Source organism: Gobio gobio (assembly GCF_949357685.1).
Source record: "Gobio gobio genome assembly, chromosome: 1".
NCBI lineage: Eukaryota > Metazoa > Chordata > Actinopteri > Cypriniformes > Gobionidae > Gobio > Gobio gobio.
This window is the reverse complement of record NC_137097.1, coordinates 14,544,555-14,616,643: the sequence shown is the minus strand read 5'-3', so window position 1 is coordinate 14,616,643 and position 72,089 is coordinate 14,544,555. Positions and strand designations below refer to the sequence as shown.

Below are 72,089 nucleotides of genomic sequence, written 5' to 3'. Positions count from 1 at the left end.
ATGCTAAAGTTTCCTTTTTGATTGAAACTCTTTCCACACTGAGGGCACGTGTAGGGTTTCTCTCCAGAGTGAACTCTCATGTGACTTTCAAGGTATCCTTTATCAGTGAAACTCTTTCCACACTGTTGGCACGTGTAAGGCTTCTCTCCAGTGTGAATTCTCATGTGGGCTTTAAGGTTCCCTTTTCGGCTGACACTCTTCCCACACTGTTGGCAGGTGTAAGGTTTCTCTCCAGTGTGAGTTCTTAAATGTCTATTAAAGTTTCTTTTATCACTGAAACTCCTTCCACACTGTTGGCAGGTGAAATAAGTTTCTGTCTTTTGAGCGTTTTCTTGGGAGGAACTCTTTTCAGTCTTTGAACAACTAAAAGATGTTTCTTCAGTTATGAAATCATGTTTCTCATGTTGATCTTTCTCTTCCTTTCCATTCATATCTTGACTCTCTTCTTTCACTGACATCCGGTCAAAGGAAAAAAAGACAAATAAAATGTTACCTGCATGATGTTTTAACATATGTTTTGATTATGTTTAATTTCATATGATTAAAAGATAATATAAATGAACGTTTTATGCCTTCATTTGATTGCCTTGACTTCATTTATAACATACACATACAAACATTTCTGAAGGAAAAAATTGATTGAAATGGACCCTTCGGATGAGACGTTAAACCGAGGTCTTGACTCTCTGTGGTATTTAAAAACCCAGGATGTCCTTCGGAAAAAAAGAGTAGGGGTGTAACCCCGGCATCCTGGCCAAATTTACCCTTTGGCCTCTGTCCATCATGGCCTCCTAATCATCCCCATTTACCAATTAGCTTTATCACTCTGTCTCCTCTCCACCAATCAGCTGGTGTGTGGTGGGTGTTCTGGCTCAATATGGCTGCCGTCTCATCATCCAGGGGGTGCTACACATTGGTGGTGGTTGAGGAGACTCCCCCGTTCTATATGTAAAACGTTCTGAGTACCTATTATTATTATTATTATTATTATTATTAAAATCACTGCTTGTTAAATAATTTACTATTAAAATGTAATTAAGCCATTTGTGACAGGACGGTTTACTCTTCGTTACGGCAAACAGATGTCTGTAAAAACCCTTGGATGCATGACTGACATGGTTGCTGGCTAGCAAGAAGCCAATTTTGTACATTGTACTTTTGACTTGTACCTCAAGTTTTTTTTCCCCAATTTTTTTGTTGTTGTTGTTACTTGTTATGTCTTTAAAATTGATTTTGTTAAGCCCTTGGCCTTAATTGGGGAAAATAAAAATCCCATCTCCATTAAAACTGACTCTCTTCGTTTGTGAATGTGCCATAACATCAACCTCTTGAGGCCCAAATCCTACAACACCATTAAAATGGAATCCAGAATAAAAAAAAGGAATTGGAGGGGGAAACGTTTTTCATGGCCCTGAATATGTAATTTAAATAAAAATAATAATATAAATAGTTTTTTAAATAGTTTTTCATGATTTAGATGAATTGCATGTTTTACTAAAATGTCATGTAACCATTAAAAATGTATAATAAAAAAAATCTAAATCCAGAAAAATTAAAACAGAAAAAAATGAATTTGGGAAAACATAAACCATTTCATAGGACCCTAGTATGAGCAGCGTCTGTACTGTCGTCCGGTTTCAAAATACATCTCTGTTATATTGTCATTTTCTGATCTTTGCAACATCACAACCTTGTTTCTGCAGTAACTTTCAGCATGTGTCCTAAAACAACTTCTGACGTTTATGTTTTACAGTTGTGTTCAAAATAATAGCAGTGTGTTTAAAAAAGTGAGTAAAGCTCATCAATACACGCAAATGCATTGGGAACACTGCGCATTCTATTCTAAGTCAAAACATGAAGAAAAATTTAGCTCATTTGTTATTACTTTACAGAAAGTGAAGGAAAAGGAATATTAGGCTGTTCAAAAAAATAGCAGTGTCTGCATTTTTCTTTACAAAGTCAAACATTTACTGTATAAACTGAAAAATGCTTGATTTAGCTTTCTTGTCGATCACTGGACTAATATTTAGTTGTATAACCACGGTTTCTGAGAACTGCTTCACATCTGTGTTGCATGGAGTCAACCAATGTCTGGCATCTGTGAACAGGTATTCCAGCCCAGGACGATTGCACTACATGCCGCATTTCTTGGTTTTGCCTCAGAAACAGCATTTTTGATTTTGAGTCACCACTCCATAATGTTAATCTTGTTGGTCTGGAACCAAGATGCTGCTCGCTTACTGGTGTGTTTGGGGTCGCTGTCTTGTTGAAACACCCATTTCAAGGGCATTCCTCTTCAGCAACATGACCTCTTTAAGTATTTTGATGTACTCAAACCGATCCATGATCCCTGGAAAGCGATAAATAGGCCCAACACCCATAGTAAGAGAAACATCCCCATATCATGATAATGTTTGCACCACCATGCTTCAGTCTTCACAGTGTACTGTGGCTTGAATTCAGTATTTGGGAGTCGTCTGACAAACTGTCTGTGGCCCCTAGACCTAAAAAAAGAACAATCTTGCTTTCATCGGTCCACAAAATTGCGCCATTTCTCTTTAGGCCAGTGTTCTTTGGCAAATTGTAACCTCTTCAGCATGTGTCGTTTTTTCAACAATGGGACGTTGCGGGGGCTTCTTGCCGATAGCTTGGCTTCACATAGGCGTCGTCTAATTGTTACAGTACTCACAGGTAACTTTAGACTTTCTTTGATCTCCCTGGAGCTGATCTTTGCCATTTTGGCTATTCTTCGATCCATTCGAATGGTTGTTTTCCGTTTTCTTCCACGTCTTTCTGATTTTGGTTGGCATTTTAAAGCATTTGATATAATTTTAGCGGAGCAGCCTATACTTTTCTGCACTTCTTTATTTGTTTTCCTGTCTCTAATCCAGTGGTTTTTCAAACCTATCTCGGAGGACCCCCAGCCCTGCACATTTTGTATGTCTCCCATATTTGACACACCCACTTCAGGTCTTGCGGTCTCTTATAATGAGCTCATGAGTTGAATCAGGTGTGTTAGATGAGGGAGATATACAAAATGTGCAGTGTTGGGGGTCCTCCAGGACAGGTTTGAAAACCCCTGCTCTAATCAACTTTTTAATCAAAGTACGCTGTTCTTCTGAACAATGTCTGGAACAACCCATTTTACTAAGATTTTCAGAGAGAAATGCACAGGACAACATTTGCTGCCTGTGTTCATCGGATCAGCACAAAAATCGAATTTGGACTGACAGTCTGAACGTAGCCTAAGAGTTAGAGTTCTTCAACTTTGTAATCCCCGAACCCGAAAACCCGAACCAGGTACTGGTTACCATAGCAGCAAAAACACATTAGCAGTACAAGACCTAAAGCTCTATGACCTAAAGGAATTGTAGAGAGTTGCACTCCCACTTCACTTTGAAACAGACAAAAACACTTGAGAAATGGAGACATGTATCCAAGTTTCCCACCTCTAGATTTTCCTTTTGTATTGTTTTTGCCTATGGATTAATTCAAACCATGGGCGTCACTAGGGGGGCTTCAATATGGTCATGCAGAATAAGGCATTAATATTTATAGGTATAAGTTATAAGAAAAAGCCAATATCCTAATATGCGTACTAATAAGCTACTAGTTAATAGTGAGAATCGGACCCGTAACCCTCTAGGCGCCACGGCCGAGTTTACTCGACAAGATGCGGCTCTGAATAAAACGGACGATTTTGTCAAATAGGGTGTCAAATTTCGTTCGACCTCCCCTCCACTAGATGGCAGACATATCATACTTCATCCCCGACGCAAAAAAAGTCATGCTTCTATTCAAAATCTTCGAGCAAGAGCGCATTGAATCAGTGCGAACAAAAGCGGAGCTAGTGTGCGAGTGAGCCATTTTATCAGAGCAATATTGTCAATGTCAGCGAGTATTTGCATTAGATTATTATTATTTTCTAATGGCATCAATAAAACTTACCCGCAATGAAGTGTTGGGTCTTCTATTCGCGGACCCTGATTCTGAAGGGGAATATGACGTGATTCAGAAAGTGAAAGTATAGCCCTACTACACCAAGCACAAATGTTGAATCCTTTGCTCAATGTAGATGGTCCTTTGCCCAATGTCAGTGGTGGGAACACAGTGGTGTTTCCCGGGGTCGGAGTGTTCATCGTGAAGTTAGCAGGCGTGTTACGCCGGCTTCATACCGCACGCGCAAGCAGTGAGTTGGCAGGGCAGGAGTGGTGCGTATGGAGAGCGGGAGCTGCGCGTTGTGCATTCAGACTGGCAGTGTTTGTCTGGTGCAGCTGTATTGCAAATACAGTTAGAAGGCGACGTGGAGGCAGGGTGGGGAGTCGCAATGACAATGACAGTAGTCCGAACTGTGCACACTCGGCGGGCGCGCACGCTTCTGTCTCTCATCTTGTCTCATCTCACTCATGATCTCTGCCTTTTCTACTTGTGACTTTATGGCTTCTTGGCCATAAGTCAATTAGGCATAGTGTTGAGCTCATTTGCATATTTAAAATAGATTTTTCCAAGAAACTTGTAAAACAAAATACTTTTCATGTATACTTTCACCGTGTGAGGTTTGATTGTGATAGGAGTAAAGGAAAAAATAAGCCAATTAAGGGTGTATTTTGGGTATATTCGATTAGTATATTGCTCATTTGCATATTCATTTTCAAAGAAACTTCTAATACAAAATGTTTTACTTTTCTTGTACACTTTCATTGTGTAAAGTTTTATTGTGGAAAAAAATTAAGCCTATGCGGGTATATTTTGGGTAGCCTTTATTCGATTAGTGTATAGCTCATTTGCATATTCAAATTCATTTTCAAAGAAACTTGTAATACAAAAAATGTTACTTTTCATGGATACTTTCATTGTATAAAGTCTTATTTTGATAGGAGTTAAGGAAAAAAAAATAGCCCCATTGGGGTGTATTGTTTATCTGGCCTTACTGGCGCACATCTTGGATTGATGAGAATTCTACATATTTCCTCAACTAGGATTTCTTAGGACTTTTAGTATGTTGGTCTAGACACCTTATAGAAATTATCTATGCTGAAAAAATCTTTTACAATTAGTTCTATTTTTGGCTCCAAAATGAGTTACTTTGCCTGGACTATATAAGATGTGATAACTCACACCAGAGAGAAGTTCCTATATTTAAGAGACCTGAAACGGCAATTGAAGTGTTTATCAGTGTGACTAGGGCTGTGTATCACCAACAATGTCACGATACGATACGTATCACGATATGGATCAATTTGGAATGAAATTTATTTTGAACAGAGTTTAGTAACAGTAATATCTGTTTATTGAATAACCAGTGTTAGAATAGTTGTGATAACGGAAAAACTATTTTGTTTTTGTCATAAAAAAAAGAAAGAAAAGAGTTAAATGAAATAAATAAATTGTCACACAAAAAAACTTTGGAAAGGCTTGGTTCTTGATTATTTTGGATATATTTAAGGTACAATACATGGCACATTTTGAAACAAATCTCATGCAAAATCTAAAATCTAAAACAAATTTGGGAAAACAAATCTCTTAACTAGTGCTGTAAACTATGGGAGTCAGTTGTACTATAATATTAAAGGTAAAAATGAACTGATTTGTAAACACTTAAATTACACAAAATTACAAAAAAAATATATAATAATAAAGTTATAATATTAACTTTACAAATTACATAATATACATATTTTTTTTAAATATAAACATTTAAATGGTGGCTGTCATAAAAACTTGCCAGGTTAATTCAAACATGCATTCAATATTGAAGAACATTACAAATTATAATGAATATGGAATATGATATTTAGCAAAATGCTTGTCTCTAGAGTCAATTTTTCTAGCTGCTGACTAACGAGTTTATGGACACTGGATATATTTTTTTTCTGAGGTAAATGTTACATGACATTGTTTACAAGCTTTTACTGGCGCCTTTCTGCGTTTGAAACACTGATCGAGTGATTCCATGTGACATGATACGGGTTTCGGTAAGTTGTACTCTATCTTTTAACACACGTTCAGATGTTCATTCATGTTTATTTTGCGCTGTAACTGGTATTAAGTATTAATGCGGAAGAGAAGATCTGTTCACGTGCGCTGTGCTTCTCTAGAGCTGAGCTGCACCAAAGCGATCTCGCGCCACAGCGCCAAAACGGTATTTATGTTTTTGAATTTCGTACCCGCGTTGTCAGCCGGAAGCTAGACGGCACATGGCGCGCTGAACGCTTAAACCCTCACGAGGAAGGTGAGACAAAGTCTCCTTCACCATCACGGTGTTCGGCTCTAAAGTGAATGACAAGGTGTGTTGCATATATGCAAGGTGTGTCGGGTATATTTCACTTTATACCCACGGGATGCAAATCTTGCACGCCACTGGCCAATGGCCCATTCTCTATATTTCAAAGCTGATAGGGGCTCTCAGAAGTGATCCCAATTCGTCGGTGGCATACGTTGAACGTGACCGACTGAAAGGGAACTGTATTTACCTTGGCATAGTTGAATAATAAAAGTTCAGTACATGGAACTAACATACCATGAGCCTCAAACACCATTTTTTCCTCCTTCATATGTAAATCGTGTGCTTGAAAAAGACCACTGAAAAATGGCCATCATAACACAGACTGTGATGTAGTTGGGATCATTATATTTATTCCTCCCCAAATTTGCATATAGCCTATCAGCCCATGTTCAAGGCCAGGCAGTTTTAATGTGGACCTACATGGCCGAATCATCAGAAGTTCTGCAGGTATTGTGAAGATGAGGTGTTAGGGAAACAGCTTAGGACCCTGGACCAGTAGTGAAAAATGAAGACCAAGAGTCAGGAGTTAGATTAATTCAAGAAAAATTTACTGAAGAATAGTTTGCAGTTTCATCAGCAGAAGCCAGCTCAAGAGTAGTTCGTAGGCTGCGCTCCCTCTAACAGTCTCCCTGCCTCCGCCTAACGTACATACAATTTCTGAACAGTTATACTGTTTTCAAGATTTAGCAACGAGAGGAGCGTTCGAGTGTCCATGGTTGTGGTTGCTATATTTCAGTCATTTAAATCCCCCAATCAGAGCTTTTCTGTTAAAAGAACACATTATTTTCGGTATTTTACTTAAAAAGTGCATGCTCTCGCTCTCTCTCTCGCACACATGATGATCTGAAAACACCAATAAACAAGTAAGCTGCATTTCTTTTCTGCTTAAAGTGTCATTCAGGTGGTCTGTGTTCTGTCATGACTCACGAGCTGCTTGTGCTGTTTTTCGATTGTGTTTGCTGAATAACTGCACTTGTGTGAGCTACTGAAATGAGCCAATCAGAGCAGAGCTCAACATTATTATTCATGACCCTTACAAATAAGACAAAAACAGACCATTTTATCCTAGGGACAAATTCTAGAGTTGTAAATGGACATGTAAAACCGTATCTGGAGTATTTTTGCCCTTACTTGCCCCTTCAAAAAATCCACTAGTCCCACAAACAAGTTGTTCTTTAACTTGTAAGAATATACATTTAAGTGCTGTCAAGTTATTAACGAAATCAATATAAGATATAATAGCCCTTATAATATAATTAAAAAATATATATGTTTTTATTAATTGATTTCCCGTGTCACAGACAGTCATACAGACTGCTGCTAATCGTAAACCCTGCCTACATGACCAAGCCGCTTTTTTCATATCAGTGTGAAATAGACTCAAAATACTCAAAAATGACAAATTGATTTTAGTCATACGGGCAAGTGTTATACATCATTCGAATCTGTTAATTTTCTACTTCTAGTTTTGTGCACTCACAATAAAAAACAAAATGTGCTCAATTTAGTCCATTCTGATACTCTTCAGAAAATGAACTCCAACTTAGTGAATACATGTCACACAAACATGAGACATATGTCTAAAGAAATGTCGAAATGTCAGGTTTTTAAATGATGTACATAAAATCGAACTCAAATATTCTCCGTTTATGTAATCTATTTAAAAAGAGAGAGATGTCAGTTGTTCGTGTGCTGCCTCAATATCTGCTAATGGGCCACGCCCACGGATCGTGCGCTCTATTCAAAGGCTAATTCTGATGAGATCTATCCAAACAAGTCAATGCTCACATTAACTCGGTAAAACACATCAAGTTTAGTGAGATTAATGTACTTTACATCGTTTTGAGATGCAGTAAGGAATAATCCTGGGATAATTTACCTCCAGAAGAAGAGTTGGTATCTTTCGAGGAACAATGGATCCACCCGAGGATTGTGACAGTTAAATATATTCTCTGTTATTCTAATTGCGATATAGATACAGGTGTTTGTGAATATTAAACCACAAAAAGACTGTTTAAATGTGAATCCTGTATATTCTGCTTGTCTCTGTGTGAATGAATAGAACTGACATACTTTCACTTACTACACATTAGTGCTGCACGATTAATCATATCGCAATCGCAATCACGATATCAAGCCTGTGCGATTATATGATGCAAAATGCTGCAATTTTATGAAATAAATTCATAATAAATAAATGCATGTGTGGAGTGGACATGACAACCCATTCTCTCTGAGAGCTGTTTGCCGATTTTATTCACCGCTAATAAAAATAAAGACCAGTGAGTTTCAGTTTAGGCAGTGGCACGTGTGGCGCGTATGGTCATGTCGTGACTTTTTCCGGTGTTCAGCGCGGAGAACAAGTGAAGATGGATGTCGAGCAGGCGGACACTGAACTGGTGGCCAGAAAAAATGCTACCTCTGTTATATGGCGATATTTTGGCTATAAGATATCCGACACTGAGCAGAGAGAGGTACTGTGCAGAATTTGTAAAAATAAAGTTGCTACATCACGTGGCAACACGACAAATTTATATCAGCACCTGAAACAGCACAGAGAAGAGTATGATGAATGCATGAAGGTGAAAGCCCAGATTAGTAAAGAAACAACTGAACAAAAAGAACAATCTGTAAGCTGAAAAAAAAAAAAAACACAATTACAGATGTGTTTGAGAGTGTTGCGCCTTCACAGAGATATAGAGAAATCACCGACTCTATAACGCACTGCTTGGCAGGAGACATGATGCCCATATACACCGTTAGCAGGGGGGGATTTCAGAAAATGATCCGCACACTGGACAAGAGGTACCAGCTGCCCTCGCGGAACTATTTCTCTCAAGTTGCAATCCCTGAGCTTTACAACAAATGCCGTGGCGAGGTTCAATTGGAAATGGCTACGTTAACGTTCTTTTCAACAACTACGGACCTGTGGTCAAGCAGAACAACTGAACCCAATATTAGCCTAACTGTGCACTTTGTTGACGAGGAGTTTGAACTGAAAAGCCGCTGCCTGCAAACATCCTCTTTCCCAGACGACCACACGGGAGAGAACATAGCTATGGGCTTGAGAGAGGCTTTGGCTGCATGGGACCTCCGTGAGGAGTGTCAGGTTGCCATAACAACAGACAACGGCACTAACGTTGTCAAAGCGGTGGAGCTTAATCAGTGGACTAGGTTCCAGTGCTTTGGGCATAGACTTCCTCTGGCCATCGGTAAGTTAAATTGATTTCATCTTTTGTTATTAGGCTATCGCAATTATTTTATACTATTGTACTTTTAAGAGTACAATAGTATAAAATATTATACTATTATTTGGGGTTTTGGGATAGTTGTTAATTTAAGAATAACAATTTTAAATACAGTGTTATGTGTGCCACAAATCATACTAAGAGTGGCCTATTTTATTTAGGGCTGCGTATATATAGGGTTGTGTATAAATTACACATCTGCCACAGCTATTTTCCTACTACTGCACTAACATTTATAGCTTAGAGTGGTGACATATGAATATCAAAGTGTTTGTTGTCATTTGTGTATTACTGTTTTTATGCTATTAGGTTGGAACTGGGCATTTAATCAGAGTGTGAATATTAAAATATGAATGTTTTTAGTCACTGTAGTTAGTAAATGTCTTGTCTTATCACTTACAGGTAATGCCCTGAAAGACAATGCACAATGCATTAACCGGGCTACTGGGATATGCAGGAAGATTGTGGGCCACTTCTCCCATAGCTGGAAGAAGAGAGTTGCTTTGAGGGAAGCACAAAGAGAGCTTAACCTCCCAGAGCATGCCATGGTGACAGGCTGCTCAACATGTTGGGGTTCTACTCAGAAAATGATCGCTAGAGTCCTGGAGCAGCAAAATGCTTTGTCCAAGATTCTCTCTGCAGATCGCAAAGTGCGACACCTACTGCCCTCATGGCAGGACCTGGAGGTCCTGGAATCTGTCAACAAAGCACTCAGCCCACTCCAGGACTTCACGGATGCCCTGTCAGGTGAACGATATGTGAGCATATCTTATGTGAAGCCTGCTCTGCATATTTTGAATACTTCAGTGCTGGCTGAAGAGGAAGAGGACACTGGCCTGACCAAATCACTGAAATCTAAAATTTTGAACTACCTCAACGAGAAATATTAAGTCATGCAGGACCTGCTAAACATGCCCACATTCCTAGATCCAAGGTTCCGAACACAATACATCTCTGCAGAAGAGACCCAGACCTTAAAGGAACGAGTCATCTCTGAGTTGATAGTGAGTGAAAACACAGTGTTTACTTAAAGGGGTGGTAAAACACATTCTTTTGAAGGCTTGATTGTGTTTGTGGGGTGCACTGTAACATGTGTTCATGCTTCGTTTTTAAAAAAATTGCATTATTTTTCATATATTTGACCTTTATTCTACACTGCTCTGTCCCTCTTTGTAAAACGGTCTGATGCTTTCCGGGTTGTATGAAGCCGGTCCCTCAAAAATACGCAGTGGGTTCAGATTGGTTAGCTGGCCCAGTGTGTTGTGATTCGCTAACCGCCTAGTGCACGTTTATCGGAAACGCCACGCCCCTTACCTTTACCTGTAGATTGTGCTTTGGTCAGTATTAGAAACGATGGCGTCAATAAAACCATACCAATCTGAGCCCGAATCAGACCCAGAACATTTTAGAGAAGATAATCAAGCAGAACCTGTTCAGTCCTCAAGAGTAAAGACTGCGGGTCTATAGTGATCGCTACTGAATGGCACTTTTGTATTTTTAGAACGATTATAGCCAAATATCTGTCGCAAGAACTATTAACCCAAAACGAACACTAAGCACTGGCTTTACTAGTGGCCAAATCACACACAGAACCATGTTTAGCATGCCTGTAGATAAATAATACATAAAAGCTCTTATCAAAGAATCATTTACACTAATGCCAAGTTCACTGTTGAGATTTTAACGTTAGGTGTTTGTAACGTTAGGTGTTCGTCGGATAACGTTAAGTATGAATGAGCATTTAACAGACTGGTTTGCAGAACAGTGTTGTCATCTGTTTACTTCCTTGCTACAAAGTACAATTAACCTATTACAGGAAAACACATCGACAAAAAATAAATCAGACTTACAGGTTGTGGCCCGTTAACAGCTTCTGTTTGTAAATCCAGCTTTCAGGACAAGCCGAGGTGCAAATCCGGCATTGAACTCGCGAAAATTGTGGATGTTTTCCTCCGTGAAATGTGCAGCGGGAGGCGCGCCCGTCGCGCATGATTCACACAGAACCACTCATGAATTGCAACGGACGAATATTGTCCATTATGTCACATTTTCCAGTCTTCTCCTCCGACCCTGTCTGTCTCGTGCTTTATGATGGGCAGCATATATCTGAGAGCTGTTCCCCTCTGTCTCAAACACATGCATATAACATGCTGTATGTTAAACGCCCATCCCCAGACCTGCAATGTAGCCTACCACTATACCACAACAACAGTGATACAAAATGCCCCCCCCCCCCCCCTTATTTAATATTAACGGAGGAGGGGTTTATGTAAATATTGGGGCTGGTGATGTCACCAACCCTGGAGGAATGTGTGTAGTCGCCTACTGGCCGTTTGCTGTAGTCCTTAGAAATGGATTTCTTTAAAAGCAAATATCTCCCTTTGCTTTAAACTTTGAACGTTGTAACTTTGCAGATGTTGTTTATGCTCAAGCAGCAACATTACACGCTAGCTAAAGTTAGAATAGTGAAATCGTGGTTTACCACCCCTTTAACTGGCTACAATTCTATGTAACAGATTTCTAAAACATGTACATTTTTTATTTGTTTCAGGAAATTCATCAGCAGCAGCCTGTAGCCCAAACAAGCAATGCAGCAATGGACAAGGATAGCCTAGATGTGGAAAATCCACCTGCTGCTAAAGCCAAGAAGAAAACTCTGGCCAGTTTCTTCAAGGAAAACACACGCACAACAACACCAACAGCATCAACCACATTTGATCCCATGGTACAATTTAGAGAAGCAGTGGCTGTGGAACTCAACGCTTACATTTACATGCCAAGTGTAGACCATGGAGAAGACCCGCTGAAATGGTGGAAGTTACACAAAATAAACTTCCCTAGGCTATGCAAACTAGCACAGAAATATCTGTGCATACAAGCAACAAGCTCTGCATCAGAGAGAGCTTTTAGCACTAGTGGTAATGTTGTATCGAATCATCGCTCCTGTCTGAAACCAGACAAGGTGGAAATGCTTGTTTTTTTGGCAAAGAACCTCTCAAGTGATAAGTAGAGCTTTTTAGAAAGAGGATTTGGAAGTACCAGTTTGTTGCCTATGTTTTTGTTTTTGTAAATGACCAACGACAGTTTTAGTGGTTTGATTGAGTGAACCACACATTTATATCCAAATTCCTTTTTCAAAGTGTATACAAACATGTTACGTCCAGCTAAAATATCCTTGTTTGGACAGAATGTTCAAAATATCTTATTTTCATGAACATAGAAATTTCTTTGTTCTATTTGTTTTATTTAGCTGAAAAAAAATAATTTGAAAACGTTGTGCATTTGTTTGTTGTTGTTGCTAGTTTGAGTTGAGAAATACAAATTTCAGCATTATCAGTTATCTGTGTGTGGATTTTCCTTGAGAACCAAGCAAGTTGACTCATGATACCATTTGTTTATTATTTTGCAATCGCACATCGCAATCGCAATATTGACCTCAATAATCGCAATATGACATTTTCCCTAAATCGTGCAGCCCTACTACACATACAGTTTACCCAAACTATACTGAGATGAGTGATGCAATAAATATGTAATAAATACTGAAATAAAATGTTTTAGCAAACATATAAAACTGCAGATTAACATGTCATAGACGCAAGACAACACAAGATTTCTTTGGCCTGTTTTGGACAGATTATGAAGCGTTTACTGTAAAGTAGCCTAGCGTCACATCAATAAAGATTTTGTTTGCAAAGTTCTGCTCAGATACTATAAATAAAGTACCAGTCAATGTTTGGACACATTACTATTTGAATTAATGTTTTTGAAAGAAGCCTCATGCTCATCAAGCAAAAATTTATTTGACCAAAAATACAACAAAAATCCATTTAAAATAATGGTTTTCTATTTTGATATACATATACATAAATATAAATATATATATTAAATATAATTTATTTCTGTGATGCAAAGCTGAATTTTCATCAGCCATTAATTAATTTATTCATCCAAGAATCCTGAAAAAAAGTATCACAGGTAATAAAAATAAAAAAGAAGCAATATAATTAAATAGTAAATCAGGATTTATTTCCAGGTATAAAGGTGTACTCAAAATATGCCTTTGCATTACATGATGCTCTCATATTATGGTAGCCCAGATTGTGCTGAATGCAGTGTAATTACACTTTTCACCATTAGTATGTTTAATATTAATAAATAATCCACAATACCCCTCACCCAACAAATGAACTAAATTAAGAGTTCTTCAATTTTGTAATCCCCAATCTGGTGTCCCAAAACCCTGACTATGTTTTTGACTATGGATCTTTTGAAATGTTTTAGAATTGCTTAACATAGCGAACAAAGACCACATGTATAACATGTTTAGTCAATAGATTAACCAGGGGCTGGTTGACTAGTCTAAATTGCTTAGACTAGTCTTAAAAGTAAGTAATCTAATTTGGTTGCATGTGGTCTTCGATCAGCCTAAGAAACCACTGGCTGTCGCAGCTCATCTCGGGCCACTCATCAAAGAGTGCTTCAAAGATTCTGCAACTGCACAGGAGTACAAATGTGCAATAACCAGCACTTTAGACACAGTTGCTCCTCTGCGCTTAAAGAAGATTAAAGAATATAGTCCAACGCCGTGATACAACAAGCACACTCGGGTCCTTAAAAACAGCAGCCAGTAAAATGGAGCACAGCTGGAAGAAAACAAAACTGGAGTTTTTTTGCAATTCGTAGAAAGAGAGCATGATCGCATACAGAAAGGCCGTAAAAACTGCTAGATCTGCTTATTTCTCGATTCTCTTAGAAGAAAACAAACACAACTCTAGATATTTATTTGATACAGTGGCTAAATTAACCAAAAATAAAGCTTCAACTTCTGATGTTTGTACACAGCAGTAATGACTTTATGAACTTCTTTACGTGTAATATTGATAACATTAGGAAGAAAATTATAACCATGCAGCCGTCTACTACAGTATCACATCAGAGCATTGTAGTGTCACTGAGGAAAAATTACACTCATTCACAGCTATAGGAGAAGAAGAATTGGCTAAACTCGTTAAATCATCAAAATCAACAACGTGCATGCTCGACCCTATACCGACTAGGCTATTAAAAGAGATGCTACCAGAGGTCATAGAGTCTCTTCTTAATATCATGAATTCATCTTTGTCTTTAGGATATGTACCGAAAACTTTTAAGTTGGCTATTATTAAAAAAACGCAAATTGATCCTACAAAATTAGGCAATTATAGACCAATCTCAAATCTACCCTTTCTGTCAAAAATACTTGAAAAGGCAGTGTCTTCACAATTATGTTCCTTTTTAGAAAGAAATGGTATCTGTGAGGATTTCCCGTCAGGATTTAGACCGTATCATAGTACTAAGACTGCTCTCATCAGAGTTACAAATGATTTACTCTTATCATCTGATCGTGGCTGTATCTCTCTATTAGTGTTACTCGATCTTAGCGCTGCATTCGATACTATCGTCCACAACATTCTTCTGAATAGACTCGAAAATTATGTAGGAATTGAACACATTAGTGGAACTGCATTGGCATGGTTTAAATCATATCTATCTGACCGTTATCAGTTTGTAGCAGTAAATGAAGAGATGTCACACCGATCACAAGTTCAGTATGGAGTACCGCTTGGCTCAGGGCTAGGACCATTGCTTTTCACCCTGTACATGCTACCACTGGGAGATATCATTAGAAAGCATGGCGTTAGTTTTCATTGTTATGCTGACGATACTCAGCTCTACATAAAAAATTGGATGACTAGTAATTTCCTGCAACATAATTCAGAAAAAACTGAATTTTTAATTATTGGACAAAAAAGCTCCACAAGTAGTAGCCTAGAATACTGTCTAACACTTGATGGCTGCTCTGTCCAGTCCTCGTCGTCAGTGAGGAACCTGGGTGTGCTCTTTGATACCAATCTTTCGTTTAAAAGCCAAGTTTCTAGCATCTGTAAAACTGAATTTTACCATCTTAAAAAAATATCTTAATTACGGCACATGCTCTCAATGCAAAATGCTGAACAGTTAGTTCATGCATTCATGACCTCAAGGTTAGATTATTGTAATGCTCTACTGGGTTGTTGCTCTGCTCGCTTGATAAACAAACTCCAGCTGGTCCAAAACGCAGCAGCTCGAGTTCTTACTAGAACCAAAAGGTATGATCATATTAGCCCAGTTCTGTCAACACTGCACTTGCTCCCTATTAAATATTGCATACATTTTAAAATCTTGCTTATTACTTACAAAGCACTAAATGGTTTAGCTTCCCAGTACTTGAGCGAGCTCTTAACATATTATACGCCGTCACGTCTACTCTTCTTTTCCTTTCAGCTGTTCCCTTCAGGGGTCGCCACAGCGAATCATCTGCCTCCATCTAGCCCTATCCCCTGCATCCTCTTCTCTCAGAACGACTACCTTCATGTCCTTCTTCACTACATCCATAAACCTCCTCTTTGGTCTTCCTCTCGGCCTCCTGCCTGGCAGCTCTATCCTCGCCATCACGTCCACTGCGGTCTCAAAATTCTGTCCAGTTGATAATACCGAGAATATCGAAATCAACTGCAGGGCGATCGATCCTTAAATTACCTCATCGACATGGCATCCTCAATAAACCCGTCTCCGGCGTTCGAATATTCCCATTTAATAATTGTTTAATGGATATATCATCCACAATAAACCCATGGCCGGCCTGATGGCTCCGATCTTTCGAAAATTGCAATAAAATTAATTGTTTAATCGATATGTCATTCTCTGTAAACCCGTCTCTGGCGTGATGACTCCGATCTTTCGAATATTCTGATCTAATATGACCCCTGACCTGTAAAGTTGCCAGAAAAAAAATCATACGCTGTTTGTTAATTGGCCAGAGGAGATCTGGCACCCCGATTGAGCCTGGTTTTTCCCAAGGTTTATTTTTCTCCATTATGCCACCTGAGTTTTGGTTCCTTGCCGCTGTCGCCTTTGACTTGGCTTGCTCAGATGGGGACACTACATTTTCAACTAAATATCCAAATAAATCTGATTAGTAAACTACATTAACTATATCAACTAAATTACTGATCTGCCCGCATTGTCACTGTATAATAATTGAAATGAGCTGATGACATCACCGTTTTCTCTGCATCATTATTTTCCTGTTTAATACTGTGAAGCTGCTTTGAAACAATCTGCCTTGTAAAAAGAGCTACATAAATAAAGTTGACTTGACTTGAACAGAACTACTCAGAGCATGTACCACAAACAACTTTACATGTGACACAAACAAGATTTTATTAGCTAGACTAAACACTTACACTATCTAACATTCAAGGGTTTATTTCTCTTTTTCAACAATTAAGCATCAAAACTCTCTAAATTCATGTGGGTTATAAAATGTAAGTTCACCCAAAAATAAAAATAAAGTCATTTATTCCTCACCCTCATGCCGTTCCACACCCGTAAGACCTCGGTTCATCTTCGGAACACAAATTAAGATATTTTTGTTGAAATACGATTAGAATATTTTAGGTGCGCCAAAAAAAACTAAATAGCGACTTGTATAGTGATAACTGATTACAAAACACTGCTTCATGAAGCTTCGGAGTGTATCGGATCAGTGGTTTGGAGAGCTAAAGTCACGTGATTTCAGCAGTTTAACACTCCATCCAAATCATGATTTGACTTGCTGATTCAACATGCTCCGAAGCTTCATGAAGCAGTGTTTTGAAATCGGAAATCACTATATAAGTCGTTGTTTTAATTTATTTTAAAAAATATTCTTGTGCCTTTATAATATTTATATTGAACCACTCTACTCGCATGGACTGATTTAAATATGTTTTTAGTACATTAATGGATCTTGAGAGTGTAAATTTCATTGCTGCCTATGCAGGCCTCACTGAGCCTTCAGATTTCAACACAAATATCTTAATTTGTGTTCTGAAGATGAACGGAGGTCTTACGGGTGTGGAACGGCATGAGGGTGAGTAATAAATGACATTATTTTCATTTTTGGGTGAACTAGCCCTTTTATTCTGCGCCGCAGAATGCCATTTCGCATCTCTGCATTGACTTAACATGTAAATCACTCGCGCGAATTGCGTCCGGTGTGAACGCACCATTAGACACCATATGGGCTTCTTCCCAGTATGAACTCTCATGTCAATTTGAAGGTTTTCTTTCATTCTGCAAGTCTTTCCGCACAGAGCAAGCGTAAGGCTTCCCTTAACTTTGAGTTTTCATGTGGCTTTTAAGGTTTCCTTGTTGTTTGAAACTCTTTCCACTCTGTTGGCAGGTGTAAGGCTTCTCTCCAGTGTGAACCATCATGTGCCTGTTAAGGTTTTTCTTTATGAGTGAAACTCTTTCCACACTGTAGGCAGGTGTAAGGCTTCTCTCCAGTGTGAACCATCATGTGCCTGTTAAGGTTTTTCTTTATGAGTGAAACTCTTTCCACACTGTAGGCAGGTGTAAGGCTTCTCTCCAGTGTGAATCCTCATGTGGACTTTAAGGTTTCGTTTATGTCTGAAACTCTTTCCACACTGTTGGCAGATGTAAGGTAGCCTGGCTCCGCCCTCCTACGTACTTCCGCTCAATTTTCATTTTCCTTCAGTACTACGTCTGGGACTGCGGTGTATGCTTAGGTTTTCCCCCGAACAATTTTTTACCGGTCCAATCAGCGAACAGAGGGAGTGGCTGAGAGCGATGACGTTGATGTCGTGCGCTAGTTTGAGTTGTAGTTCAGTAATGGCGGCGGTGAAAGATGCGAGTGTGTGGCAGCGCTGACGAATGTTAAAACCGGAGTGTGGCGAGGTGGACGAGCGAGTGACACCGGTGTACGTGATTGAGACACACCGGTCTCGAGTCCTCTCATGAGGGAGCACGGAGGCATATAAGGACGAGCGACACCGGTGAAGGACGAGAGAGGACCAGGCCTGGATTTTAAGTTGTGTTTTGTTATGTTTGTGCGCGGCAGTCGTCCGTGAGGGGCTGCCGCTTTTACTTTCATTTTGTGTTTATTATTTGATTAAAAGTTGTTAAACGTTCGCCAGTTCTCGCCTCCTTCTTCCCTGAACAAACGAACTCCCGTTACACGGAGCAAGAACAACCACTGCTGATGTTGTGGTCCGGGAAATGTATTAAGTTCGCTCCGTTAGTGGTGAAGGAGTTGCTGAAGCCGTCCGTCTCCCACCACCCGCGAGAAAAACCCCAGGCTGAATTATCGACTGCTTTTGACAAACACCAAGGTCGTGTGGTAATGTAATTGCTGTCCGAATCCACATCTCTGAGTTTTCAAGAATATATCACTTCAAAACTCACTGTTTATATCCTTTATAGACCCTTTCAGAGCACTGTGCGGTTGCGTGAGCTGTAATTTGCATTTCTAGACTTGTATTTCTTTAAATACTGGCAAGTGTTTACAAGAGCAAAATATTTCATCACCGCTCAAAAAATAAAAGAAGAAAAGCACGTAAACATTTGAATTGGGCTGTTATTCACGGCACGGCAGCATTTATTCTTATCATACCAAGCATATGACATTTTATTGACAGCATACAATCATGTTATGATTGCACGAGATATGCACCACGAGAGCAGCGCGTTCCGAACACAAAACTCTCCTCTCCACCGTGAATAAATAACAATCCAAATGCACAAGGTTTTATCACTGACAATGAGGTGGTGTGCTCAGTTAATGTGAGAATCAAAGGCGAACGGCGCATGACATACGTCACGACCAAACGTTAGTGATTGGTTAGGCAGATCCAGAGTGACTCTTGGCAGATCCAATAGTTTTAAACTTCACCAGAGAACCCGCCTTCAAGGAAGTAAACGCTTGTCAATGGAGAGTGGCCAGACTCTATGTACAAATGAAATGTACGAGAGTCTGGTAAAACCAGGCTAGATGTAAGGGTTCTCTCCAGTGTGAATTATCATGTGAACGTTAAGGTTTCCTTGTTGTCTGAAACTCTTTCCACACTGTTGGCAGGTGTAAAGCTTCTCTCCAGTGTGACTTCTCATGTGGACTTTAAGGTTTTGTTTATCAGTGAAACTCTTTCCACACTGTTGGCAGGTGTAAAGCTTCTCTCCAGTGTGAATCCTCATGTGGACTTTAAGGTTTTGTTTAACAGTGAAACTCTTTCCACACTGTTGGCAGGTGTAAAGCTTCTCTCCAGTGTGAATTCTCATGTGGACTTTAAGGTTTTGTTTAACAGTGAAACTCTTTCCACACTGTTGGCAGGTGTAAGGCTTCTCTCCAGTGTGAATCCTCATGTGGACTTTAAGGTTTCCTTGTTGTTTGAAACTCTTTCCACACTGTTGGCAGGTGTAAGGCTTCTCTCCAGTGTGAATCCTCATGTGGACTTTAAGGTTTTGTTTATCAGTGAAACTCTTTCCACACTGTTGGCAGGTGTAAAGCTTCTCTCCAGTGTGAATTCTCATGTGGACTTTAAAGTTTTGTTTATCAGTGAAACTCTTTCCACACTGTTGGCAGGTGTAAGGCTTCTCTCCAGTGTGAATCCTCATGTGGACTTTAAGGTTTCCTTGTTGTTTGAAACTCTTTCCACACTGTTGGCAGGTGTAAGGCTTCTCTCCAGTGTGAATTCTCATGTGGACTTTAAGGTTTTGTTTATCAGTGAAACTCTTTCCACACTGTTGGCAGGTGTAAAGCTTCTCTCCAGTGTGAATTCTCATGTGGACTTTAAGGTTTTGTTTAACAGTGAAACTCTTTCCACACTGTTGGCAAGTGAAATAACTTTTAGTTCCTGTCTTTTGGTCTCTTTTTTGTGAGGACGTTTTTTTAGCCCGTGTCGATCTTTCTCCAGTCATGAAGTCATGGTGTTTATCATAATGGTCTTTCTCTTCTTCCCTTTCATCAAGTTCATGACTTGCCTTTTTCAATGCCATGAGGTCTAGGGCAAAAAAACATCCATAAAACAATTTAGACATTTAAAGCATCATTACCAGGGCATACGGTAGTAAATGATATATAACCTATCCTATCCTAGGGATCAGGGGTGGGCAGCTTTGGTCCTGGAGGGCCACTGTCTTGCAGAGTTAAGCTTTAAAGGTCCCATGGCATGAAATTTTCATTTTATGAGGTTTTTCAACATTAATATGAGTTCCCCTAGCCTGAATATTGTCCCCAAGTGGATAGAAATGTTGATCGGTGTAAAACCGAGTTGTGGCTGTCTTTCTCTGCCTTTGAGAAAATGACAGGCCAGACGAGCCAATCCTGAAGTCTCCTGGTTTGACGTCCAAGCAGGCACGGTTTCCTCCCTTTCCTCCGCCCAGAGAATCTGGCACGCCCATGCAAACGCTCGTCGAGAGATCATTGCATCATTGCTTGTGAACGAGTGAACGCTGGCAGTTTCTCAGTGTTTGGAGTGTTTTTTCAGTTCCTTCTGATCTGTGATCAGTGATTTCTGATGTGTAGCTAATTATTTATTATTCGTGCACACAATGCGGCTTCTCTCTCTCCAGACAGAACGGTGTTTTCGTGTTTTATATCTTGTGAGTCAGTGTTTTTGTACGTCCTCGTCGCGTCTATCGGTTCTAAAATGTGCATACAGTCATGAGTTTCTGCTCAACATCAGCAGAGATAAACCTCACACACGCCGAAGCTCGGCCTTCAACATCCCCGACCCACAGTACTGCATCTGGCCCACAGCGGAGGCACCAAACGCGGCGTGAGATTAAGCAGAAGGGGGGTAAGCTTGAGCATATCCGGGCTAGCCAGCCTAGCCCCACAATAAACTGGATTACATCCGATTACTGCTGTTGTGTCTTTGTTTGCGCTGTGTACTCAACGCGCGTCACTGACGCTTTTATTTTATTTTAAAAATAATGCTATTATCAACACTTACTTTTAACTCGTTCATCTCGACAGCTGTAATGGTACTTTGCATGTGTTACAAAGTTGGTAGAATAATGATGAAGAGACGGACTCGGTGTGACTGTTTATTCAGAACTCTCAGATACAAACACAATAAACTCGCGCTGACTGACAGCGCTCTCATAACTCAGTAGTTACTATAAATAACTTTGTTAGCAATCGCTGAGCTCAGTCTCTGATACATTAGTGATGTCCGGTTCGCGAACGATCTTTCTTTTGAACCAGTTCTTTTTAGTGAACCGAATCAGTTCACCAAATCGGACTGAATCGTTCTAAACGGTTCGCGTCTCCAGTCAGCGCTGATCCATAATTTACTAAAGTTACTAACTTTCTGACATGAGTGACAGAAATAAAAACTAGACTATAATAGAAATAGACTAATAACCTAAAGTATATGCTGTAACTAAAACAGTTCAGACATGCTGAGAACTGATGTGAAGTGAACTCAGGTCCATCCGTCTCCCTGGCAGACTCGTGCCTGCTCGTGCCTCGATAAACCACGCCCCCTCCGCTCATATAAAATGCAAAGATGTCAGCCAATCACAACAGTGGGTGTTTTTACTGAAGTCTCACAGCAGACACGCCTCTTGAAGCAGGGCATTCAGCCACAGGGCAAACAGCAGTATATAAAAAATGCCTTTTATTTCTAAATTATGACATTTTATGATGTAAAAGTCATACTAACAATATAAGTACAGCTCAGGAAACATTATAAAATAATAGAAAAATGCCATGCCATGGGACCTTTAATGAAAAATGCCTGCCTTTAATTTTCAAGCAATCCTGAAAACTTAGGGTTAAATTTGGGGGTTGGGTTGAATTTTGCAGCCGTTTGATCAAGGATGTATTGATGATAGGAGTATTTCTGGGCGGTCAGACCAAAAATCTGCATCATTTTGGCAGTTTAAAAATATATCAGTTTGTATATAACCTAAAAATTAAGAAATTAAAATTGAATTATTATAAATTAATAATAAGTATGCTTTCCTGTGCAATTTACAGTGGGGAGAATAAGTACAGGGAGTGCAGAATTATTAGGCACGTTGATTTTCTGATCATATTTTTTTTCCAGGCACATTTGACCAATTCCAAACCACAGTAATCCTAATAACTACTATTGATTTAGTATTTAATAATGTATAAGTGATATATAATTGTTCATGAAGGCTGGAAATGAAAATCACCTTATATTCAGGTGTGCAGAATTATTAGGCATGTTTTCTTTTACAGATAAATTGAGCCAAAAAAGAGATTTAACTCAGACTGAAAAGTCAAAAAGTATTAAATGCCCATGAGAAGGATGCAATACTAATGCAATACTAGACATTGCAGTTAAGGCATGACCATTGGACAGTGAAATGCTCGTTGGGTCAGCAGGATCTGACAAAAACAGGTGGTGAAGAAAAGACACCTGTTAACTGCAAAAGAATGTAGAATTAAGGTGAAGAATTAAGGGTGAAACCATCAGGAACCCTTTAGTCTCCAGCGCCAACATTTTCCAAAGCTGCAACCTACCTGGAGTCTCCAGAAGTGCAAGGTGTCAGGATCTCAGAGACTTCAGTTAGGTAAAGAATCCTAAAAAATTACCCCCACTAGATAAGAATCACAAGCTGAAGTGTTGTAAAATACATGAAGAAGGTTTTTTTATAGGCTTCATCTTCCAGAATCTGGCAGTACGTTTTGGGAGTTCATTTTAGTCCATCTCTGCAAAACGGACTTCAGGATGGACTAAAATGAACTCCCAAAACGTACTGCCAGATTCTGGAAGATGAATTCTTCAAACAGTGGTACTAGAGGATGTGGTGCTGGTCCTTCAAGAGTCACTCTCAACCTATCTGTCCATAAAGCCTATAAAAAAACCTTCTTCATGTATTTTACAACACTTCAGCTTGTGATTCTTATCTAGTGGGGGTCATTTTTTAGGATTCTTTACCTAACTGAAGTCTCTGAGATCCTGACACCTTGCACTTCTGGAGACTCCAGGTAGGTTGCAGCTTTGGAAAATGGTGGCGCTGGAGACTAAAGGGTTCCTGATGGTTTCACCCTTAATTCTTCACCTTAATTCTTCATTCTTTTGCAGTTAACAGGTGTCTTTTCTTCACCACCTGTTTTTGTCTGACCCTGCTGACCCAACGAGCATTTCACTGTCCAATGGTCATGCCTTAACTGCAATGTCTAGTATTGCATTAGTATTGCATCCTTCTCATGGGCATTTAATACTTTTTGACTTTTCAGTCTGAGTTAAATCTCTTTTTTGGCTCAATTTATCTGTAAAAGAAAACATGCCTAATAATTCTGCACACCTGAATATAAGGTGATTTTCATTTCCAGCCTTCATGAACAATTATATATCACTTATACATTATTAAATACTAAATCAATAGTAGTTATTAGGATTACTGTGGTTTGGAATTGGTCAAATGTGCCTGGAAAAAAAATATGATCAGAAAATCAACGTGCCTAATAATTCTGCACTCCCTGTATGTGTACCGTAGTAATTCAGGGTAAGATACAAACTAGGGATGGGCATTTTTGTCAATTTCTCATTTCGATCATCGATAGGTCTCAAAAACGAGTACTCGAGTAATTGGGGGCGGGGCATGTGCAGGGGGCGGGGCATGTCCGTCATTGAAATAATGAAAATACTGTTATGAAAATGGTTGTTGACAAATACAAACGTGACATGAAAACGGGTATATGAAAACATGAACATATAAAACAAAAAATAACTGCTAGATTATGATGCATAAATGTCTTTGAAAAAGAAACATCTTTATAAAATGACCGTCTCAAATAACCAAGTCATATCGAGCATTGCCTTTGAGCTGAAACTGTGAAATAACACCACCCTGCAGAGCTTGCTAGCTGGTTAATAAACTCAACCAAACGCACCATATATCAATATTAATATGAAGATTATTATGAACCTATTACGACATAAATCAACACAAAAGGACGTGAATGCGCACGTGAACTTCAGCGCGCTAGATTTTACAGGCTATGGTTTGAAACAGAACATTTTGAATGCGGTCTTCCCTTAACAACGCTCATACACGGACAACGAAAGCACACAGAAACAACATTTTATTAAAATCCTGTTCTCATTATAATGCTTTGACAGATTGACTCTGCACATCATGCACTTAATTTTATTATTCATGATCGAAGCGTTTACAGACATCACTGCGCGTTTTCGAACTCATAGCGAAAAACCAACTTTAAATAAACTAGGTCTACTGTTAAAAAATACGAGAACAGTATAGCAGTGCTGCATTACTAATATCAATGATTCTGAGAAAGAAATAGCCTATCTGAAAAGAATATGACCGTCTCTAAACCATCATGTCGAGCATGAAATATGCGTTTGAGCTGAAACTGAAGAGAATGAAGAACAGCCGGTATAACGGCAGCGCTTTTCTAGCTTATTAAGCTCAACCAAACGCTTCTTATATTAGATTAATCAGATATAGACAACATAAAAGTATCTTACAACGTGCATCTGCAGATAAGGACGCGGATGCTCACATGAACTTCACGCGCTAGTCTGAGTGTTCTCGCTAGTTTCTCTGTGGATCAGCTGATACACGGGGAACTAAGCACAGATCATTTACAGCATTCTATTTCCATCGTGTTCTCTCATTATAATGCTATGCAGATTGGCGCTGCACATCTTGCACTAACCATTTAATGATCTCATGATTCCAGACATCACTGCAGTGCACGCCTTTATTTTGCCGCGGTCTGGAGGCGCGCTGTAAAACGCTAACCAATCAGACCTCCGCAAAACGATGCAATAACTAATAAAAAAGAGACAAATATTTTTTTTTCAGGGCGATCATCATTCTCATGATCGATGATCGCTGTCACGTTCGAGTACTCGATTACTCGACCACTGTAGCCCATCCCTAATACAAACATGGTTTGGAAAATGGATTCATGATGTACTCACTCATATGCATCTAGTCATTTTTAAACAATAAATGTTATGGACTGCAGCTGATAAAGATTAAATCAAGAACTCATACAGGGGCATTTTTTAATTATTTCTTATTTATTCATTTTTGGTGGCATTTTTGCCCCAAGCCACTGTTAATTTCTGACCTTGTTTATGATCATCCAAATGTGGTATTTCTAGTTAATTTTGGCTGCAAAGAAACAAAGAAAAAATTTCTTATGTAAAACGATAGAATTGGCTGTGCTGCGGCAACTGCAGGAGCCTGTGGCGAGGCGGCTGAGAGAGCGAATCCAATAGGGGTCGCTAGAATTCCCGCCGAACAAGGTAAATTGAATTTGCATATTCGAGGCTATCTAAGACCGTGTTTTGCCATAGGATATCAGATTTAATCTCCTTCAGCGATACCTTTCTTCGCTGATCTTCGGAATTGAAGCCCCGCCGTCGAACAAGCACTCAAGCAGAACTACCTGCAGCCCTGAGGACGCCGGATTCCCCACCTGGTCTCTGCCTTCAGCCCCCTGCCGTTCCAGCTTCGCCATCCAGCATAATATCCTTTATTTGTGTCTGTGTGTCATTAGCGCGTGCGTTGCCGCCGCAACCCCGCTTTCAAAAAGAGCAGCGAGGCGTTGTTTCAAATGCCTCGCCCTTCCTGTGCTTCGTGCAGAGCACCTCTCCTCGGCGGGGACCGCCACATCCTCTGCGTGGCATCCCTTGGATGGGACCACGCCGAACTCGCACTCTCCAAGGGCGGCTGCCCCGAGTGCGACGAGATGGCGCTACAGACCCTCAGGGCTCGTCTCGCCAGCCTAGAAGTCCCCGCCCAGCCCGCGCCTCTCGAACCGCGCAAGAAGAAGCGCCGTGACCAGAGGCCACCTGAGCGCTCGAGCGACTGCACACCGAGTCATTCTCCACGTGCCTCGCTCTCGCCGGTGAAGTTCACCCAGGAGGAACAGCGCCCCTCACTCACAGCGGCCTGTTCCGTTTCCTTCGGTGGACCAGCAGCGGAAGAGGAAGAGGAGGAGGAGGACAGCCTTTCGTTGGACACGACTGGTCGAACTCTGTCTCAGAGCCCCCTGCTTCGACGCAGACCGCCACAAGCTCTAAGTCCAGCGCTGATGCTGAGCTGATCTGCGTGCTCACTGACGCTGTGGGAGACTTCGGGCTCGAGTGGTCTCTCCCCCAGGAGACAACGCGAAGCAGGCTGGACGAGTGGTTCCTGCAAAGCCGCCGCCTTTCCTCCCCTCACAAGAACGCTCCCTTCTTTCCTGAAGTCCACGACGAGCTAACTAAGGCGTGGAAAGCCCCCTTCTCAGCTCGTGCTAAATCCTCGTTTTCCCCAGTGCTCTCCTCTGTTGACGGCGCTAAGGAAAAAGGATACGAGGGTTTTCCTCCCCTCGAAGAGGCCGTTGCTGCGCACCTCTGCCCGCCCTCCTCCAGGGGATGGCAGGCCAGGGCTCAGGACCCCTCCAAACCGTGTCGCTCTAACTCAGCTTTCACCAGTCGAGCATACGCCTCCGCTGGCCAAGCCGCTTCAGCACTACACACCATGGCTGTCCTTCAGGTGTACAAGGCCAAACTTCAACAAGGCTCTGGACGAGTCTGTTCCTGATTCTAAAATCCTGAAAGACCTGCGCAGCGCCACAGACCTCGCTCTGCGCGCTACCAAAGCCAATGCGCAGGCCATCGAAAGGACTATGGCCAACCTGACTGTTTTAGAACGCCACTTATGGCTGAACCTCACGGAGATGAAGGACGCCGACAAAGCCTCCTTTCTGGATGCCCCCCATCTCCTCCTCTGGTTTGTTCGGCCCGGCGGTGGTTGGCTTCGCCGAGCGTTTCACGGAGGCACAGAAAGCGCCGCATGCTATGAAGCACTTTCTCCCCAAACGCTCTAGCTCCTCGTCTGGCCGGCACAAAGCGCCGCCCCAACCCGCCATGGCTGCACCGCCGACTTCAAGGCAGCGCTCGACGTCTAGGCATCGACAGCGCTTACGCTCTACGAGCCGCATCAGGCAGTCTGAGTTCCGGGGACCTCGACCTCGAGCTACGTTGAAACCCGAACCACCGAAGCCATCCTAGCCGTAAGAGGAAAGAGAAGGTGGCCAGGTCTTGCCTTGGCCGGACTCCCACCACTCTCTCTCAGTCTCCCAGTTCCCTTCAACCAGGTGACTGGCGACTCCGTTTTCGCAGTCAACGAGCCCATTATCAAAAGCGCTCGCCTGCACACAAACACCGTTGTCATGGCGACCCAAATAAATCTCAAAAAGAGCTTTTTCTCTGTATATGTTGTGCACACTTCACAGTATGCACCCCTACACTCAAACACCCCCCTCACAGCTCACACGCTGTCCTGTGCCACAAATGTAATGTGCGCGCCCACTACCCAGTGCACGCCGCAAAGGATAAACACAAAGCAACCGGGTTACCGGGTCCCTATCACTAAGCGGCCCACCCCCGTTACTAATTCAGCCCCTGGCTTCACGGGCACAGGCCTGGTAGGCCATTCCCGGTATATCAAATTGGGTGTTGAACATAAAATGAGGTTACTCACTACAGATCGCTCGCAGACCCCCGCGCTTTCGCGCCGTGGTCGAGACCTCAGTAAAAGGCAGCGTGAGTCACGTGGTCCACGCCGAGGTATCGAAACTGTTAGAAAAGGGAGCGGTCGAAACCGTGCACCCGACGCAAAGCGAGTCAGGCTTTTACTGAACGCGGCCATAGCCCCGCTGAGACTGAAAGGCATGCGGGTACTCAATTACCTCGACGATTGGCTTGTCATAGCCCAATCAGAGGCACAGTTGATGATACACAAATTCTGGCTCCTCAAACATCTAGAATGCTTGGGTCTCAGGATCAATACCGCCAAGAGCTCAATGTCTCCTACCCAGAGGATATCATTTCTGGGTACAGTCATAGACTCAATACAGATGAGGGTGCGGCTTACGTCACAGCGCGCCCTCTCTATTCAGAGCATGGCGGCATCGTTCAGAGACGGCGTTTACATTCCTCTCAAACGTTTCCAGAAGATGCTAGGTCTTATGGCCTCGGCAGTACTCAAACTGGGTCTGTTACACATGCGGCCCCTTCAACGCTGATTGAATTCCCGCGTCCCGGCCCGCGTATGGCGATCGGGCCAGTTTCGCATCAAAGTGAACCACAACTGTCTCAAAGCTCTGGCTCCTTGGAAGGCGACCACCTGGTATCAGACAGGTGTTACTATGGGTACAGTTACGAAGCGGAAAGTGGTCTCGACAGATGCATCCAACCTAGGTTGGGGCGCCCTACACAAGGACAAGCCAGTCTCTGGCCAATGGGCTTTGTCAGAGAAAAAGCTGCACATAAACTGTCTAGAGATGAAAGCGGTCATTCTATCGCTGAAAGCTTTCCTTCCGTACATAAAGGGTCACCATGTCTTGGTCTGAACAGACAACATGTCAGTGGTATCCTATATAAATCGCCAGGGCGGCCTGAAATCAGGCTCCCTACATTCCATGGCGAAACACCTCCTTATATGGGCAGAGCACTACCTGAGCTCCCTGAGAGCAGCTCACGTGCCAGGTATCCTGAATCAAGGTCCAGATATGTTATCCAGAGGCAGCATTCCCCCCGGGGAATGGTCTCTTCACCCTTTTACAATTCAGTTGATTTGGAACAACTTCGGCGAAGCAAAAGTAGATCTTTTCGCATCCGAAGACAATGCTCACTGCCCAATATTTTTCTGCAAACGCAGGGATGCACTGGCCCATGCCTGGCCCAGACTCCCTCTGTATGCTTTTCCCCCAATCGCGATGTTGCCACAGGCCATCAAAAAGATCAGGGAAACCAAATCCACAGTGCTCTTAATAGCCCCGTTGTGGAAGAACCAAATATGGGTCTCAGAACTGACTCTCATGTCAGACGCAGCCCCATGGCCAATTCCGCTGAAGAAAGATCTCCTCATGCAGGCGAGAGGAAAAATCTGGTGTCCCCATCCCGAGCTGGAGGCTCTCCACGTATGGCTCATCAACGGATACCCGCAAACCTCTCTGTTCTGAACACTATTTCTGAAGCTAGAGCCCCCGCAACCAAGCGGCTCTATGCACTGAAATGGTCGGTTTTCTCTAACTGGTGTACAGCACGAAACCTTGACGCAGTCTCGTGCGAGGGAACAGAAGTGCTCGCCTTCCTTCAAGAGCTAATGGACGCGGGTCGTTCCCCCTCCACACTCAAAGTATACGTTGCTGCCATAGCAGTTTATCATGCTTGCATCGCGGGACAATCACTGGGGAAAAGCGAGCTTATCGTACACTTTCTTAAAGGGGCCAAAAGGCTGAATCCGCCTCGCCCCCCCTCAGTCCCGATATGGGAGCTTGCTACAGTGTTGGACGCCATGAAGGGCTCCACCTTTGAACCACTTCAGTCTGTGAGCATAAAGCACCTCTCACTTAAAACCGCTTTTCTGCTGGCACTGGCCTCAGTCAAGCGAGTGGGTGATTTGCACGCGCTCTCCGCGAGTGCTTCCTGTCTTGAGTTTGGGCCTAACAACTCCAGAGTCATCCTCAAACCTAGACACGGTTATGTTCCTAAAGTGCTTTCTACTCCCTTTAGGGCACAGGTGATTTCTCTTTCGGCCTTGCCCGCGTTGCAAGACGAAAAGGACGCTAATCTGCTCTGCCCAGTCAGAGCGCTGAGACTATATTTAGAGCGTTCCGCCCCCTTCAGGCAATCGGAACAGCTCTTTGTATGCTTCGGTGGCCGCACTAAAGGACATGCTGTCACAAAGCAGAGACTCTCACACTGGATAGTGGACGCTATCTCTATGGCTTATAAATCTAAAGACCTCATTTGCCCTATAGGCATTAAAGCCCATTCGACTAGAGGCATGGCCTCGTCATGGGCATGGGCATGGGCATGGTCATGCGGCATACCGCTAAAAGATATCTGTGCGGCGGCAGGCTGGGCCTCTCCGTCCACTTTTATCAGATTCTATAAACTGGAAGACAAAGCTTTGCAAGCTGGTATCCTTGCCATTTAATAGGTTTTGCCAGTCTTTATTAACAGACTCGATTCGTCGGGTCTCCCTGTTCTATTTAAACCTGATATCCTATGGCAAAACACGGTCTTATATAGCCTCGAATATGCAAATTCAATTGACCTTGTTCGGCGGGAATTCTAGCGACCCCTATTGGATTCGCTCTCTCAGCCACCTCGCCACAGGCTCCTGCAGTTGCCGCGGCACAGCCAATCAGCGTGCAGCTCGCGCTGTTCTATCGGCTGTGCAGGTGCACTGCGTTTTACATAAGACATTTTATTTAATAAAGTTTTTGCTTCATATTCTTGAGAAAAGGAGTTTCCCCATAACGCAATACTCGTTCCCTCTCTCAGGGAACCGAGGTTACGTGAGTAACCGAGTACGTTTCACCTTGTAAACAATCTGGGAAGTGTAGTCCGTTGCACACGTTTTTTGCACATGCTCTGCTGACAGAAGGCATGAAAAGCAGTCGATTGCAGCACGAAACGAAACAGTTGCTCAGTCAGTGTTGATGCCCTTTGGCAGTTGTTGTTTTTATTCCGATTGTATTATGCATCTGTTCATGAGAATCGATCGGGTTACTCGCACCGGTGCGCCTAAATATTTTTCCGCAGTCGCACGCAGTAATTTTCAGGCGCAAAATGGTCACTATGTAGAGCCCTGATATAGAATATATATATATATATATATATACATACATATACAGGGAGTGCAGAATTATTAGGCAAATGAGTATTTTGACCACATCATCCTCGTTATCCATGTTGTCTTACTCCAAGCTGTATAGGCTGGAAAGCCTACTACCAATTAAGCATATTAGGTGATGTGCATCTCTGTAATGAGAAGGGGTGTGGTCTAATGACATCAACACCCTATATCAGGTGTGCATAATTAGGCTTGGGTACCGAAATCCGGTTCCAATATGGCACCGGTACTTATATAACCGGTATGTACCGGACCGAATCAGAACGCAGATTTCGGTTCCTCATTTCGGTGCCAAAATTCAAACGTGCTTTCGCGCTTTGGCTGAGCCAGAGACAGACGCTCAGCGCTGGTCACATCAAAACTCATGACAACTATTCAGTGTTTTCAACGACATCATGTTTATTTCAGGTTTCAGACATTTAAATGCTCATAAGTAGGCTACTAGCAAAAAACACACCCTGATGTCTATGAAAGCGGCTATGACAATCCTTTCAGACGATTATAATTTGACTAACGTTACATGTTTTATTCACATCAGATACATGCACATTATATAGTAACTATAGCGTTTACTCTGTTCTTCTTCCAGTTCACTGGTCACTTACTTTCATGTATTTCGTGAGGCGAGAATGCTCTCAAGTGTTGTAAATCCGACAGATCCGATTCTGAGGCGCAAACTAACATGGCGCCGCCCATTGCGCTTTATAGATCAACTAACACACATTCACTCACACATTTGAACATCAGATAGTTCGTGACACAGTTAAGAAGTTTGTGAATATTTTGAATAAAAAGAAAAAACGAAATAAACCCGATACAGCTGAGCTGTCAGCGCTATTGCGGCTGCTGTGTCATCATATGAGAAACATGACGCGTCGCCATGGAAACATTAAGACGATGCGTTCTAAAATATTTAGCCAGAGAATATGATCATATTTCAAAAAAGAGCTGAAGCTCGAAGCTGGTTAGTAGCATACCAAGAATACAGACTACTGCTGTTATTATTGTAATTAAGAGTTATATTAGGCTTGTTGTAGTTGGGTTAGGTGGCTTAGGTTTTACTGTGAATTTGTAAATAAGTCAATTATAATTTGTAAATAAGTAAATTGTGTTTTGTATTTATTTATATTCATACATTTAATTATACATTAAACTTTTAATAAATGGTTCAATTTAAATAAAAAATAAATAAATAAAAAGCGACATTTAATGTCATCCACCTCGTTTTGTGGCCTTTTAAAAAAAAAAAAAAGTATCGGTTCAGGCACTGTTTAGGCACCGGAACCGTTTTAAATGTATCGGTTTGGCACCGGAATCGAAAAAACCCAAACGATACCCAACCCTATGCATAATTATTAGGCAACTTCCTTTCCTTTGGCAAAATGGGTCAAAAGAAGGACTTGACAGGCTCAGAAAAGTCAAAAATAGTGAGATATATTGCAGAGGGATGCAGCAGTCTTAAAATAGCCAAGCTTCTGAAGCGTGATCATCGAACAATCAAGCGTTTCATTCAAAATAGTCAACAGGGTCGCAAGAAGCGTGTGGAAAAACCAAGGCGCAAAATAACTGCCCGTGAACTGAGAAAAGTCAAGCGTGCAGCTGCCAAAATGCCACTTGCCACCAGTTTGGCCATATTTCAGAGCTGCAACATCACTGGAGTGCCCAAAAGCACAAGGTGTGCAATACTCAGAGACATGGCCAAGGTAAGAAAGGCAGAAAGTCGACCACCACTGAACAAGACACACAAGCTGAAACGTAAAGACTGGGCCAAGAAATATCTCAAGACTGATTTTTCTAAGGTTTTATGGACTGATGAAATGAGAGTGAGTCTTGATGGGCCAGATGGATGGGCCCGTGGCTGGATTGGTAAAGGGCAGAGAGCTCCAGTCCGACTCAGACGCCAGCAAGGTGGAGGTGGAGTACTGGTTTGGGCTGGTATCATCAAAGATGAGCTTGTGGGGCCTTTTCGGGTTGAGGATGGAGTCAAGCTCAACTCCCAGTCCTACTGCCAGTTTCTGGAAGACACCTTCTTCAAGCAGTGGTACAGGAAGAAGTCTGCATCCTTCAAGAAAAACATGATTTTCATGCAGGACAATGCTCCATCACACGCGTCCAAGTACTCCACAGCGTGGCTGGCAAGAAAGGGTATAAAAGAAGAAAATCTAATGATATGGCCTCCTTGTTCACCTGATCTGAACCCCATTGAGAACCTGTGGTCCATCATCAAATGTGCGATTTACAAGGAGGGAAAACAGTACACCTCTCTGAACAGTGTCTGGGAGGCTGTGGTTGCTGCTGCACGCAATGTTGATGGTGAACAGATCAAAACACTGACAGAATCCATGGATGGCAGGCTTTTGAGTGTCCTTGCAAAGAAAGGTGGCTATATTGGTCACTGATTTGTTTTTGTTTGGTTTTTGAATGTCAGAAATTTATATTTGTGAATGTTGAGATGTTATATTGGTTTCACTGGTAAAAATAAATAATTGAAATGGGTATAAATTAGTTTTTTGTTAAGTTGCCTAATAATTATGCACAGTAATAGTCACCTGCACACACAGATATCCCCCTAAAATAGCTAAAACTAAAAACCACTTCCAAAAATATTCAGCTTTGATATTAATACGTTTTTTGTGTTCATTGAGAACATGGTTGTTGTTTAATTATTAATGTTGTAAAATTAATCCTCAAAAATACAACTTGCCAAATAATTCTGCACTCCCTGTATATATATTGAACGTATTGAAACTATTGAACGAGTTGTTTTCAACCAGGTTTCATCCTTCCTATCGCAGTATAATCAGCTGGACATCAACCAATCGGGTTTCAAAAGGGGCCACTCCACAGAGACTGCACTACTGTCGGTCACTGAAGCCCTGCGGACAGCCAAAGCTGACTCCAAATCATCAGTCCTCGTGCTGCTCGATCTATCTGCGGCCTTTGACACGGTCAATCATCAGATTCTTCTGTCCACCCTCTCATCACTGGGCATCACAGGGACTCCACTCCTTTGGTTTGAGTCTTATTTCACAGGTAGGTCTTTCAAGGTTACCTGGAGAGGAGAGGAATCCCAAGCACATCCACTGGGGTTCCCCAGGGCTCAGTGTTTTGGTCCTCTCCTCTTCTCCATCTACACTACTTCATTGGGACCCATCATTCAGGCACATGGCTTCTCGTACCACTGCTATGCTGATGACACTCAGCTTTACCTTTCATTTCATCCCGACGACCCCACAGTAGCTGCACGAATCTCCAGCTGTCTGGCTGACATCTCTGCATGGATGAGAAAAAATCACCTGCAGCTAGACCTGGCAAAGACTGAGTTTCTCATCTTCCCCGCCAGTCCTACCATACAACATGACTTCACCATCCAGTTAGGTACATCTGTGATTTCCCCATCAAAGTCAGTCAGAAATCTTGGAGTAACATTTGATGACCAGCTGTCTTTCAGAGAACACATTGCTAAGACAGCTCGCTCATGCAGGTTTGCGCTCCACAACATCAGGAAGATTAGACCGTTCCTAACAGAGCACACAACACAGCTTCTTGTCCAGGCCCTGGTTATTTCGAGACTGCAGCAGAAATTTTTCCAGAATGCAGCAGCACGCCTTGTCTACAACGAGCCCAAAAGGACCCACGTCACACCTCTCTTCATCTCCCTACACTGGCTACCACTCGCTGCTCGCATCAAGTTCAAGGCGCTGACGCTTGCCTACAGAGGCACCACGCACTCAGCTCCTGCTTACCTTGACTCCATTCTACTAATCCACACCCCCACCAGAAGCCTTCGCTCAGCAAAGGAACGACGGCTTGTGGTTCCATCACAGAGGGGGAAAAAATCCCTTTCCAGAACATTCTCATTCAACGTTCCTAGCTGGTGGAACGATCTCCCCAACGCCATCCGAAACGCAGATTCATTGACATCATTCAAAATTCAACTTAAAACTCTGTTCTTCCGCGAGTACTTAACCTCATAAAAAAAAAAAAAAAAAAAAAACTTTCCTCTTTCTTCCCTCCATACTCTAGCCTGTGCTACACCGAGCAATGTACACGCTCTCAGGATTTCAGGCTCTTATTGCGCTTCTCGACTCTTCATGACCTATCGCTTCATGTTCCCCCAAGTTGTAAGTCGCTTTGGATAAAAGCGTCTGCTAAATGCATAAATGTAAATGTAATATATATATATATATATAAACATTTGGTACTGTGACATCCCTAGCTGGCAACATTTATTACCCAAATTACTGAACTATTATTTGGAGGAGCATTGTACACTTCAGGTTTGTTCATTCATAGGATCTTTTGTACTTTAGTAAAAAAGAGAAAAAGGTCAATTTATAATGTTTTGTTTCATAAAGCAACTGATTTTCAGTTATTTCTACTTCTTTCCAGGCACAGAACTGAGAAACAAATTGTTGAGAGTTGTTTAAGTGAGAGAAGATCCTGTTGTCATGTTTAATAATTTATTTTATAATTTAAAAAATTTTGCTTTGAAGAAAAAGTGGATTTTTGTTTGTATATGCTGTCAATTATTAAAGCAAATAAAATCCGCAAAAATCGGTATCGGCCGATCTCATACAAAAAAAATCGGAATCGGCCAAGAAAATTGCAATCAGTGCATCTCTATTAAGAATGAAACCAACCTGTGTGTTCCTCAGTTTCTTCATGTTTCACTCTCAATGTTTCTTCAATCTTCATGTCTTCTCTCTCCTCTTTCTCTGTGTGTTCCTCAGTTTCTTCATGTTTCACTCTCAATGTTTCTTCAATCTTCACGTCTTCACTCTCCTCTTTCTCTGTTTGTTCCTCAGTTTCTTCATGTTTCACTCTCAATGTTTCTTCAATCTTCATGTCTTCTCTCTCCTCTTTCTCTCTTTGTTCCTCAGTTTCTTCATGTTTCACTCTCAATGTTTCTTCAATCTTCATGTCTTCTCTCTCCTCTTTCTCTGTGTGTTCCTCAGTTTCTTCATGTTTCACTCTCAATGTTTCTTCAATCTTCATGTCTTCTCTCTCCTCTTTCTCTGTGTGTTCCTCAGTTTCTTCATGTTTCACTCTCAATGTTTCTTCAATCTTCACGTCTTCTCTCTCCTCTTTCTCTGTTTGTTCCTCAGTTTCTTCATGTTTCACTCTCAATGTTTCTTCAATCTTCATGTCTTCTCTCTCCTCTTTCTCTCTTTGTTCCTCAGTTTCTTCATGTTTCACTCTCAATGTTTCTTCAATCTTCATGTCTTCACTCTCCTCTTTCTCTCTTTGTTCCTCAGTTTCTTCATGTTTCACTCTCAATGTTTCTTCAATCTTTATGTCTTCACTCTCCACTTTAATAAACACCATCTTTATAATAGTGTGTCACGTGGATCTCAGTCGCTTCACCAGGAGTTTTTCTGTGTGTTTGTCCTGTTTAAGACGAGAATAATTAACAGAAGAAAAATAAATCCAAACTAAATCTCTGAGTGTGTCTCTCAGCTCCAGTTCAGTATCAGTTCAGTCTCAGTAACACTCAACACTAGCACTACACACTAATAATGAACACTAGAGAGTGTGATAAAGCTCAGTTTCTCATCATCTCTACTCTCCAGAGACTGAACTCATGTTTATATGATGAACTGAGTCTCTATCAGCTCTAGTTCAGTCTCAGTGACACTCAACACTAGCACTACACACTAATAATGAACACTAGAGAGTGTGATAAAGCTCAGTTTCTCCATCATCTCTACTCTCCAGAGACTGAACTCATGTTTATATGATGAACTGAGTCTCTATCAGCTCTAGTTCAGTCTCAGTAACACTCAACACTAGCTCTACACACTAATAATGAACACTAGAGAGTGAGATAAAGCTCAGTTTCTCTCATCATCTCTACTCTCCAGAGACTGAACTCATGTTTATATGATGAACTGAGTCTCTATCAGCTCTAGTTCAGTCTCAGTGACACTCAACACTAGCACTACACACTAATAATGAACACTAGAGAGTGAGATAAAGCTCAGTTTCTCTCATCATCTCTACTCTCCAGAGACTGAACTCATGTTTATATGATGAACTGAGTCTCTATCAGCTCTAGTTCAGTCTCAGTAACACTCAACACTAGCACTACACACTAATAATGAACACTAGAGAGTGAGATAAAGCTCAGTTTCTCTCATCATCTCTACTCTCCAGAGACTGAACTCATGTTTATATGATGAACTGAGTCTCTATCAGCTCTAGTTCAGTCTCAGTAACACTCAACACTAGCACTACACACTAATAATGAACACTAGAGAGTGTGATAAAGCTCAGTTTCTCAATCATCTCTACTCTCCAGAGACTGAACTCATGTTTATATGATGAACTGAGTCTCTATCAGCTCTAGTTCAGTCTCAGTAACACTCAACACTAGCACTACACACTAATAATGAACACTAGAGAGTGTGATAAAGCTCAGTTTCTCCATCATCTCTACTCTCCAGAGACTGAACTCATGTTTATATGATGAACTGAGTCTCTATCAGCTCTAGTTCAGTCTCAGTAACACTCAACACTAGCACTACACACTAATAATGAACACTAGAGAGTGTGATAAAGCTCAGTTTCTCTCATCATCTCTACTCTCCAGAGACTGAACTCATGTTTATATGATGAACTGAGTCTCTATCAGCTCTAGTTCAGTCTCAGTAACACTCAACACTAGCACTACACACTAATAATGAACACTAGAGAGTGTGATAAAGCTCAGTTTCTCCATCATCTCTACTCTCCAGAGACTGAACTCATGTTTATATGATGAACTGAGTCTCTATCAGCTCTAGTTCAGTCTCAGTAACACTCAACACTAGCACTACACACTAATAATGAACACTAGAGAGTGTGATAAAGCTCAGTTTCTCCATCATCTCTACTCTCCAGAGACTGAACTCATGTTTATGATGAACTGAGTCTCTATCAGCTCTAGTTCAGTCTCAGTGACACTCAACACTAGCACTACACACTAATAATGAAAAATATAATAATGTATATAGAATAATGTTTATATGATGAACTGATAAAGAGAGAAATGAGAAGCTGCTTCTGTAACTCGTGAGTTTATTCTGTTACTTTACTCACACGACGTTAATAAATGTTAGATAAAGCAATGCAATGTTACATTTAATAATAAGTAATTCAATCTGCGTTGCCTATAAAACTTTGAAGACAGATTCTATAGTTTTAAACACTTAAAAACACAAACCTTTCTCCAGCCGAATCAACACATGCAGGAGCTCGACGCGGACTTATGACGTCACACCACCACAACAAAATAAAAGTCCCGTTCACTGCTGGGTCTACATCACAGAAGTGCACAAATACAAATACCGGTAATAAAAGAGATGACAGAAATTCAGAGTTGAATGCATTGGTGTAATACATATTTAAAATACATGTTGTCCAATGATGTGCTGAAAATATTACTAAAGACTGAGAGACTTTGTCTAAAAGTTAAAACTGTTTTGTTTAGGGGAATAAATTATTTGTATAATATATAAGTACATATAAAGTTCATTTGAGTTTAAAAATACCTGAAAATAACCTAATTATGATTGATGATTTTAAGATGTAGACTATAAGATTCTACATCTAAATATATAGATCTACATCTAGATATTCTCAATGATAAATATATTATTAAATAATAAATATAATATAAAATCTCAATTTTTGAGTGACAGGAAAGAGAAGACATTGTCGAATAAAGTCATTATTTTTGTTGATTTGTTTGCGCATGAGAAGTATTCTCATCGCTTCATAACATGAAGGTTGAACCACTCGAGTCACATGGACTATTTTAATGAAATTTTTACTACCATTCTGGGAAATTAAACTGTTCATTAAAGTTGTCTATGGAGAGGTCAGTGAGCTCATAATTTAAAATATCCTAATTTGTGTTCTGAAGATGAACGAAGGTCTGATGGGTTTAGAACAACACGAGAGAGAGGAATTCATGACAGAATTTACATTTTGGGGTGAACTAACCCTTTGACGTCTGCATTGCTCAAATGAGTAAAGAAGGTATGGTCTTTATGATCAGTGTAAAGAAAACCTGATCTTCAATAAGTCTCGGTAGATTTGTTATTAACTTTAATATCAGTGAACAACATGTTACCTACTGTAGTTAAATTAATTTGTTTATAGAACCACGTCTTTGTACTATATTTTATATTTATAAATAGCATCAGCCCCAGTATATTGTCTGTCATACATTAACTTTTCAAAACAGAAGAGTGGAGACTAGAGACTGTGGAATATTTATGTTAATGATAAGTTGTAAATGACTGCCGGTTTCTGTTTGCCCTAACACAACATTATATTTGGATATAACCAGTTGTGAAACATCAGGCTGGTACAAAGGGATATGGCCAGTTTTCAGTTGTTATCAAGTTCTTAAAAATAAAAATAAATGTGAAAAAACATTGTAAAAAGGTCTTTTTCTGAAGAACACAAGGTATTCAATGTAACCATTTAACCTTAGATCACTCCTTCACAAACATGTTCTCTGCGCAACTGTTTACTACATTTAGTAAATAAAATCAGCTCACAATTTTGACAAAAGACGAATATTTTAATTACCATTTTGCATTATATACTGTTACATTCTCTATGGCCATTAGGTTACTTCACATGAAAAAGAAAGAATGAACATCCAGACAAGTAGGTGGCGATGTGCAATATACTAACTCAAAAGAACACCACCTCATACAGAACAATTAACCTAAGGGCTCAGCTGCCATTAACATGACGAAGGACAAGAAATTCAAGACACAGATTAGGTATTTATTCTAAACAACACAACAGATAAGTAATACACGATCTGTACACAACAATTCAGCAAACTTGTACTTACAACATGCAGTAGACAGCACGATAAACCTGGTCTATCCACAGGCCAAATGATAAATGCTGGTAAGGATCAGGTCAGAGTCCTGCACGGGTGCGGGTACCTGACGGGTGACCCGCGAATATTGCTGAACGGGTGAAAAACATCCTACTGTGTCGGATACGGGTGCGGGTCGGACAAGGGAGAAACGCGGGTCTAAACACGGGTTTTAAACAGTCACGTGCAAACGAATATAGGCCTATATATAACAATATATATGTATGTATATTGTAGATGGGTTCCTAAAAATATGCATTTACAAAAATATGCCTTGCCTGTATTTCAAGTTGATAAAATAATTTCAAATCCATATCAGTTTATTTGTGGCCGCGCGCGCGCCCTCCCAGAAGAATCACAACCGCGCGTGCGATCTGCCTGCACTGCAGTCGTCGAGATAGATCATGAGAAATTGAAGAAAAGATAGCCGCAAATGTGGAAGTTCATCGCTGAGGAAGCACGCAGATAACTGTGGTAACAAAACCAAGCACAAGCTGTTCTATCGAACAGTATTTTTGTTATGTTTCCTGAGTTTGGTCTCTTAATAACACTGTCTTAGTACATTAAGCCACGTTAAGCGTTTTCTTATAATGGTTTTCTATGGGAGGAAAACGCTTAACGTGTAATTAAACGCGTTGCGTTCATTTTCTGGGCTCATCTGATTTTTTTGTACATAGTATACGTTATTAGTATTATGTTTACTGAGTTTGGTCTCTTAATAGGGCTTGGGTGCCGCGTTGCATTCTGGGACGTGGCGGCCATGTTGATGGCCTCGTGAATGTAAACATACAGAGGAGTCCTTACTCCATCGAACGAGCAGAAGCAGAGTTGGGAGAATGGATGTGGAATTTACTGGGATGCGTTAAATAGGGAAGCCAGGGCCCGGTATATGGACAAAATTGGAACTATTAACGGTTTGGATCCATATGAAATGTGCAGTTCACAAATGTATGGGTTCAGGAGCTGCAGATCACGAAGCCTATGTAACCTTTTACCTTGAAGCATTCCAACTGCACTGCAGCGTTCTGTGTTCTCAGGTTGCACTACTTGCAAATAAACACTGAAAAACATCTGAGTGTGTGACACTTCTTGCTTTAGCACATTATACTGTTATTGCTTCTTGTTTATAAGACACATGCATTTAATTTAATTATATTTATTGTGACGATTGTGGGTATGAATGCAACAGACACTTATGGCTGTATTTAATGCACATTTATTTCAGCACAACACTAGGGCTCATGTTTGTCAGAGCACAACATACAGATCGAGGAATGTCATATCTTCAACCTTGCATGGCAACACCATGTGAATCGGTACTTTATCTGACAAAATAGTGTACTTGTTGCGGACGGTTCCAATCACCCTTTCCACGTGCATTCCATCTCTTGCATCCAGCTGACAGCGTCCTTTTGTGAAAGCCGACGACTCTTTGTTACCCCGGATACTTGGTCTCCGTGGTTACGCCTCCAAGCAGGAAAGCGGTGGAAAGTTAATCCATTTTCGGCCTTTTTCCCATGGCGATAATGTGTTGCGCTGTTACACCCTACAATGCAGCAACAGTTTACCATGGTTGAAATAATAATGCCAAATTAATAAAATTAAGACACGACTGAGAGGGAGTACGTCTATAAACAGTGCGCAGGAATCCGAGTAGCTGTAAAGGAGGCTATCAACATGAAGGCCACGCCAAGTATTGACGTCACAATGCCCAACAGTGCGTCTATAACAGTGTCTTACCTACATTAAGCCACATTAAGCGTTTTTCAAGCGTTTTAGAATGTCCCGGCTGAAGTTGTCCTTGTGTTAATGGTCGTGTAATAACTTCTGTATGCTGGCAATAAACATTTTTGTAAGTGTGTCTATAATGTGATATGCTAAACTGATTTTATTGTGGGTGCGGGTCGGGTCTCGGTTCTATTTTAAGGAGGTCGGGTCGGGTGCAGATTTTATTTAGTGGGGTCGGATGCGGTTTTAAGCACTGCGGTTGTGGGTTTACAAAATCGGACCCGTGCAGGACTCTGGATCAGGTTATAATGAAACGATAATTACAGACAGGTGATCTTAATTACAGTTTAGAAGAGCGCTGTGTGTGTACGTGCGCTTTCAAATGCTTCAACTTGTTTTGACAATATATTTCAAGACTAAATGTCCTCACTTATATTGTTACAAATTGAAAACTTATTAACACGTTGATCAGTAAGCTTATTATCGGAAAAACGATTATTTATTTAAATGTATTGCTCATGTTTGTGATAAATTTAGGGGAAGATCTTGGGTAAGAAATATCATTAGCTGATATAAAATAAATGGAAATCTATTCAGGTTCTCACTAAAGTCTGAATTCTCACATACGCCTATGCAAGTGTCAGCACACAGTGCGTGTGCGAGACGTGAATTTAGTCATCAGAAAAGTATCTTTTGTTGAATGTGTAAATATGTGCTGTGTGCTGGCGATAGATTTCTCAAAAAAAAAAAAACTTTACAAAACACTATAGGCTATATATATGTGTGTGTGTGCGTGTGAGAGAGAGAGAGAGAGAGAGAGAGAGAGAGAGAGAGAGAGAGAGAGAGAGAGAGAGAGAGAGAGAGAGAGAGAGAGAGAGAGAGAGAGAAGAGTTTAAATGGCATCTGTTTCACCGTTTATATCACTCGATCTGCTTCCAGTGAATGGCATGACAGTTGTGAATCCACCATATTCTTTGTAAATACTATTGTTGTATCACAGAATGTGGTTTTAAGACTTTATAGACAAAAATGTAGTTATTAGACCTAAATATGTGAGCCATATCATAAACATAGTGCCTTTTTTATTTTATACAATTTGTAGAAGTTTTCTGACATTAAGCTCCAAGCCATCATTTGCCCTTCAGCACTCACAGAGAACAGTTACATCAACCAGTTCAGGACATTTGACACAGGCTCTTAATGATTAAACAATATTTACATTTGATATACTATATAATTGAACGCATTTGTTGGTGTATATTGTATAATTTATCATTGTAACCTTATTTAAGTACATTTTCGATATATACTGTATTTATTTTGGACTGATAGTTGTGGTAAGTTAAATAATGATTTGAGAGTCAGTGGTAATATCATTCCCCCAATTTCACAGACAATACTTAAGCCATATTATTAGGCTAATTCTGCTCACTAATATTGTCCTTTTTAAAACTTTTTGTTGTGTGTGTAAGCCTATTTAATTGAGTTAACACAAGCATTTTTAAAATGAGTTAAGCCAGTGAGTTGTACTCTGCTACCACCTGCTGGTTAAAATAGTAATTGCTAGTAGTAAATACTTACTAATATAGTTCTCTTATTCACATTTAGACTTTATAAAATAACTATTCTGACGTTTACAATCATTTTTTGTCAAAATTAATCACGTCATTTCCTTTCAAATATTACTTTGGACAACATATGCAACATATATACCTCAAAATTTTCTTAAGAAGGAATTTGCTGAAAATATTTGTAGCCATCATATATTTAAAAAACTGAATCTACAAGAAAATGTGTGTGTTTAAAAACATAATAAACAATGTTTTATTAAAATGTAACCAAATAGCTTTAAAAATATACTACATATTACAACGTAAACATGGTTTATTAGGACATTTCCTGTGTCCCATTAACCAAATAGCTTTAAGGGGTTTGTGTGTGTGTGTGTGTGTGTGTGTGTGTGTGTGTGTGTGTGTGTGTGTGTGTGTGTGTGTGTGTGTGTGTGTGTGTGTGTGTGTGTGTGTGTGTGTGTGTGTGTGTGTGTGTGTGTGTGTGTGGCCACCAACTGGCAGCAGGAAGTGTGTCACTTTCAAAAATGCTTTAAATCACTGTCTAGTTTTCACCCGGATTACTTCAAACTTCATCAGTATAATGACAAAACATGGCAGATACAGACATATGAATGGATTCCTGATATTTTAAAATGTGTCAAAGTTTAATAATCTTTTTGGCTCTCTGTGTGCCCTCCCCTCTATCAACAAAAGATGGCAGTGTTGTGTTATTTTTGAAACTCTCTCTGTGTGTGTGTGTGTGTGTGTGTGTGTGTGTGTGTGTGTGTGTGTGTGTGTGTGTGTGTGTGTGTGTGTGTGTGTGTGTGTGTGTGTGTGTGTGTGTGTGTGTGTGTGTGTGTGTGTGTGTGAGTGTGTGTGTGTGTGTGTGTGTGTGTGTGTGTGTGGGCATGTTTTTGTGAAATATCAGGACACAAATGTGTATAATGACATGGGTATGACACAGGTATTACAAAAAGAGGGTGAAATATGAGGACGTTCCCCATGTCCTCACTTTTCAAAATGCTTATAAATCACACAGAACAAGGTTTTTTTTCACAGAAAGTGAACTGCACAGTCTCCTGTGAGGGCTAGGTTTAGGGGCAGGGGCAGGGTAAGGGGATAGAAAATATGGTTTGTACGGTATAAAAACCATTACGCCTATGGAATGTCCTCACATTTCACAAAAACAAACATGTGTGTGTGTGTGTGTGTGTGTGTGTGTGTGTGTGTGTGTGTGTGCTTATGCGATTTATGAGGACACAAATTTGTATTTTAATTTGGGTATTACACTGGTATTACAACATAATCATGGTTTAATTGTCCTGTTGATTTTTGGCAATCTAGGGTGTGGCCTGTGTCCCACCCACCACCTTACAGGACACACCCTAGTCCTAACTTGCGAGAGCGATTCGAGAGCAGCCGCTAATACAGCCGGTGCAGATTCTCCAGAGCAGCTGCACGGACTCTGATGACGACACAGCTGTTCCACGATTGGCCAGATTCACCGCATGACAGCGATCACTGTGTTTCGTGTTTATTCAGACACCTTCAGCTCCACTAATGCTCACAAATCTGTTTTTTATAACCGTAAAACATGTAGTCTCGATGTTATATTGTCATGTTTATCAAAATAAAACTGATAAAAAAGTAGACCTCACTTCATTGATAGTGTAGGCTTATATGTTGAACTTTATTCTTGTACAAACACCCGCTTTATTAAGCAGTACAAGTATTACATGACAATAATGTCTCTGAAACATCTGTCCATTGCCAAATATTGCATTTATTTCACTTCAGCTGATAAAATATACAAACACAGCGCAAGCGTCACTGCGGGAAGCAGCAAGTGTCCGACTGCATGTCTCCGTTTGCAGATCCTCCCCGCCTACACACGGCTACTCTCGCTGATCAGTTGCATCCGGCCGCAGCTGATGTCGAACACACCTGTTGACTTGGGGTGAACAGCCCTCTCTTCCGAAATAGCCAGCAAGTCCCGCCCAGAGTGCTGCACCAGAGCTAGGAGCCAATACGACAAAAAGGCCAATTCATCACAGATTTCGTATTTTAAAATAATTATATCTGGGTATTAGTTTTGCTTTGTCATTTGAACGTGTATTTGACTGTTTCATTACAAATGTAACTATATTTCAGATATTAGCATCTTTAAAAAAATAATAATAATTGTCCCGTCGACTTTTGGCAATATAGGGTGTGGCCTGTGTCCCACCCACCACCTTACAGGACACACCCTAGTCCTAACTCAAGGTGCTGACTTGGGGTGAACAGCCCTCTCTTCCCAAATAGCCAGCAAGTCCCGCCCAGAGTGCTGCACCAGAGCTAGGAGCCAATACGACAAAAAGGCCAATTCATCACAGATTTCGTATTTTAAAATAATTATATCTGGGTATTAGTTTTGCTTTGTCATTTGAACGTGTATTTGACTGTTTCATTATATATGTAACTATATTTCAGATATTCAAATATTTTTTAAAAATTTTAATTTTTAAATTGTAATTTTTTCACCCTTTTTTTGCGTAGTGAAATAAAACCTACTAAGATGTAGTTTGTGAGCTTGTCAACTAAATACTTTGACCAAGTTTGGTGTTTTCCTCTTCCCAATGTAACATGATCCTCATATGACTAAATATTTCTTGTGTTTAATGTGTGAAAATATGAATATGAGATATATTCACCTGTTGAGCTGTTCTCCATAGCTGCTCCAGTAGAAGACAGTGCTCTAGTGTTCATGGTGAAAGCAGATGTCCAGAGTTTGGCTGCTGATCGTGTGAAAGTCTTCGCTGCTGCTGCTGCTGACCTTTATTTTCTTTTTTCTCTGTTATGTATAGTATTTCCATAGCAGCATAGTCCATCCATAAAGTTTGCCTTATAATGACCAACAGATGTGAAATTGATCTACAATACACACAAGCTATACAATGATCTCTGAGCCCGTTTCTCTGAGAGCAGCCTGTGGGGAGATGGAGACAGATGAAGCAGCCTTACAGTCCTGGTGCCACAGATGTTCTGCAAGGGCATTTAGGAGAGGCGCTACTTCACCAAGCCCCGCACTCACATCACCTCCCACTCGGAAGACCGGAAGACCACACACCTCTTGAAAATGAGTTATGTCACTCTCTGTCACGTCTGTGTGCATAAATAAGTCAAATTTGGTGCCAACCACCAATTTCACCATTGGATCTGAAGATTCTGTGATCCGTGATTTCTGATTTGAAAGATCATCAAAGGAGCCTCGATCAGTGAAGGAGAACAGGAAAAGGATGGCATCCACCTGTTCCTTACATGACGGTAGCATGTGGTCAAATCTTCGCATGGCACTTTCTCCACAGTCCCAAAGCTCAAAGCGGAAAAACAGCACACGGCCACTGTCCTTTAGTCTCGCAGGCCAGAAGACCACTGTTGTCTCTATGCCTGTGGTCTCATAATGCATTTTGGGGAGATCGAGGCCAGCGAGACGGGCAGCAAGAGCACTCTTCCCGACTCCAGTCTTACCCGAGATAAGAACCTTGTAGCGAACGATGTCCACATTCATATGAGGAGGCATCATCGGCGCCTCCAAGAGCCCAAACTTTCGCCGTGTCTTCTTGTGCAGTATTTTGCTGAAAAACTCTCTGCTGTCTGCACAGCGGTGCCAATCCGACACCAATATGGATCCAAGTGGGATAGCCATTTTAATTGAGCTAAATTAGGTAAATGAAGAGACTTGTGCTTTATATTATGATATCAAGTAACTTATTCTGGGCGAACGCTGCTGCTGCTGATTGTGTGAAAGTCTTCGCTGCTGCTGCTGACTTTTATACTGGCGCAGCTCGGAATGTTCGCCGGAATGTAGCTCGGAATGCAGCACTGTGACATCATGAGCCCTGTGATGTCACGCCGCGCAGTGGAGCCTCGATCGCTGCTTTCACAGATGATCAACTTTACAGCTTCATACAACATATCATTTTGTTCATTTCACGGCTGTTGTGTGTCAATTTAAAGTATCGTGTGTGTGATATGCTTTATTATATTTTGCTGTTATAATGTGCATTAGTTTATTATGGCCATTGAAAGGAGATTATCGTGTCTTTAGACATGCATTGCTGTATACATTAGCTTATTTATGATTAGTTGCTTATGTTGATGTCCTTTATGTATATTTAATTTGTATTTCTGTGTTTGTTTGTCAAATCGCTTGTTTTGAGGTATTCTGAAGTTGTAAATAACTCAATACTCATGCGTATGGAACAGAGTAACACATCTCGACCCTTACAAAAATTAACCATGATTTTACTACAAATAAAACAAAACAAAAAAACACATGGTTATTATAGTAACCACAAACTTTTTGCTACACTTCCATGTTTTTTAACCAGTTTAACCGTGGTATTTTTATTAAAACTGTGGTTATTCAAATGGTAATCAATACGCCAAAAAAAAACATGGTTACTATAGTAAACCCTTAGTTTATTTTCATACTGTTAAACTTAATATGACATGCCCATTTTGTTTCTTATTATTAATATTTTTAAATAGTTTGCTGGATATTCAACACGTGTTTAATGACTTTGGTAAAGTTGGTTTTATATTCACACATTGGGACTTTCGTACTCAATATCTCTCCATTGGCGCATGTGGAAAGATTTATATCAGTAAAGTATTCTTATCTGTCAGTCTACTACAAGCCATTTCTTCCTTGAAATATTTGTTTTTCAGATGTGGATAAAATCATTGTTTCCTATGGACTTGGTCTGCATTCCTGGGAACGCTTACAAAAACGTCATATCCATTTATGCCAAGGAATTACCCAAAGTAAGCGATGCGTTTGCTGCAAATGTGTGATTTTCCCCTCAATTGCACCTCCTGCACAAGTTGAAAAAATATTTGGGACTTCCACAACAGAGTAGCAATAGTAGTTATCCCCAACATGTTTGATGATGGAAAAAATGGCAGAAATAAGTGTTCTGTAATATATATATATATATATAAAGAGTTCTTATACTGAATCATATGCTAGTCAAATTAAAATCATATAGGATTTATTTACATTTTGTGTCACTTGTTTATGTATTTCATAGTTTTCATATTTTTTAATAGGGAAATGGTGTGCTTGCTCTTCAAGCTTATATAATACACATATAAACTACATATAATTATCATACATGATTTCAGTCAATATTAAAATATCTCTGCATATACTAACCATATATGATTTCAGTCAATAACTTGCACAAATTTGTGATGGAAACACTGTTATTTCAACACAAAGTGAAACACTCAAATTATATACTCCACATTAGTAATTTACAATTCCAAATTGATAACAAAACACACAAAAGAACAACAAAACACATTGAACACACTGTCATGGCCATCAATCATCAAAGAGACTTAAAGCGATAGTTCACCCAAAAATTACAATTAGCCCATGATTCACTCTCCCTCAAGTCTTCCTATGGTGTATACGACGAATGAAATCAGAGCTATATTAAACATGTCCTGACTCTTCCAAGCTTTTTAATGGGAATGATTCAAGATTTTGATGGCCATAAAAGTGCATCTATCCGTCATAAAAGTAATCCATCTGCAGGGGGTTAATAAAGAAGCGAAGCCATGCATTTTTAGTATAAAAAACAAAACAAAACATATTTATGACTTTACAGACTAAAATAACTAGCTTCCGGCAGACGATTGTATGCATCAACTTATGCCAAAAGAGTGACCTTTGACCCGACACATGATGTATTGACGAACGAGGATATGCAGAGGATAGAGAAAAACAATACACTGGTCACAAATTAGAAGTCCACAATAAAAACTGCTCCCGAGGTGGTACTTTTTCAAAGTTCGGGAACTTTCGGGGGTGGGACTTGGGCGCTGAACATGCTGATTGGTTGAACTCACGCAGCATTTTATTTCAACCAGCATTTTTAAAAGTCTTTTGCGAGGATCGTTCAGCTTTCAGTAAATATCAGTCTTGCTCTTTCTGTCCGATGGCGCGCGTTCGTCTCAGCCATTGCACGGTCAATGTCCGTAATAGCTGATGATAACATACTTTGTCTTATTTTAAATCTAGCTTTACGAGCTTTCAGAATACGCTTTAGTATCAATCAGGGCTTAAAAACGGAAAAAAATATCAATCGGTTCACTCCGAGCAGAATCGATATTATAGCGTTTCCGTTTTTGCGTTCCTCAATAAACATTACTGTTCCGAAAACGGTTTGATTTGAAAAAATACCGGTTAATAACTTTATTTTAATTTAGCCTATACTTTAAACAAATATGTATAAATAGACTTATTTTCACTCAATAATAATATAACGCATGGTAATTAAACTTGAATATTTAATTCATAACATTTTTAAAACCATAAATACATGCATTAATTACAAAGCATAAACAGCGGACCTGTTTTAATGGAGCGTTAGACAATCGAAAGTGGCTCTTATGCCTAATTATTTTCAGAGGAGTGATAACATTCTTTGTACATAACTTTTTTTCAACACGACTTGTTTTAAAAATTGCATGAATAAAGAATAAATAAACTGGATAACCATTGCTCTTTTAATGCACCGTCAACTGCTAATTTCAAAGCAAACACTGCGCAACACGTCCTTGCATCACATAATCAAATTCAGTCAGCTAATAAAGCTTGATCATTTAATGCAATATAAAATACCATTTAATACGAAGCATCAACCGTCTATATAGAAAACATTGACCTGTCCTGTATTGGCAATCTGAAAGACTATAGGGAAAATGTTTGATAGATGCTAGTAGACTTGGACAGGCTTAAACAAAATCCATAAACTAGCCTAAATCGGTCTGTTTGAGCTTAAAGTCTGTACTGCTTATTTAAACGTACGAAAATAATGTCCTCCAATACCTGCGATTTCATTGTAGACTTCAGCGGGGAAAGAAATGTACTTGAGGCATGAAAATGCGCGCTCTGCACTGACGGTAGATTCATAGATGACTGGTGCGCGGGCATTTCACTCACGCTTGATAAGTCAACGTCACATGCTGGACTACTCTATTCATGATTGGTCACTGCCAAATTAAAATATTAAAGAGAACGATAAAATAACGTTATTAACCGGTTAATGGTCATTTCAAATTAACGTTTATGTTCAGAACGATTCAAATTGATTTTGATTTCGTTTCCGTTTTTGTTCCTCTTAAAATTTTGTTCGTTTCCGGTTTTCGTTTTCGTTCCTTGAACCGGTTCAGAGCCCTGGTATCAATGCTTGTCTCTTTTCCGCCGTTTTGTTAATGACCTCTGTAGTAAACCAATATATAACCAGCAAAAGCAGCACTGCTTGCATCTCCTCCACTTGTTATTGTTGCAGACAGTATCGCACAAAAATGATTACTGTCCGTCGCTGACTGGGAGGAGCTGTCGCGCCGCGCGCAGTCCTACATCACCGGACTAATTTGCCTATTCTTCTCAGTACTGTAGCAATTGTGGACGCAGACATATAGATGAGTTAATCTTCCAATGATTCGATCAAATTAACATCCTTTTCAACAAAGCACAATGCAGCTCCAGGAAACCATCATCATCACGAGTGAGATGGGGGGTTTGTTTCTGCCCGGAGCTACTAGTTCTGACTTCCTATGGACTCGCCACCAAACTCAGTTAAAAGAGGACAAAAGGCTCGTGGTTGTCACAAGACAAAGAAACAACCAGACCTCTGTCTTTGCATGACCAGCAAATGAACTCCACGTGACAGCTAAAACTCAGAGTAAGCTCACAGAAACTGTTAGCTTATGGAGTACATCAAATAACTGATTATTGGACTTTCATTCAAATAGCCTTCGACATAACTTGTTAGTGTGTTTACAACTAATACACATGACTATCATGCATGTATATTACTCACAATTCATGCAATTATGTAACTATTGAATGAGTGGATGAAAAAGCATCGTGTTTGGTACCGGTGCGTTCGTATGGGTATAATCCAACAGATGAGCTGAATGAAATCTTTATAGAATTGATCATGTCCTTATAGTAAGAAATTAGGTCTAAATTTACTCTCTGCTTAAGAGCAGGAAACTAAATTCTAGAGATAACCTAATTTTGTGGGAGGGGTGGAGACACAGTCACCCCTGAAGCCTAATTGGCCAGAACCCATCCAGGGGATGGGCAAATGTTTGAGTTTAGTCTCAGAACACGAACGAAAAGTTCAGTTCTGTTCTCAAGTTCAGTTCTCAGTTCTGTTCACAGTTCTGTTCTCTACAGTTCTGTACAGTTCAGACCAGAAGCAGTGCAGAGTTCAGCTCAAGTTCGGTTCCAGTTCGGTTCGAGCTGGTTCGCGGCCTGTTCGCAGTTCAGAGATGAGCTCAGTCCTAGCAGTATGACCAGAGAGAGTTCGGAACGGAGTTCCCAGGAGACGATCTGACGATCGTGACAGACCAACATCAGAGAAAATGGGTTAACAACGATTTCATTCAGGCCATCTGCTTTTCTCTCACTTTCCTTTCTTTTACTTAAAGTTTATTTTATTTCCGCTAAGTCTCGGGTCTGTTAAAGTTTCGCCGTAAAAGTCTCTCAACAACGAGTTTCTAACAGCGCGCTCCAACTTCAAACAACGCCCACAAGACTTCCATCCAGCCGCCAACACCCCACGCGATTGGCCTCCCCAGACGTCGACCAGACCTTCAGCGAATCAAAGATCCGGGAAAATCCCTGTACAGCCAGGAGAAGGGAATCCCCCTTTGTCAGACGACACGCGAAACCCAAACGCAAGTAACGCCTTTTTGATTCCAAGCTGAACTGGTGCATTAGATCAAATGTAATAACCCTGCCTAAGAAACGATAGGAGGTTAAATTACTGATCAATGGTTTCTTCAGGTCATGTTTCATAAATGCATAGATTGCTTAGGATTTCATAATTTCTCTCTCTTAGAACTTATTCTTTCCTCACCTTCTTCCTTTCTGCAACGTGTGAATGTGCGAGTGTGTGTGTTTATGTTAGATATTAGTTTGATGTGTTAGATTAATCAATAAAGTTCCGTTTGTATTCAAAGATAACTGTTCTTGTGTTATGTGCTTATCAATTTAATGTCTTGAACTGCCGATCTAAGTTACCTGGCTGTTAAATAGTGTTTCACTATTGTTCGGATATTAATATCCGCTGCAGAGTTGATATTTACGGCCCGTTCAAATGAACGCTGGACGAGTCATTTGCTCGGCTGTAAAATAGACTCTCAAAATTCCCTATGAATTCATTAAATTCATTCATTTGAGCTAAATATACATGTTTCCCTTTAACAGAGCCCCCTTTAAGTCCTTACATATCGGCGGACGAATAAGTTAAGGTGTAAACATTAATTCTGAATTATTTATACTACATAGTGTCATTCGAGTCTTTCATTTTAATTCAGTTCCCCGTTGAGTTATTATTTTATCTGACTCATAGTCGCTACAGTACTTTAGACCGCAGTGGAAACGCAGACAGCAGCAGGTCTGGGGGAAAAAAGTTCCTGGTACAAATTGTTCCGGGTAATTTCGGTGGAAACGGGGCTATATTAATGCTTTATTCTGCATGACCTTATTCTACATCCCTTCCTTAATCCTACCCAATACCTAAGCTTAACAACCTTACTAACTAATGAGCAGTAATTAGGGGTTTATTGAGGCAAAGTCATAGTTTATAGTGAGAATTGGACCCTAAAGTGTGAACATATTTCCTATTGTACTGAACCCGTATTGAACCGTGAACCTGTAAGTGTTCCACCACCAATAACTACACAACACTGCTGTAAACCTACGCAACCGAAATAGAATTTTGTTTTGCATAATTTATTCATTATGCCTATAACTGTAAACCTGTTTTAAAAGAATCTATATTATATAATAAATAAATTACATTCCAATATAGTTGTGCAAAATTATATTTGTATAAAACAAATATATTTAAAAAAAATCTAATATAATTTATTTGATACAAACATTACTAAATTTGAAAACTTGCACTTACTCCACTAAAATGCCTTTTGATATTCATGCATATTAATTTTGGGATGTTACTTCTAATAAAGACACACCATGAAAGTGCACTTAATCAATTCTTGTAATAACGTTTTAATAATTTTACAACATTGATAAAATTCAAAAAGACTTTCTTTCATATGAAGACAAAGCACAAAACTTAAAAAAAAAAAATGTTACATTAAAGATATATATTTATATATCATTTGAAATTTGTATATTCAAAATCAAGACAAAAAAAAAACGTTGACAATTTTTCAATCCAACCATACTAAACACAATACTGTACAAAATAGCTTATTTCTACGTGTACAATAAACACATTTTGAAAAATATCTGTGAATAAAGTGTGTTGTACACACAATATGCTGTCAGGACTTGGGTTTGATCATTGCTCTTCCTGCTTTTTCTCTCATTTATGTTTCCCTGTATTATTCCACCGCACCACAGCTGTGCTCTTTTCTTAATCAGCACTACTGCACCGCTCTCTCACCTGTCTCTCCATTTAAGTTTCCCGCACTTGATTTCTGCGGCAGCTGCGCTGCATTATAATCAGGGCTCTTGCACACCTCTCTCACCTGTTTCTCCTCTCATTTAATTTCTCACACTATTTAGCTTCCTTCCTTCTCTGCCCGACTGTTTTTCTGTCATGATCTAGCCTTTCAATGTGAATCTATTTTTGCCTTGCCAAATTTTGATCCTGTTCTGTTTTTCCTAGTCTGATCCAGCCCTGCAGCTCAGTTTTCCCATCTCTTTTTGGATTTTGCCTTTTGTTATTGACTCTGTGCCTGGATTATTCTCTGCCCTGCACCTTGGACTGTGTCATTTTGCTGGTCTTGAACCTGCCTGCCTCTTGACCTCTCTTCCGGCTTGCCCTCTTACATTATTGCCTCACTGGACTGTCTACCTGTTGATGACTTTGGCCTGTCCTTGGATTACGTCATCAGCTATTTCCCCTGGCTTGGCAGCTCGGCTGTCCAATGAAATAGTGTTTCTGTTGCAGTGGCAAAATACAGGGAAACATAAATGAGAGAAAAAGCAGGAAGAACAATGATCAAATCCGAGTCCTGACATATGCAGTGTAATTTGGTGACATTTACAATAACAAAATCAAACTTTCTAGGCTATTTTTCATGCTAAACAATGTCTAGCAGGATAGTCACCATTGACAATAACCAACTTAAAGGGGTGATGAATTGAGAAATCAAGTTTCCCTTGAGCTTTTGATATATAAAAGGTCATGGTAATATAAGAATATCCTGTAAGTTCCAGAGCTGAAAACTTCCTTGTTAGTCAAAGAAAAGCTTTTATTGACACCAGACCCAGAAAACGACCAACCTCAGAATGTGCACGGCTATGACGTCTGAGTGTGGTGAAGCACCGCCTCAACAGAAGAAGAACAACGTCTGATTCTGTAGCCCTGCCCACCGACTCGTGGCACTAACATGACTGCTAAGAGCAGCATAGAGCTAAACAGCATCGAATTTATAAGCAATAAACATACCACATAAGCTTTTTGGATTCTGCTTTTTAAGCATTCGAATTCCAATATTATGAATGCATGGATTAACTTTATTTTTAATGAATATCCAGCTCACGTGGGGAAGACACTGCGTTTGTTCCTTCATTTCTGATCACGTATTCGTTTGTAAACGAGACTGGATTTGCAGACAGGATGAGATTACATGAACGAATGAAGCTACACACTAATGTGAGTAAAACATTTTTTTATATGTGATAGTATTGCATTGCTACAGATAGTACTGATTATGTGTACATCTCTGACTGAAGCACGCTGTCACAGACTGGAGAATACTTTATTTGTGGTGTTCTTGGTTCATTACTGTCTTGATGTGCGTTGTTTAATCTCTTGACTCGATGTTTGGCACAATTCCGGTTACCGTTTGCCACACGCTGTCACTGACAGAGGGAGCAGAAGCTCATTATGCAAATCTTATCCAATCCTAGCTGTGGGCGTTTACTTCCATGTGTTCAGTGCGGCACACCCTTCAAAACTGAGCGTGTCTTGAGAGAGCCTCAAAACCAGGTCAGAAAATAGCCTATTACTTATTCATTATGATGTTTTTAAATGTAAAAACCACGCAAACGTCATAAGTTGACCTTACATGACAGTATTAAACATTTAAAAAGCCAGTTCATGACCCCTCTAGCCCTCAAACCGTATTCACTTTATAGCCCTTAATCCTGTAATTGTGGACAAATGTGGGCACAGAGGACTCCGGTGTGATCCTATTTTTTATTTATTATAAATGTTATATCACTGTCTTCGATAAAGTTTTGTCTATCCATTTATGGTGTTTTTTTTTAATTTTGGGGGTATTTTTGAATTTATTTACTTCAAAAAGTACCATATTTTCTATGTAAATTATGCTTATTTTTATGTTTTTTTTTTTTTTTTTTTTTTTACTACATTAAAATCTCATTCCAATATGTTCTTAGAGCTAAAACCTAAAGATGAAGTGACTTTGCTGTCACCTGGTGTCTTATTTTGGTATAAAATTAACAAAAAAACAATAATATCAATAGCCACTAGATGGCAATAGTACTTAATGGCTGCATATATAGGCTGAACTCTATGAACCACTGTATAAAATGAGTTTGACCTCTTAAGTTTTTGACTATCACAAGTTAAAATTGTAATTTAAAAAAATATATATATCTGTGTTAGGTGAGACTATACAAAGATGCCAAAATATGGTTAGATAAATATGACCATGCTATAAGGAAAAGACAAAGTAGTAGATCATTTATAATTTATTTCAAACACAAAACATCAAATTTAAATAACTAATTAGTACCAAACAGGTAAGAACAAACATAAAATAACTAAACAAACAATAATTGTTATTTACACTATTTACATATTTACATGCACTTGTGGCAGCAGGTAATTGTCACGGAATGTTCTTTGCAGATATATTCAAGATTCAAGAGTTTCAAGATTCAAGAGTTTTATTTGTCACATACCCAGTTATATACACAATATACAACTGGCAGTGAAATGTAAACAGGTCCGCTCCATGGACAGTGCAAATAACAGTTACAAGAACACAAGGGAAATTAAAATAGAAATAGAATAAAATTAGAATAAAAAGTATTAACATAAGTAGAGTTATAAATAAATCAAGTAAGATAAAAATAGGAAATAAGATAAAAATAAAAAAATAAAATAAAAATATAAAGTAAGTGGATATGATAAGTGAGATAAACTGTAGACTTAAAAATAAGTGGTTAACATAATATATATATATATTTATATATAGAGAAGTATGATGTGCATGCAATAGGTATAATTGCAAATCGGAGTATAATGTGCAAACAGGAGTATGATGTGCAAACAGGTTTATTACAGGTTGTTACACAGTAACAATAGGAACGTAAAGTGCAGTGCAATGGCAGTATGTGGATGTTAATGTTTAAACTGGATGTTTATGCGTGTGCGGGGTGAAGTGAAGTCACGTGACTGAGTTCAGGAGTCTGATGGCCTGGGGGAAGAAACTCCTCCTGAGTCTTTCAGTCTTTGCCATCAGGCTACGGAAGCGCTTACCAGATGGCAGCAGGGTGAAGTGAGAGTTTGCAGGGTGATTGATGTCTCTGATGATTTTAGTAGCTCTACCTCTGCAGCGTTTGGTGTAGATGTCCTGCAGAGACGGGAGAGCTGAGCCTGAGATGCGCTCGGATAAGCGCACCACTCTTTGCAGGGCTTTGCAGTCGTGACTGGTGCTGTTCCCGTACCACGCTGTGATGCACTGAGTCAGGACACTTTCTATCGCCCCTCGATAGAAAGTTTTCAGGATGGCTGGTGAAACCCTGAATTTCCTCAGCTGGCGCAGGTGGTACAGTCTTTGCCTGGCTTTTTTCACCTGTGTCTGGATGTGTGTAGTCCAGGTCAGATCCTCGGAGATGTTCACACCCAGGTATTTGAAGCTGCTCACTCTCTCTACCGGTGTCCCGCTGATCATGAGAGGGGAGTATGACCGATGCTGTCTCTTCCTGAAGTCCACAATCAGTTCTTTGGTCTTGTTAACATTCAGAGAGAGACAGTTGTCCTGGCACCATGATGTCAGTTGCTCCACTTCGTCCAAGTATGCCGTCTCATTGTTGTTGGAGATGAGACCCAGGACAACAGTATCATCAGCAAACTTGATGATAGAGGTGGAGCTGTGTGTGGACAAACAGTCATGGGTGTAGAGAGAGTAGAGCAGGGGACTCAGCACACAGCCCTGTGGAGCTCCAACACTCAGGGTGATGGAGGTGGAGGTGAACTGGCCTACTCTCACCGCCTGGGGTCTGCCAGTGAGGAAATCCTCAATCCAGAGGCAGAGAGAAGAATTCAGGCCTAGATCCAGGAGTTTGTGTGTTAGCTTAATGGGAACTATGGTGTTAAAGGCTGAGCTATAGTCAATAAATAGCAGCCTGACATAGTTCCCACTTTTGCTGTCGATGTGAGTGAGGCAGGAGTGAAGGACGTGAGAAATGGCATCTTCAGTCGATCTATTGGGACGATAGGCAAACTGAAGAGGGTCCAAAGTGTCAGGAATGGAGGAGCAAATGTTGTTTTTAATGAGTCTCTCAAAGACCTTCATGACTAAAGATGTGAGAGCCACTGGACGATAGTCATTTAGGCAAGAGGGTTTACTGATCTTAGGTACAGGGATGATGGAGGATCGTTTGAAGGAGGTGGGGACAACAGATGTAGCAAGGGACTCGTTGAATATGGATGTAAAGAGCCCTGCGAGCTGATCAGCACAGGACCGCAGAACACGACCTGAAATACCATCCGGCCCAGCAGCTTTCCTGACATCCACACGTTTGAGTGCCCTCCGAACCTCGTCCTCCGAGACAGAGATCACGTGACCGTTGCTGCTCTGAGGGACTCTCTCTGACGCGTCACTCGCCGGAGTCGCGCTGCCGCGATTACCATCAAAGCGAGCGTAGAAAGAGTTTAACTCGTTCACCAGCAACGGATCAGCTCTCACCTCTGCAGAGGATTTAGTTCCAAAAGCACAGATGGTTCTCAGTCCCTGCCACATCCGCCGGGAGTCGTTGAGTTGGAAATGAGATTCCACTCGGTCTTTATAGCGGAGTTTTGCGGCTTTAACGGCGCGCCGGAGGGCGTAACATGAAGCTTTGTACTCCCTCATATCCCCCGTTAGGAGACCGGCATTGTAAGCGGTGGTGCGCGAGTTTACTGCAGTGCGAATTGAACTGTCCACCCACGGTTTCTGATTAGGGAAGGACGTTATAGCCCTGCTTGTTTATGAAATGTATGTTGACTGCATGATCATTTCACCATATTATGTACTGCCATGCGAGCCGCAGCTTAAGCTGGTACGAGCCACGCAATGAGTAACACTGCCCTAGCCTATGAGCTTCGCCTCTAGAAATTAGGGCTCATTTTACCAGGGGGGTTGCACCCTTCAGGGCTTTGGCAAGAGGCGCCCCCTTGCAACCTGTATGTGATGCGGCAGGCTGGTCCTCCTCGTAAACATTTACTCTCTGCTGAGTTTTTTATTTTATGTTTAATTTTATTTAGTAAAATCAATTTATTTTATACCCCAAAACGAGGGGTAACACCTTACCTTTCCTAGTATGGCTGTGCTCTCACATTTTGACGGCTTGTGGCTTAGCAGATCTTGCACAGTTTTTAAATTAAACAATTTTGCAGTGGGTGCATTACATACCATGTGAAAACATTAAATGGATGAACAGCCTTCCGTGATTAATTTACAAAGATACTCTTGATCATCTGTTTGAAGGTTTAAAAAAACAAATGGGTAAACTTACCAATGACACATCATAAGATGAAACACATACATGAAAACAACTAATGTAAAATTAAACACTTACTTCCTTTTTCTTCCTCTGAATTGTGTTGAACAGCAGCTCTGAATTTTCTTTTACTTCTGCGTGTTTACAGAGAACTGAGGAAGTTTTTCATCAGACAATTTCACCAAAGCAAGTAAAACTGGTTTTAATGATGATGTAATGAATAGCAGGCAAACAGAATGGCATTACGTTTCCAGCAAACGTATGGATAAAGTTTCAAAGGGGAGTGGACATGCCTGGATTCAAGAATTGTCACAACTAACTTTTTGTCCAAAAAATTATTGTGTGGTGTCATTATGATTATTTTATGGCTCCAGATTGAGTTGGAGCCTCCCCGATCTTAAATCGTAAATATCAAACATGTTTGATTCTAATGCTGCGTTCACACCCAACGTGAGTAGAGCGTCAAATCGCGTCTACCGCGTCTAGTTTGACGCGTGAACATTTTGAATCCATTCGCGCGTCCGCGGCGAATTGGACGCACATAGAAATCGAGCGTTTGAAGCTAAATAGATGCACGTTCAAGGCGCTCCAGGAGAAATATGTCATAAAACATCACTTTGCCTCTTTTCATTTTCATTAAAAATATATATTAAACATTAATAGCCACACAAATGTGGTTCAGGCAATTCCTACATTATCTTCACTGCATGTATATTTAAATATCCTTAAAAAATAAAGTTATGAACCTTCTCTTTGCCCTCATTCAAAACGATTTGGCAGACAACAAATTATAGATTCATGACACCAAAGATCGCCCGTTAGATCTACACAAGGTGCACCACTACAGGACCATCAGCAAACGTCAGAAGGACTAGCTGAGGAAAGGCTGCTCTCGCCGGGGTTATGAGTTGCGAGTGCCCGGTGATCGCCTGAATCTCACAACTCCAAAAACACAAGATTTTTTTTTTTAAATAGGCGCTCTCTTTATAAATAAACCACAGATTTGAGCTTTAAAAAACTACATTCTCGCCTGAAGTCTTAAAACTACATTTTGTGACACAATAGTAGTATTTTTAAATTATGCAGGGTTTCTCATCACGTCACTTTACCACGTGACAGCAGCAAGCCGGCTCCTGGTTGGTTAACGCGGCGCGAATTGACGCCAAAATTAAAAAAATGTAACTCGGGCGTCAGATGCGAAATCGCTTCAAACGCGTGAATGCACAAAAGCACCACTCGCGTATAACTCGTGTATCGCGCAAGATGCTCAATTCTTGTCCATTCGCGCCTTCTGTATATAACATATTTAGCCCTTAATTTTACCTGCTGAAAGGAACACCTGAATAGTGAAGGGTGGCAAACAGTATACAAGCAATTATTATTATTTTTTTTTAACAAGGCAAATGGCTACTGCAATAAAAGTATTGTAAATAGTCCAAGTTTATGTAATGTAGTCTTTGTGTTGGGAGTTGGGCTTTGATACTCTTCCTGAACCGGTGACCACCACGGGTGGTTCCTGCACATGCTCTGTTTGCGGCTGGTCGACATTAGGCTGGGTTTCCGGCAGAGGTTCACTGGTGTTGAGCGGGGCCTCTGTTGTTGTTGGTGAGTTGTACTGCTCGGGAGTATGTAATAGGTGGCGCCTGTTTCTTACATATGTGGCATCTCCGGTCTGGACCTGGTAGCTGTTTTCCTGCGGTGCTCTTCCTATTACCGTCGCCAATCTGTCGTATCCCCTATTCGTCTTGTTGGGGTAACAGCTTAGGACCCAGGACCAGTAGTGAAAAATGAAGACCAAGAGTCAGGAGTTAGATTAATTCAAGAAAAATTTACTGAAGAATAGTTTGCAGTTTCATCAGCAGAAGCCAGCTCACAAGGAGTTCGTAGGCCACGCTCCCTCTAACAGTCTCCCCGCCTCCGCCTAACGTACATACAATTTCTGAACAGTTATACTGTTTTCAAGGTCTAGCCACGTCATTACTGCCATGTGGAATGATTCTGATTGGCAGAGAAAATGCAGAGTCACAATAAATTTCCACACACTAAAATCACTAAAATGGGTAGACTAGTTGTCGCCCTATGACTAGATTTAGATCACAATGACCCAGGAGGTCATAGAAAGGCATCTTCAGTCTGGTGTCGTGTGCAGAAAACGTCCATCTTCAATATTGGCCCTGCAACGATCATGCAACGCACATACAAAAGCACTAGGGTATATCGCACTCTAGTTAGTGTCAGCAGATCCTGACATTTATCAAAAGAACACCCAATACCTAAACAAAGATACAGCAATCGCTCTCCTTCGCCATAGAGAGACATACATACTAGATATTCTTTTATTCTTTAAGGACTGAATATATGAACATTGAGAAGGATAGGTGTATAAAAGAAGAGACAGGTATCTGACCTGGCCCTTCAGTCCCCCATTTTAGACCAATGGGTGGTCCAATACCGCACGTCCGGTCTACCAGTGAGGTCACTATGTGTGTCTGCAGGTGCTTTAAAGGGGAAAGTCAAATTCATTAAATAGTTTTGAATTTAAATTCAGCGTTTTAACTGGAATGTAAAGATTTTGATCACATTTTGTAGTACATTTGTGATGTATAATTAGTCACATTTCCAAATATTTACTAACATCTTGTTGTTTTAGGTGCATTACTGCTGATAAAAAGGAGGCATCAGAGTGTATCTTTGCTGGGACGGTATAAGAATGGCTCCGTTATGCCCCTGAAAGGCTTGGGGGCATTGCTTGTGGTGGAAACCCCTGAGTTTAGAGTATTCAGAGTATTTAATTCTTTCTCCTTTTTTCATTCAGTACTATTGTCTCATTTATGTCTTTATTGATGAGTTTCCATTTGTATTTACTTCCATTTTGCAGATGCAGGTTGTCATGTTTTTCACTTGTGTTATAAATTCTGATGTAATTGTTTTAAGTCAATGTGAGATTTCCTGTTGAAACTGTGGGGGCATAAATATATACATTTGCATGTAAACTGAAGGATGTTGCTTACTTTGAGTGACTTTTTGATACAAAATCATATCAATTGCTGCCTAACATGAAAATTAACTGGCATAGAATCCTGCTGTACATAAAGCAATATTTATTTTATAGTGTTTCTGTGTTGATTCAGTGTTAAATATGTGATTTCATTAAAGTTGAAAAAATATAGATTTTATGGCCATCTTGATCTATTTTTCATCGTTGAAATAACAATTTCAAGGTGCAAACCTGATGAAAAATCAATGTTAAATATCAACATTATTTCAATGATAATTTGATTAATGTATTAACATTGATTCAATGTTGATTCAGTGTTAAATAAGTGATTTAATTGTAGTTGAAAAAATATTGATTTTAAGCCCATCATCTATTTTTCATCATTGAAATAATATTATTTCAGGGTGCAAACCTGATGAAAAATCAATGTTAACCCTTGTGTTATGTTGCGGGTCAATTTGACCCGTTTTGATTTTTAAGTTGTCAGAAATATCAGTTAACCTATGTTTTTTTTCTTAAAATTTTGTGACTTTTTCTCATTTAGGGTCATGAACATGCATGCAAAGTTTCAACACGCTGATGTGTTTTGACATATACACACACATTTACTGTTACGTTCGTGATGTTCACGGGTCAATTTGACCCGCATATTTTAATGTTCTAAGGCAATTGTAGAGACCCAAAATAATACAATTTCTTGGTTATATTTTGTTATTTTAGTTTTTTACTAACCTATGAAGCTAAAAAAATTTGCTTTTCCCCATTTTTTCAATACAGAAATATTTTTTGTATGCCACAAATGGTAAAAATTAGCTATAATTTCTTTTTTCAATCTATCTGAAATACTATCTAACCTACATTGTTTTTCTTGAAATTGTGTGACCTTTTCTCATTTAGGGTCATTAACATGCATGCAAAGTTTCAACATGATAATGCGTTGTGAAATGTGCATATCAAAATTTTATACACTCTTGCTGTTTGTGGGTCAATTTGACCCATATAGGACAGCTGTTCAAAAGCAACTGTACAGACACAAAATACAAAACACTTTGTTGTATCTCAGAGCTCTTCAACTATTAACAACTTCATGAAGCAGTGTTTTGAAATCGACTATCACTGTATAAGTCGTAAAAGTAAAGTTTAAAACAAGTTATAGAAGTTTATGAACATGAAAATATATAACATATATATTTTATATAAAATATACATTTTACAAAACATGTTAAATTCTAAAACCTCAAGAAAATCAAAGCTAAATATCTGAACAAATTCTGTACCAAATTTTAGGTTGATATCTCAAAAAAAAAAAAAAAGTTTATGTGTGCAGTACCAACGTTTTCCACTAGATGACATGTAGACTCTTCGATTTCCATATATGGTTTGAGTGATCTGAACGTTATATTTTCATACTTTTCAAAATATCTATGAAGTAGACATCCTATTGAGAAGTAGTTTGGGCAGTAATGTTAATATTTGATTTGTATTCAATCTCTAAAATGCATATAAAAAAAGCATATGGAAAGAGTCAAAACGTGCGTTATAGTTTGGCACTGTAACAGCATTGGCAGCTGGCAGGAAGTCTAAATCTTGGACTCATCATCATTATCTCATGACTCGGTTGATCAGATCATACCAAACAGAGGTTCGTTATGTGAATGGCTATCTAGAGTTAATGAACGGCTCAAGAGTTGAATAGTTTGACCTCACAGCCTCAGGGAAGTCTTGTGACTCGTCAAACGAACACACATATCCTGTGTGCAACGGGCTAACAATACAATAGACACAGAACTCTTTTGCTGACTTCAGCGCACACACACACACACGCGGTTGACCACGTGAAGTTCGAACACGCAAACACACATACACGGAGAGCGCTGAAAGAAGACAATTCTTGCACAACACGTGTTACTTAAAACATGGGACTTAAAGAACTGTTTTAATAATGTTCAAATATATATAATCCGTTGATTTCATGTCCTTATACAATGTATTAGAATAACTAGGATGTATACTGTTGCCAATCAAAACCTGTATGCCAGTAACTGTGATAATCTTGTATATCTGGACGCGCAAATCACAGAATGACCGTTCTTAGTATCTCTGTTATCGCGAAATTATGACTAGGCCAAATTTGGTTCAAAAATCAGATTTTGATGCATAATTTCAGAAATACCAGCTTTCTAAAGAAAAAGAGGCTTTAGAATTTCCACCCTATTGATTAACTCAGAGGAGGGGGGGTTCAGAGAACAATGGAACACTCGCGCCTTCTCGAGAAGATCTCTCCACGGACGTGATTGGACCTTTCCATAAGTCGGGCTCGGCCAGTCCATCTATAAATGCAGAAGTTATCATTAACTCCTTGCGCTCTGCCACTACGAGGAGAAGACGACCCTGGCCTTCGGCCCCTCCCCTTGAGAGAAGGACCCCTTTGGCCCCAAGCCAAAAGAGAGAGACGGACCTGCAACTTCTGGAGCGACTTTCCTGAACTTCACAGAAATTCTCCGGACTCACCTCCTTAGCGAACTTCCACGACGATTCGAACTCAGACACGTACACGAGAGAGCCTAATGCAAGTATTATATTTCACCTTTAACTGCTTGTACGAGGTTGTCTTAATTAATCCTGATTCACAAAATCATAAATGTCTGAAGGGTTTTGGTGAAGTGATTGAACTGTCTGTCTCTCTCTCTCTCTCTCTCTCTCTCTCTCTCTCTCTCTCTCTCTCTCTCTCTCTCTCTCTCTCCATCTCATCTCATCTCTCTCTCCCTCGTGGATTCTCTCTGTCCATCATTCTTTTCCCTTTGATTTTATTCGTTACGTTTGATTGTTCCTTGTTTGTACCATATCGTTTTGTTTCTCCTATATATATGCATATTTACCCCCGTGTGATTCGTAGCTTTGTATTCTATAGTGTTTTATTAAAACTCAATAATTGCATTAAACTGAATCCTTATTGTTTTGCTCACAAATCTCGAAGTCACTGAAGCGTAAGATCTAAGCTACCCATTTAAGCTTGATTTTCATGTATTACTACTTCAGTAATACAAATTGTGCAAACATAAGAGATATTATTTGTCCTGATCAAACAGATCAATGTTTCTTAAGGTTTGTAAGATTGATAATTGATGAAGAAATCAATTTGGATAAAGGTTACTTTTAAATGATTAAAGGTTCCGTTATACGTTAATTTTTCTGTACAACAAGCTAATAATATTCATAAACTCATGAATATTCATACCATTTGAATTAATTATTCCCCAAAACTTATTGTTGTTACAGGTGGTGGAGAATGCGGGCAGTTTCAAACTTTGTTTTTGTGAGCAATATTAATATTCATATTCATGTGTAATTTTTGGGTATTAATATTATGCACGCGCGTTTTCGTTCGTTTCTTTGAACTGTGAGACAAATCGCGCAAAGCGAAACTCACTCACTAAGGCACGACGCCGAGCTCAGTTTAAAGCATATTAACAGATGCTAAATTGGCAATATTAAATGTCCTGCAGAGATAAAGAAATCTCTGTTCAGTCCGTACATGAGTAATATTGTTTTGTCCCGCTTGACTTGAACGACGAAATCTTCTTTCAAGCGGAAGATTGAAATAGGGCGAGCCTCCCCTATTCAATAATAGGCCTAATATAATATTAAATCGTTAAAGATAAACGATAAAACTCCTGGTTTCGCATTGGGGTAGCTATCCAAAGCCAGACCTAACACATGACTCATAAATGCTGACGGACCGTCAGCCAGTTTGATAAATGTCTATTGGAGTTCTTTTAAATGTGAAGCAAAGCAGATGTTAATTCCTGTAGCCACATGTTTCTTGTGCCATTATAGCACAAAAAGGCCCGCCGTGGTCTAAAAGTCATTGTGTGTTAATTCTGGGTGCCATTATATGATTTTTGGTCTTCAACCCCACGAGCGTGTGTTGCAACTCCGCGTGCTAAACGCCCGAGGGCGCGAGCTCACAGCTCTCGAATTACACTTCCTCATAACTTTATCCCGAGCGAGCGCAACGACGCCATCTCGTGGGTATTTTCGGATAGTTCTACTCTCCGCTAGTAATTTTGTCTTGACAGACTTAATTTTCCTTCCTAAGTTGAGCATGTGAATTGTTAATGATTACTGTTAGGAACGTTTTCATTTATGCAATTTTACTAAGCATTAGGCAGCAACCAGGTCTCATTCTCGCTGATTAAAAACACTTATTTGAATTTGGGTTTAAAAGGAAAAATGAATTTCCTCTAACTTAAATTGAAATTAGGTTCTTAAAGTTACTGACAGTCCGCTTGGAAGGAAGGACGCCACCGTGTGGCCGTACCCTGCTAAGTCAGCTTACAGCTCTCTCTCTCTTTTCCACTTTCTTCCAATTCTGTCTGAAGTGCTTATTCCTGTTTCCCTTGCTGATTATTAATTTTTTTTTGGTTATTAATGATACTCCAACTTAGCATTAAATTGTTATAGGATATTATTTGGACTTGCTTTCTTTTATTTACATTCTCCCTACAGGCTTATTTAAATTTAAATTTTAAACTTGTTTTGAATTTAATTTGAATTAAGTTTGTCTTGTTTAATTTTAATTTTAATTTTCTATTTAATTTTATTTTATTAATTTTTTTTTTATTAGTTAAAATTTTTATTTTTTTTTTTTCTCTTCCTCTCATTTGGGTTAGGTTAATTTTGATAGTTACCAACATTATCAAAATTGCCTTTTGTTTTATCATTATTTGATAGAAACCTTTGCCTTTTTCTAAATCACTCTCGATATAGGATTTTGCATTTCCTTTTCGCCTGCAACCATAAATCACTTGATCCGGTAAACAATAGAGTCTTAATTAATTTTGAGTTCGCCTGTTTACCCTCTTTTGTGTATTTATTGTAAGGCTCACAAGCATCTGTGGTGAACTGAGAATCGTCTCAACGTGGTCTCCACGAGCAAGGTTGTCCAACCGACGTGACCTGCACCGGCTGTGTGTGAATCTCGGTTTCTTTTACCTCTGTCCGCCGTTGCGGCACGCAGTGGCGACATCAGCAATCTGACACTCCAAAGCCGGTCAACCAGTTCAGCTGACACACACAAGGCAATGTTTGGTGCCCGTACCCAAACCTTGGCTTAATAGGGAGCCACTCTTGAAAAAGAGGGTTCTGGGGAGCGTGCCAACTTTGCTGTGCTGGCTGGCGGTTGACGGGTGGGTGCTGTCAGGTCGTGTTTAAAGTCTAAACTGTTTGAGTGGGCGTAACGCGACAGAGTAACAAGGACCGAGGACACGGCAGTTGGGTGTTTGGGAACGCCCGGAAGGCCGACTGCGCCACTGGTTTCCACCTGAGCGACCTCAAATCGCCCCGGATAAACTAAAGGTAATAAAATCCACATTATAAGCCAAATATTAGATACTCCCCGAGTATAGCCTAAACGTTTGGCCCACCTTTCCTCTCTAAGCCGCACCCTCTTTCCTAGGTTTCCTACCCCGATAGCCACACATGCTGTAGGCCCTATCAGAAACTCTTACGAAAGGTAGCAGGTTTAACCCCTTTAGTACTTCTCTAGCACTCCCAGCGTTCGCGCTTATTCTCCTTGTTATTGCAGACCAATTCATTTTGTGTTTGTTTTCACTGTGCTCTTTCCTACTTTCACTGTCTGGACTGTCGTAATCTTGTTTCTTTCAGTTCACCAAGAGACCCCAAGGAAAGCAAATTAATAGAGTGACAACCAAGCAGCCGGCGTCACCAGGTGACCCACAGGGCTATCGCCTGTCAAAGCCTCTATTTCAGGCCGATCCAAAAATTGGCCCGCCTAATTGCCTAACTGTCTAACTGTCAACATCAGTTAGCCAAAATTCTTGTCAACGGCATAGTCCGTACAAGAGCTCGTAAACCTTAGAACAAACTTGCATTGGCCTCTTTGTGTGTGTGTGCTGTGTTTCTCTCGCCCACAGTGAACCAGTATGTCCCGTTCATCCAGTCCCGCTGTCCCTTGGGATCGCCTAGCGGTATGGTTGGAAGCGATGACGAGCACTGTTCCGTCGGAGGACACCAGTGATCTGCAACTGCTGAGCCAGGAGGAACTGGACACAGAGCTAGACAAGCTGACGGCACACGACCCGACGCAGAGTTACTCTCACAAAGAACTGGCCAAGATCCTCGGGAGCCTCGCCCACAACCTTGTCGCCCAGGCACGGCTAAGAGAAAAGAGCCACACCGACCTGGAACAGGAAGCGGCAACACTAAAACTCCAAGCCGAGGAGGCCCGGAGAAACCAGGCCCTCACCCAGCGTCATCTAGACCAGCTACTTCTAGAGACCGAGGAAAAGGGTGAAACGGACACAGAACGAGAGAAAGAAGTAAAAAGACTTCAAAAGGCCCTGGAAGATCTGCGTCTGGACACAGACCGCAGAGAGCAGTCGGAGAAAGACACCAGGGAAGAACTCAACGAACAGCTCCGGCGAGGCGAAGCTCTCCTAGAGAGAGCCAACACTGCGCTCAAAGACAGAGATGCTAAAGCCAAAGCCTCCGAAAACCACTTGCAGGCTGCCCGAGCCGAGATCAATGAGCTGGTCCAGCAAAGACATGAGCTCAAAGATGAACTTGACCTTGTTCACAGAGAACTGAAACATTCCTATAAACTGAAAAGTGACCGGGAAGGGGGAACGCACCACACAAAGTTTCCCCCGACCAGCTGGTCCGCACCTTCTAGCCAAGAACCAAGAGCTGAAGAGGGGGGTGACAGCCCACTGCTCAGACTGTCACCTGCTAGCCTCCCCGAACCCCCGCCAGCAGCGGAGGAAGGGACGCCCTTCCAGGAAGTCAGGGTCAGCAGCCACGTAGCTCATAAGGACCTTTACAAGCTGGCCAGAAATATCCCTACTTTCAGCCCAGACCCTGCAGGAGGACACGATGTTTATGCCTATTTGCAAGACATAGACTTTCACCTGCAGACTGTCGCTAACGCGAGCACTTGGGACAGATTGTGCCTACTCAAACTCACGTCTAACCGGGACGTGCGTAGCTTTCTAGACCGCCAACCAGAGACTGTCAAAGCGGACTACAGCCAGCTACGACGAGCTTTAATTCGTGAATACTCTGATCCAGAATCAGTCCAGGGGCTCATCGCTGCTGTGGACCTCAGGCAAGGTCGACTTGAAACCCCACAGAACTTTTATAATCGACTGCGGCATACCTACTTCGGCGCACGAAACGAACCAGGCATGGAGGAGGACCTCAGCTTCAGAACCCTGTTCCTCCGAAACCTCCACCCCACGATTAATCACCATCTGGGAGTTCTGGTTTGTCCACGCAGCATGTCCACCCAACAGTTAAGAGACTTAGCTCACAAGGCTTACACCAAGCAAAAGGCTATTTCTGAAAAGACTGTAAAACACCCAACCATTTGCCCTGTCTCTGAGCATCGCCCAGAGCTGACCCTAGAGGGCGCCCAACAGAACCACAGTTACGGACCCGTCAACAGAGAGTCTACACCGTTCCAAGCCAGCAGAGGGCAGCATGATCGTGGTAATGCCCATCCAAGGTACCAGAACGATCGCTCTGGAGGATCCTGGGACCGGCCTCGCCCCCTCCACAACCAAAAGGGGAGGGGCACATGGGAAGCCGGCCGGCAACCCAGAAGGAGCCGAACCCTCTCTCCCAGAACGCCAAGCCCAGAAAACCGACGGAGGGACCACTCTCGACGTGGTACTGGTAAGAGCGGATCTGAGCCCACGGCTAACAAGAAAAGCATGGTCGAGTCCGAAACTGCAGAACTGCTGAAGGTACTGAAGGAGTTTCTACAAAAGAAACCCCGCAAGACAGACAAGAAGGATAAACCAGACACCGCATGACTGAACCGGACGCCTGAAATCAACCTTCCTGACCTTTCTGCAACTGAACCTAACACCCAGAACACTGTTTCCCAACCACAGACTCTCGAACTAACTGTTGCACCCCCACACGTCAGCAACACCCACTCACTCCAGCTGACGGCAACACTTCCTGACCGAGACAGTGTCACTCCGCACACCAAGGTACATGAAAGTGCTGTCCTGGTTATCTGCACTCACAGTGAGACACAAGAGACATATCCCGACTGCCTACCGATCAACACACAGGCCCCAACACCCAGACTCTTGGGGAACCTGATCGAGAAGGGAATGGCTCGAAAACTCTACCTAACCATCACCTTGGAAAAGGAACTGAGGCTCGAAGCCCTGGTTGACACCGGCTCCGACCTAACGTTGATATCCGTTCAACTGTTTGACAAACTCAAATTTGAAGCACAGAGACAGAATCGCACTCTTAACCTTCACACGTGTAAGCTGAATGTGCAGTCGTACAGCCAAGACGACATCCAGCTCAAAACCATAGCTCCCATTCACCTGACAGTTGGGCCTATGAGTCTTGTACATCCTGTCTATGTGTCACCTATGAACACTTATCCGTTTCTCATCGGCAAAGACCTGCTGGACCGTTTCGAACCTTTACTGGACTTCAAACAGCTGAAATTCTGGGCACAAGTGCGAGAACCTCTTCCCCTCCAGACACACAGGTCTTCTGAGCAAGACTGTCAGGTCACAGAGGTCACGGCAACCCCAACAGAACCAGACTGTCAAGTCACAAAGGTCACGGGAACTCCTGCAGCCAGCCGTGAGAACACAGTCTCAGACCCAGAGCAAACTTCAAGTTCGCTACTCTGCACATTTCAGCTCACCATAGACTCTGATACCTACAGCCCCAAGGTCATGACTGACCTGCAGCTGAATGATATCACCACAACGAACACTATTCTAGCATTATGGGCAGACAACTCAGCCATTAGCCTCTCACTGTTCAATGCACTCAGGGAACACGCACCAGACCCGCCTTATGCCAGCAAGCGCACCCGTTTCCCTTTGAACTCACACCCCTCCTCTATGGTGTCCGCCAGAGGAATCTGCGCGCTGCGCTTGACATGGAATCATCGGTGCCTGACCCATTACTTCCTGGTCCTTCCGGACCCGCCCCACGATGTTTACATCGGAGCAGACATTTTGGTTCGCCTCCGGGCTCATGTGGACACGTTTAACGAAGTGGTATGGGCCCCATTGACTTTACAGCCACATGTTTCCATCAGCCATGACAACCTCATGTCAGGACAGACCATCCCTGAGGTTTGCACCCTAGTCAACGAACAGGGAACGGTGGTACCAGCATACACCAAAGGGGTCGCTGTTCGGCTCAACATGCGATGTGGTCAAACCTTAAACCACACGCTGGGCTTCTTCCAACCCTCACCTGAATGTGTGGAACTCGGACTCACACTTGAAGCCACACCCCTCACTGAAGTGTCATCTCGTGTAGTCTACATCCTCTTCAACAACTGCACAGCAACTGACATCAACATTCCCAAGGCCTACCGGCTGGGATGGCTAGTGAGCCATGACTTTCACGACTTTGAACTTATACTACCCATCATTGGGCCCATTCCACCTGCACTGATACCCGAAGGGAGCACAGATAACACACTGTTCACCGCACCCTTCAAATTCATTGCCATCACGTCTGTCATGCCAATGACCAAAGACCAGGTGTGCCGAACGGAGCTGACTGAGGACAGTCACCTCGCGGTATACACAGTCTCCCACCAGCCTGTCGGTGAGACTGATGACCCTGCCACACCTCCCAAGACCAACCTGACTGATGACACACATACGGAGGAACCTTACCCAGGTTTTGAGTCTCAAGTGCAGCAAATTCTACGAGACGCTGACGCGCTCCAGAGCGAGACAGACCGTCAAAGACTCAAACAAGTCCTTTATAAGTTCAAAGAATCCTTTGCCAAAGACTCTTTAGACTGCGGTCTCACCAACCTCCACACGGTGCGCATCCCAACGCACCCTGATGCGCCTCCCACTTTTGTCAAGCAATACAAGATTCCCATCGCCTCACACGAACCAGTGCAGGAGATCATCGAATCCATGCTTGAAAAAGGTGTCATCCGTCCTTGCAACAGTACCTTTTCAAGCCCCTTGTGGCCTGTGCTGAAACCCAGCGGAGCCGGGAGACCCACGGTCGACTATCGGAAATTGAATCAACAGGTACCGTTGTCAAGATGGCCTATGA

The 72,089-nt window shown here is 40.9% G+C and overlaps 2 protein-coding genes across 3 annotated transcripts; both read right to left on the bottom strand.

Moving 5' to 3' along the window:
- Positions 1–18,515: 18,515 nt before the first annotated feature.
- Positions 18,516–38,320, bottom strand: LOC307131209 (uncharacterized protein). Of its 2 annotated transcripts, XM_079824727.1 has the most exons (4): positions 38,255–38,320; positions 36,282–36,441; positions 35,694–36,057; positions 18,516–20,396 (listed from the first exon to the last, which is right to left on the bottom strand). In XM_079824727.1, the coding sequence occupies exons 2-4, from the start codon at positions 36,315–36,317 to the stop codon at positions 19,387–19,389; spliced, it is 1,410 nt and encodes a 469-aa protein (XP_079680853.1). In that variant the 5' UTR covers positions 36,318–36,441; positions 38,255–38,320; the 3' UTR covers positions 18,516–19,386. The 2 variants fall into 2 exon arrangements, with proteins under 2 accessions (XP_079680853.1, XP_079680852.1); XM_079824726.1 differs by having other exon boundaries at positions 35,694–36,441.
- A 7,821-nt stretch (positions 38,321–46,141) lies between these two features.
- Positions 46,142–46,900, bottom strand: LOC307128791 (ciliogenesis and planar polarity effector 2-like; the record flags this gene model as incomplete). Its single annotated transcript, XM_079820774.1, has 1 exon — positions 46,142–46,900. The coding sequence occupies one exon, from the start codon at positions 46,898–46,900 to the stop codon at positions 46,142–46,144; it is 759 nt and encodes a 252-aa protein (XP_079676900.1).
- Positions 46,901–72,089: the final 25,189 nt, after the last annotated feature.

Coding starts and splice junctions, on each gene's coding strand:
- LOC307131209 (XM_079824726.1), bottom strand. CDS start 36,378: ATGGTGTTTATTAAAGTGGAGAGTGAAGACATAAAGATTGAAGAAACA. Junction 20,397..35,693: donor AGAAACTGAGGAACACACAG/GTTGGTTTCATT, acceptor TTTTTGCCCTAG/ACCTCATGGCATTGAAAAAG.